Genomic DNA, 53,944 nt, shown 5'->3' with positions numbered 1-53,944 from the left:
TTGACATCCCTGATGTAGGCTGTACTTTAATGATCCAATTGTTTCTTGAAGTTATAATTTTGCAAACAGGAGTTCAGAATCTGAGCTGCAGTAAGTTAAAATCTTGGTTTTGTTGGCTGACTAAAGCTTCAGCATCTTTGCTTGAAAAGTATATACCCGTATATACTTGAGTATAAGCCGACTCGAGTATAAGCCGAGACCCCCAATTTCACCCCCAAAAACTGGAAAAAGTTATTGACTCGAGTATAAGCCGACCCGCCGTTCTGCAAGCCTCCGGCGCCGGCGGAGGCTGGATCCGCACTCTGCAAGCCTCTGCCGCCAGCAGAGGCTCGATCCGCCATTTTGCAAGCCTGAATACACAGGAATACCCTGTGTGGCCACGGCTCTCGGGGAAGCCCTGGCTGTCCGCTTCCTCGCTCCACGCTGCCATTCGGGGCCCGCGCGTTCCCCGGGCAAATCGCGGCGCCCAGCAGGTGAGGAAACACACCCGCTCCAGTCGCCCCCCCTTCCCTCAGGAGACGCGAAGCAAGTGACCGCCCGGAGCTTACCGAGGACTTGCGCGCGGCCGAGGCTTCGGTGCTTCCGGGATCGCGCGCACCTCTCCCAAGCCGCCGCCGTCCGGAGACCTGCTGAAGTTTGGGGAGGTTTGGGGAGGTGCGCGCGCACCTCCCCAAACCTCCCCAAACGTCGGCAGGTCTCCGGACGGCGGTGGCTTGGGAGAGGTGCGCGCGATCCCGGAAGCACCGAAGCCTCAGCCGCGCACAAGTCCTCGGTAAGTTTTTTTGTTGACTGGAGTATAAGCCGAAGTGGAATTTTTCAGCCCAAAAAGTGGGCTGAAAAATTCAGCTTATACTCAAGTATATACGGTAATCAGCTTGACTGATCAGTTTGATCTATCCAAAGAGGTTTGTATGCAGATTGACCATTTTAGGTTATTGGAAAAAAAGGATTTTTCTTTGATGAACTCTGTCTCCTACTTATTTTCATACACTAAAGCCGAATTTTTACATTATTCCAGATGCTATTTTATCTGCAACTTTTTTCCTATTAGTCTGGCATCCTTTTACTGGGTCCTGTATTGGCAAGGTGTGGTAATTTGCCATAGAATTGTTTCATTTCTGTTTGCTCTATATTTAGATTGCCTTCTCTTGGACTCATATTGAAATCATTCTGTCACTTGGGGTGCTGTATCTGAGGACTGATTTTGTCCTTTTTTTAATTAATATTGATGGTTACTCCATGTCTCCTGTGATTTTCTTGTCCATGATAGACAATCTGATACTTCTCAAATGTAAAGTGACTTATTCTCAGATTTTGGATTCCCTGAACATTTTCTGAACATTCCCATATATCCGTTCTGATAACATCGAATTTGTCTTGCTCCATAGCTTTTATATTCCACATTGTAATCTTATGAAAATCTTTGCAGCATTGAACTTTTGCTTTTGGCTATATCTGGCAGTGGCTGCTTTTTCACCTTTGTAGGTACCAAGGTTACTTTTATTTGCCCTCTTCTCAGCTAGTTCATTATACAGTATGCCTTCCAACCTGACAGACGCTTCTTCAAAATACAATGATGACATAGTCCCTGTTGCATACATACCTTTAATTTTCTTGACAAAATAGTGGAGTGAACTACTATTTCTTTTCCACAGGGCCATATTTAATCTGTCCACCCTTTTATGACCCACTCATCATGGGTGACTCTTCAGGAAGTGTTCACTCCCAAAGTATAGTTCAGCATCACTGGAACACACAAGTTCCTTTACCACAACAAAGTAATGAACCATAAAGGAATTGTAAATACCTCTCTTGCTATCAGGAAATTTATTTGAATAGTTAGCCGGAATATGCTTTAATGCAGTTCCTTATAAGCTGTTTCCTACAAGATCTAGATTCCACATAAAATTATTCACACAGAAGATTGTTAACTATATTAAAAAAAAGAATTGAATGAAGTGTTGAAAAACTTAGGGGACATTATGATCGTTGAACCAGGACAAAAGTGAATAGAATGGGCTTTCAGCTTATTTCCACATGAAAAATACCTAAGTACACATTTATTCTAGGGAAAAAAGCATAAAATACCTGCATAAACTTTTACGTCAAGAGTCCTGATATTTGTTTGATGAGTAATCAGCTAACTTAGAGATTCCATTGATGGAGATAGACCATACAGAACTTAGGAATCTGGGCCTTTATAAAAGTAAAATCTGAAGATCAAGGTATCTGTCTGTATCTATCTATCTATCTATCTATCTATCTATCTATCTATCTATCTATCTATCTATCTATCTATCTATCTAATCTATCTATCTATCTATCTATCTATCTATCTATCTATCTATCTATCTATCTATCTATCTATCTATCTATCTATCTATCTAATTTAGATATTGCCTATCTCACTCACAGAGTGATTCTGGGTAGTGTACAATTAAATGTAAAAATGTGAGAACCATATAAAATACAGCACATCAATAAAAGAGCCAGATAAAAAGAATAAATAAGGGAAAAAGTAAAAGGCGGGCTGCCAAGGTGCCAGCCAGCTCCAGGATTGCATGCTGCTCAGTGAGTCCCAAGCCAGCTGGCAAAGCCAGACCTTCAAACTCCTTCAAAAGGCCAGGAGAAGAGAGGCTACTCTCATCTCTGGATGGAGAGTATTCCAGAGGGTGGGAACGACAGCAGAGAAAGCCCTCTTCCTGGACCCTGCCAGTCAAAGTCACGGGATCCGTAATGTATCTTCCCTACCTGACTAAGTAGGATGGGCTGATGTGATTAGGATGAGATGGTTCCTTAGGTAAGGAACCAAGCCATGTAGGGCTTTAAAAGTAATAACCAACACCTTGCATTGGACCCAGAAGTAAACTGGTACCTTATGTAGCTCCCTCAGCAAAATGTTAAATGCGCCACATTGGGGAATGCAAAATACCTTGTATGGCCACATTCTGCACCAGCTGAAGTTTTTGAATACTCTTCCAGGGTAGCCCCGTGTAGAGCCCATTGCAGTAGTTCATACGGGGGGCAACCAGGGCATGAATGATTGAGAGATTTAAAAAGAGTAATCAATGTCAAGTTTTGAAGTTTCCTTAAATCTTATAATTTAACCATTCAACAATCTACCAAGGGGAAAAGGATTAGGAATGTTATAGAACAGAGGTCCCCAACCTTTTGGGCACCAGGGACTGGTTGTGTGGAGAAAGTTTTTTCCACGGACTGGAGAATGTGTGTGGTTTTGTGTGCTGCCTACATCCCATGGATGGGGCTTTGCTTGTTTGTGCGGACTGGTTGCTGGCATGCCACGGCCTGGCACTGGTCCACGACCCAGGGGTTGGGGACTCCTATTATAGAGACTGTATGATGCAATAAAGAGTATTGATTTCAAATGTGTATATCTTAAGAACATGGTAGCTTTTTTCCCCAGAAGATACAATTGCAAGTTATATATAAATGGCAATACATCTAGCAAGCAGATTAATCTGGATACCTTGATAGAATGTTTAGTAAAGATGGAAACATAGGGAATTCTCAAACTAGGCAAATGCTGGTAGAAAGGTAGCAGATAGGGATGTGGCTAAAGATTGCTGAAAGGAATTTCTTTGTCAGTGTAAGTAAGCTGGATGTCTTAACAGAAATGAAGAAAAAAAGTTGAATGCAGTGGCATGGGGTACCTAAGAAGCCTACAGTATGTGCAAAAGAAGTGATAAGGTCAAGAATGAATAGATGTGATAGAATGTGTACCTGCAGAAGCAGAGGGAGAGACTTTTGGCAACAAGAGCTTTCTCAGAAAGAGGGCCACATCAAGAGCCCACACAATCCTGAGCTCGGAGACTGGGGAAGAGTTTCAGGGTAGCCACCTCTTAGAATCCCACAGAATATGCCTAGTAAGTTAGAAATTTATAGTTTTAGTTTGACAAGATGCTGCCTAATAGGTATAAGCAAATAAAGGATTGGACTTGATTGGATTTCAAAATGCCATTTTTGCGCTTCTGCCTGACAGTAGATACTGAATGAATGTAGATTGAATACAGGAGTACCCAATATGAAAGAACTAGATTGTTTTTTGCTATGTTTGCATGCTGTTCACAGTCACGTTATGTGAAATGAGAAGCCAGATAAGTTTCCTAAATAAATAAATAATAAATAAAATTGTAAGTTATCTGGTAAGATTTTTGTTTTTGCTCAAATAAGAAAGGCAATGGCTGAGTCCAGATAACCCAGCCAAAAATAATCAAATTATAAAATGGCTAATGGGATGATTTTACTGGCCCTCTCATGCTAGATAAACTAGTGCAGCAGTTTTTATTCTTTATTACTCTATCCTGATGGGACTTTGTGAATTATGTAGGACTCCCTGAAAACCTGTGGCTTGAAACACCTCAACAAATCAATCTTTGTTATGGTTATAGACAGTAGAAAATATCAGTTCTTATTTATGGGAGAAATTCATGACAAAATTTTATAGTGAATCTGACTTTTGTGTTCTTTCAGGGCCTGAAAAGCAGTTTGGAAATATTCAGGGAAAATAGTTACGGTATGTGAAAGTTGGACCATAAAAAAGGCTGAGCGCCAAAGAATTGAGGCCTTTGAGCTATGGTGCTGGAGAAGACTCCTGCGAGTCCCTTGGACTGCAAGGCGATCAAACCGGTCAGTCCTAGAGGAGATCAACCCTGACTGCTCTTTAGAAGGCCAGATCCTGAAGCTAAAACTCAAATACTTTGGCCACCTAGTGAGAAGGAAGGACTCACTGGAGAAGAGCCTAATGCTGGGAAAGATCGAGGGCAATAGAAGAAGGGGACAACAGAGAATGAGGTGGCTGGATGGAGTCACTGAAGCAGTAGGTGTGAGCTTAAATGGACTCCAGAAGATGGTAGAGGACAGGAAGGCCTGGAGGAACGTTGTCCATAGGGTCGCGATGGGTCGGACACAACTTTGCAGCTAACAACAACATGTGAAAGCAGCTTCCTTTAGGAACAGGAAAGATGGATCTTCTGGAGGTTGTATAAAAAGTAATCCCATTTACAACAGGTAGCAGCACCTTCATTCATCTTGAGAACTAAGCTGTGTTGAATGATTAATACTTGGCTAGGACTCCATGTGGAAAAAGCACAACCTAGGGTAGAGTAAAAAGATTTTTTGAAAAATCTGGAAGGAGCACTGGAAAGTCATTTCTATATTGTTGCCAGAAATCATGCTGTATAGACCCTGGAATCTGATTTTTTTTCCTTTGTTGAAAGAAAAATCTTCATTATGGTCCAATCAAAGCTGGGAATAAACAAAATGGAGACTGCTTTAGAAAGAAAATTCTTGTTTATTTAGTTGTCAGAAACTTCAGTGACAGCAGCATGTTTCTGGGGTGACTGACAAAATGAAGCTTGGAGTGGGTGGGTTTTTATACCTTCTTGGGCTTTTGTGTTTGGAGTTGTTCCTGTGGCATGAACTTTGACCTGAGGTTCATTGTGCCCTTTTGGTATTATGGTGGTGAGTTAATCCTATCATGTCCTGAAACTCATGTCCTGCTTCCCAGGGGCTGTGGCTGATGACTATGTCCTGTGTTGGATGGTTGAGGGGTTGCTGATTCTAATCCTATCACTCTGCTATTGTTAGCTATCAGTTTTGCTGCAAGGGATTGCAAAATATTTTGCCTTGAATGGGTTTCTGCAGGTAGCATTTGCTCATGAATGGGGCCTCAGGCTTTCTGAATGGGATTATCAAATCTGCATTTCTACAGAGCTGGCCTGCTTAGTTTCTGCTTAGGGCTAGTAAGAAAACCTGGGACTGCTCTTCTGCCTTTAAGATCCTTTGGGGAAATATAATATTCTGCCTTTTTAATATCCCCCAAAATATTTCCTTCTCTAGGGGATGGGAGCTGTCTTCCTACACCTTACAATAGCTTCATTAACAAATCAGGAATTGGTAAACCATAAGCATGAAGAACAGTGTACTGATGCCATCTGCTTAATTGCTCCCTGAAATAAAAGGGTTAAAGCTAAAAAAAACTCCATTTGTGGTTTGCTTAAGGTTATGTATAAGCAGGGAATCATCATTATTTCATGTCAGTTAATCCAGAAGCTGGATTATTACATAATACTTGGTTAAAAACATCCAACATTTTCCGGACTAAAACTTGAGGTACAACATTGCTTTCAAGCAGTGTGCTGGAGTCAGTACAAAAGCATTTCATTTATATCAAAATATAAAAGTATGCTTCTTAGTTGTGCATTTAACATTTTTTATAAATACCACTTCTGTCATATTAATAATTCGACTTGATATCAATATTTTGATGTTTTCATTGCTGCTGCATTCAAGATTTTAGGGAAACAAACTTGGGAAGGCAGATTGGGTATCTCTGTGCTAGGATGCCATAAAAAAGCATAATGGCATGAACCTTGCCAGATCTACAACCTATGTATTTTTCTTGTGTTATAAATTTGACTTGTTAAGAGGGAAACAAGCCAGAAAAGAATCATGAGTTTCCTTGACTTTGTTTAGCTACATTTACTGATAGGAAAAGCTCTGAGTTTCTTGCTATGATTAAACCACAGTTTTAAGCAGGTTTCTCAATCTCAGGAACTAAATTTAAGGTGGGTGGACTTCAAGGATTTTTCAGCCTGCATGCTGGCTGGGGAATTCTGGGAACTGAAGTCCACCCAGCTTAAAGTTGCTGAGGTTGAGAAACAGTGGTTTAAAGAGTTCTTTCCAACACTGATTGAAATTAATTCTAAGCACGCATATTCAAAGCAAAGATCTACTGACTTCAATCAGTCTTTTCCCCAGATCAATAAGTATGAAATTTCAAATTCTCCCTAGAAACAAATTTTATGGAATGGATTGCAGTGCATGACAATTTAAAAGATTTTTTAAAAGAATGCTGAGTTTCCAGTTTCCAATTCCACAGCACAATTATTTTATTATCTCCAATCCTCGTTTAGAGAGTTTGAAACAATACAAACCAGACAAACCTGTTTTCTGGAGTGATAAGTAAAATAAGCATTTATACCAATCTCTCTTTTTAATATACCTCCAATTCACAGGGACAAAATGAACTATTTCAAGTTCCTGCTTGTCTTCCAAGCCACTTTATTAATGTCTTTGTGTAAGACCCTGCCACCTTGTTCCTGAAAAAGTGTGGAAATTAACAAGATAGAAAAGCACACCGAGGATGAGTTCTGAAATTCTCTCCTATCTCTTTAGTTGCAGTGGCTGTAAAAACTGTATGCATAAAAACTGTATACATTCTTTACATATGTTGGCATGCAAGTATGCACATTCCCTCCAGGAACTACTAAGGACTGTGCCTACAGTCTGTGAGGGTTTAATCAGAATGGATTCATACGTATTGCATGGGTGTGTATATTTGGATGAATCTATGCACCATTCTGTTATCCTCTTATTTTGTGTCTGTATGTGTGCAGTGTGAAGCATAAGGAAGGATGAGTATGCACTGAGTCAAGAGGGTTAGAATAGAGAGCAGTCATAAATATTCTGAGGTTCCACCCAATCATCTTTCCTGTAGGAATTCACTAGGTTGTTGTTTCCATCCTTCTTTAAACACTTCGGCTGATTGGCCCATTTGCAAACTTGATGTTTCAGAAAATTATCTGCTGACAGACAGATGGACAGAATCTACCAAACCCCAGTGCATAATTTCTTTCTAATATTGTTAGGTTAGAAGGAAGAAAAAGAGAATAAATGTAAACAATGACAAAAGGATCAACTCTTATACCACTTATAGTATACTGTCTTTGTGCATGCATGAAATTACCATAATTTTAAAAAATAAAAGCAGTCACATAAGTTAGCTCTAAATGATGGGAGGAACTCAGAAGTTCTATGGGATTTAGGCATTACAAATTTTGCTTTGCCTTGAGCTGGACACCATCCAACTCAAGATTTCAACTTTCTGCATATCGTCAACTTTCTGCATAGCTTCAGTTTGGCTGCTCTAAGGACTGGCCTGAAGTTCTTAGTTTTTTGGGGGTCATCGCTTCAAGGAATGGAGAATAACTGTGTTTATACTGTAGATTTCTATCCTAGAATGCAGAATTCAGACAGGGTTATCACCACCAAAGTCAGGAAGTGTTTTTTGCTGCTGATATCAAAGCAGATGTTACTGTGGGTTTTAAGGAAAAATATGATGCTACTTTATTGTGGGTTTGTGCTACTCCCATAGCCAGCCGTCAACAGACATCAAAAAGTAACATTTACTGATGACATTAAAAGTAGTAATTTGCCTTAATTGTTTCTGAATTGACTTCTATTCTTTCCCTTCCCTCATATTCCTTTTTGCCCAAGTTTGGGTTTCTTGAAAATAGCATTTGAATCCACCTCCATTCCTAGGTCCATTTAGAAGTCTTGGCCATGTTTTAAACCTGGTAGAAATTCTGTTGCATTTTAATTTCAACCCTATGCAAAATAGCATTTTAGACCTTTGTAAAAAAAAAAAACTTTCCCATTCTGCATACACCCACTGCTTGAGAAAGAGAAGAGACAGTATTGGAAGAAGATAGTAAATTAATGGAAACAGAAGAGGAATTCTTGATTTCCGTCACATTGGAGGAAACCTGACCAAAGATGAAAAAGGAGTGTTGGACAAGGATTTCCTCATGCTAGAACTTATTTACTTGAGGCCGTGGACTTTGCTGAGAATTTATGAGCAAAAGTAAAGTTTTCTGATTTTGAACGTGCAACAAACCCTTAGTTTAGCCTTGAATATTCTTCTCAATGTCTAAAATTTAATTTAATTTAATAATATTTGTGTACCGCCCTTCTCCCTGAGGACTCAGGGCGGTTCACAGGGCAGAATAAAATAATATTATTATTAAATTAAATTAAATATTATTAAATTAAAACTGCATGTGCACTATTGACTAGAACTACTTGTTCTGGAATGCAAAATGTGGGATGATCACTAGATGGCATCAAAGAGGCATCTTTCTGTTATGCTTTGTTGACATATAGAAGTCATCAGAGTTTTGCAGGCCAGATTTAGTAGCCGGATAGTTTTTTTTAATTCCATTTATATCCCGCCCTTCTCCAAAGACTCAGGGCGGCTTACAAGCTTAGCAGTAGCCTTCATTCTATGTATATGCCTGCTTATTAGGGCTTTCACACACCCCCCCAAGCAGCATTATTACAAAGTCAGCTTAATTGCCCCCAACAATCTGGGTCCTCATTTTACCTACCTCGGAAGGATGGAAGGCTGAGTCAACCTTGAGCCTGGTGGGATGCGAACCTGCACTAATTGCAGGCAGCTGGTGTTACTTAAGGAGGCATTAGCCCACTGCTCCACCAAGGTTCCCTAGTGAAGTAATATATATTTAACTTGCAAAGAAATATAGTACCAGGTTCTAAGGCTATGCACTTAGGGAGTAAAGAAATACTCATTTTTTATGGAATTTATGAGTTTTAGCTGAATGTGTTTGGAATATAGGTGCTGAATAGAAGGCAGGCATTTGTTGAGCATTGTATGTTAACTATTTTGTATGAATTTATGACAGATATTCTACACAATGCTCTATACCATTGATAGTTTTGGCTATTTTGACTTTTGCCAGTCCAAGTACCTCTAGTGCACTAGGTCTGGCTTCCAAAATCATAGGTTCTGCTTGTGTAGCCTTTGGATAGGATTTTAGTCAAAAGACTACATTTATACTCAGTTTTTCATTCTACCCGCTACTACTGTTTGCTCCACTCAAACTCAGCCTTGGAATGATATCCCTCCCCCCCAAAATAAAAACAAAATATACTTTGCTAAATAAATGGGTCATCTCTGATTTATAATAGCTGTGATTTCTTGACGTAGCTTCTTAAAGGCAAACTACATGTGTATCTCATTAGAGCACATTATTAGAGCTTGAAAAATCTTGGCTGAACAATTAATATAGTACAAAAGCACGCATTTACTTTAAGCTGTATGTGTTTAAATTTTTATTTTTCTGTTACAAATACAAGCTGATTTTCTTTTTGGTCAATAGAACTGCTGCATTAAGTTCAATTCCATTTGGAACAAACTACTCTACTGAACAAACAAACTACTGTACTGCAGAGAGAGAACACATTCTGAGAAAGTCTAAGAGTACAAGTAAGGAGCTTTTAAGGGGGACATTTTGCATTCCAGTGTCACCATTATAAAAACTGGCTTGTCCCAAAAATTCTTGGAAATTATTCTAATAACATTATAATCTATATTATTATTGATCCATGATTTTAGGAAATCTGCCATTGTCATTTGATAAGGGCAATGTCAAACAAGATTCTCAGGGGTGCAGATATCTGGTCTACTTGCTTCTTGTAAGAAGCTAATGAGGAGGAGGATATTAGGGAGTGAAAATAAATTCTCCTCCCCTTGGTAAAAATCTATGCAGTGAAAAAAAAGATATCTTTCCTGTAGGAAATCGCACAATTCTGCTTGTTCCTTCATAGACACGTCTCAGCATCCCTTTAGTCTTGAATATCTCCTTGACCCCTAATCTATGGCAATGTGATCTTGCATTTGCTTTGGCTACTCTGTACCTAAGTGACAATCACATTCACATTGTTGTAGATAGGGAGAGACTGAAATATAATTGGGCTCATAAACTTTCACCATTTGGTTTATTAACTTACTCCGAGGGTAGAAAGACAATTCTGAAGCTTTGGTCTTTGTTGATTGTATTCAGAAGAGAAAATGCTACATTGCTCAGTCTTTACAGGTAAGTTATACTTCCTTTATAACCTTGACATATGGTGTAGTGTCATCATACAGTTCTACTTATAAAGAAAATCCATCTCCTCAAACTAATGAAATTTATCTTGATTGAGGATAGAGTTGCCAAGAGACAATACAGAAGAGTGAGGACTGAAATCAGCTGGAAAACTGACTTGCTTGCTAGTTTGTTTATGTCATCTCTACAATCTTATTTCACCATATCACCATGAGGGCAGTAGTAATGTAATGCAAATTAGTAGCCACTATTATAAGGGAAAAGAGATAGTTTTACTGTTTTGTTATTTCCAGAAGGTAATTGTGAGGTCTGGATGAGATGGATATTTCTTTTCAGCATCTGACCTACTGAACCACCATCGTTTATTGTTTCTTAGTCACATCAATTTAACAGGTATGCCACACTAAACTTAAAACCTCCTCCCTTTAAATGATTAATGAATGAAACTCTATGAAGGCTCCTTTTGCAGAAAGCATTAGACTGCTTCACACTGAAAGGAGATGATCCCAGAGGAGCACAGCAGAACCTTTATTGAAGTTGACTTCCCTGGAGTTTCATTTTACACTTGTAGAAACTGACGCTCTGAATACACTTGAGTGAAAGGAAATATTGTAGCTGGAATGAAAGAGGCAATTGTTAGGCAGCTGGTAAGTGTAACCTACCTCTAAGTAACAAAATGATACCTATATGTAGATCCCTAATTAATTGGGCTTGTCCTTTTAAAAGATGAAACCCAGGTTTAAATAAATGATCCACAAATTTTTAATTCAGAAAATAATTTTGCTATAGGTAAAAGGAACTATTTCTGTCAAATCTTCTCCTTACTTAGACCATGGTCTTATCCTCCTGGAAAACTGATAGTTGAAAAATGGCACTGAAGTTAAATATAGCAAAAAAATAAAAATAAAATTAAGGAACAGCCAGTATAAATATATGCAGGGCTTTTTTTCTCATAGAACGCTCAGAACGGAGTTCCGGCACCTTTTTTGGATGGAACCTTGTAGGCAAGGCGGGTTGTATGACATGTGTGAGTTCCGGCACCTTTTTCTTTTACAAAAAAAGCACTGCTTACATGTAATAGTTATCTTACACTAGGCTTGTATTAAAAAATATAAAATTATCTGGAGATGTCTTACTAGGCTCATTTCTATTTTGTGGTAGTGTTTACCCACATTCTTATGGTACAGAGCTATTTTTAGACTGCACAACATTTGAAAAAGATAATTTTGCTATGTGAAAATGCAGTCTTTCACTGTTTTTCTCATGCAAAACTGTATCATATAAAATCATCTTAGAACTCAATTTAGAGTGAAAGAGTTTGTGGTCTAAAGAACAGAGAATTGTTTAAGCTTGAAATGTTTTCCATGCTGCCACTGAAGAATACCAGTACATTAAAATTGGACAAGGAATCTACTAGCAAAATGTTGGCAGATTTTACAGATTCTGTTTCCCTAAATATCTCTCTCCCATAATTCATATTCCATATTCCATTACTAGGAATTAAGTAAATAAAAGCTTTATGAAAGGCTGAAATATTTCTGCAGATTACTTGCTTTTGTATGAAAAATAGGTATAATTTGAATAATTTGAGCTATTTAATACATGACTTATGTGGTTGCAAACCATAAAAGCCCATTTTTCAAACATCCAGGGCTTTTTTTCTCATACAACGCTCAGAATGGAGTTCCAGCACCTTTTTTGGATGGAACCTTGTAGGGTAGGCAAGGCGGGTTGTATGACGTGTGAGTTCCGGCACCTTTTTCTTTTACAAAAAAAGCACTGCAAACATCAATTATGTATGACATCTTGCTTATTGGTTAATTTATTAGATCATAAAGCAGAGATGCAATATGTATAGTTCTAAAATCTAGTCAATTCAATATTTTTTTAAAAAAACATCATTGATTGATAAGTGAGTTGTTTGCAGAAGGTTTTTTTTTCTCCTTTCAGATCCAGAAAGATCATCCAAATTATTTGAGTTGCAGTTCTACAACTTTTGGCCACCAATCAGAGAGCTTGTGGGATTGATGAATTTCTCTTGGAGGACAGCCAACACTGACTCATCCTTGTGCTCCTGCCATGGTGGCACTTATGGCTCTGACTTTATAGTGCAGATCACATGTTTTGTGGTTTTCCAGTTATTTTTTCTCTCCACTCAGAGTGGAGAAGAGAAGCCCAGAACTCATGACTAAGAGACAGGCTTTGTGATGTTCCTCTGATAACATGACAAGAGAGAAAAGGGGGAAGGTTAGAGTCATGATGTTGGTGGATAGACCAGTCCTAAACTTATTTAAAGTATTTCCTTCCTATTTTTTTATGGGAAGAGCTCTTTTTTTGTTTGAGAAAAAATACAAGTATTATTCTAGTTGGACTTCTGACAATTATTCAGACACATCCTTTTAGAGTTTTTGTTTTGGCAATAGAAGTGGTTTGCCACAGCTCTCATTTGAGGATTTTTTCCAACTTCAGTCTAAATACATTTCTGTATCTCCTGGCGGTTTCCTGTCCAATCCTACTTAGCTTTTTGGAGATGGGTTCTGCCAAAAGGACATTCCCTCAACTAGTTTGATGCAACAATTAGAAAGGTTGATGTTGGAATATTCTAAAGACATAGGATTGCCCTGCTTACATTTAAAAGCTTAAAAATGTGCTTACTTTATGGGATTTACCCAAAATGTAAAATCTGCAAAATTATTCTTGGAGAGATAAAACTTGGTATAGGCAGTCCTCAAGACCATAACTGAAACCAAAATGTTTGTTGCTAAGTGAAACATTTGTTAAATGAATTTTGCCCCATTTTATGGCCTTTCTTGATACAGTTGTTAAGTGAATCGCTGCAGTTGTTAAATTAGTAACATGGTTGATAAATGAATCTGACATTCCCATTGACTTTGCTTGTAAAAAGGTCACAAAAGGGGACTCACATGACCCTGGGACATTGCAATGGTCGTAAATATGAGTCAGCAAGTGACTGAATTTTGGTCATGTGACTACGGGGATGCTGCAATGGTTGTAAGTGTGAAAAATGCTCATAAGTCACTTTTTCAGTGCCATTATAACTTTGATCATGAAATGAACTGTTGTAAGTCAAGGACTATCTGTATCCCTTTGTTTCATTGCACTACCAATTGCATAGATTCTTTAGGCATTGTCTCCCACAAAGCTGGGAAATCTGTTCTGTAAAACTGATGGAGTAGATAGGGTGAAATGTTTGGAGTGCATCTTGATCAGATCAAGGAAAATGTGCTCAGATATTCCTTCTTTAATAAAGAATTCAGTTGGAATTTTTCAAGCCACTAAAAGCTTGAAATGTCAAGCAATTGAGATTATGAACCATCTGGAAGGGGTGTAATGTACTGGCCTTAATTGCTGTAATCAGTTGAATGATTGCTTAATGGCTGTGTTGTTTGAAATCCAGACTGCTTGTCTCCAGGGCTGTTAACTGTGTTTTGGTGTGGGAATTGTTACTTTAAATCTATTGGTTGCCGCCTAGAAGCCATCCGTGTATATATAGCTGTTAAGCAGCCGTTAGGGCTGCTTCTGTTGTTACTCAATAAACTAGTTGCTGTTTCACCACACTGCCTCATCAATGCCTAACCGAACCGAACACTTAACAGCTTGCATTAACAGTTTCTTCTGGTTTCCCACCAAAAACTCCTATAGGGCAAAATTGGTTCATTTAACAACTGCCTCAAAAATGGAGAGTGTTCATGTGGTAGTGTGCTTAAAAACCAACACAAGTTACAAGCATACAGTAATTGTGGGCTCATAAGTCAAGGATCACCTGCACACTTTTTCTCACAAGAAAAGACTAATATGTGAAATCTTCCTTTTAATTAGGGAGGATAACCAATAAATTAAAATATAATCTAAAGATAGTAGTATTGTTTGGGTTGTCTTAGCATGAAAAAATGACATTGTTATTTGTAAAATCATTATAATAAAATAAAAGGATGAGAAGAAAATTGAAATAAATATTTTGTCCTGAGCATCTTAAGTGTCTTTTGAAAGCCCTGAGAATTATCAGCAAATTCTCTTCAAGAATTATTCAGATTGTTTTAGGCAGGGAATTCAAAACATACTCTAAACACCCCAGACAGAGTAAAGTGGCCTCTAATTCAGAAACCAAATAGCTTATGAAGGGTATTGATTTTGACTCTGAAAGTGACGGTGCTCCATCTGAAAAAGCAGTCAAGCAACTTGGGCAACCTCCTAGATTCCTGGCTCTTGTTCAAGGAAAATAGGAGGCTACAGCCAGCTTTGTTTGGCAAACCATTTGTGGCCTTTCTGGGAGCAGACAAGCAGGCCAAGTTAGTATCTCATACTTGATCACTGTCCATGGGTTGCTCTTAATAAGGAGTTCTAATCCCATCTTAGCCATGAAAGCCAGCTGGTGATCTTGGGCCAGTCACTTTCTCTCAGCCCAGCTCGCCTCACAGGGTTGTTGTTGTGAGAAAAATAGGAGAAGATGTGTTGGATATGTTCACTGCCTTGAGTTATTTGTCAAAATAACAAAGGCAGGTAAAATAAATTTAAAAAATCAATTGATTTGAAAGGCAAGGATAATACTTGCTTGGAGAGATTGTAAATTGAGGATTAGGAGAGGTTTGAAGAAGATGAGTTCTTTCTTTTTAGTCAGACCATATCATTGAAAAACACAAATACAGCTCAAAGCAAAGAAGTCCATGGATCAAGAATCAGTAATCTAAAGAGTGCAGTCCAGGTTGTAGTCAAAGTTCAAGTTGCAGTGTAAAGAAATTGGCACAAAAACAAGTATCTGGAGATAAGAAAGTTGTTTCCAACAATAAAAAAGAATCCAAGTTTACTTTTCTACAGCCTCAGTGGCTGATATGGCTTAATGAGGATATTGCTGCCATCTCTTCTGAAGAAAAGCCAAAAGTGTCTTCTCTGCTTAAAAGCTGCTGGCATATTCTTGAGCTATAGGGCTAGGCACTTTGTCAGGATTAGACCACTCATGATCTGAGTCAGCCCCAAATGGTCATGTTCATCTTCTATGGCAGCCACCTCAGATGATTCCCCCAGCTCTACAGGTTGATAGTCCATCTGCTCTGCCTTTTTAGCCTTGACTTCAGAGAAGACCATAAATCTGAAAGCCTTCACTGGGTCCAAAGTTCTGACTGGAGGAGACTCAGAGGCACAAATAAATTTCCAGATTCATTTTTGTCTCTGGCTAGGGTAGGATGGTATTTTTGTATTTCTGAATATGTAAAGAAATCCACAGGAACATGTGTATTATTCTGTAGTACAGTAAATACAGTGATACAGTATTCTGTATTTATCACCCATTCAAAGAAGGTCTAAGTAACTCATTTGATCACTTTGTGGAACAGAATATCTGAATTTAGTTCAGTGCTAGAACATTAAATACTCATTTATTCTTCACAGAGCTGGTGTTTGTTTATAAAACTACAAATTTTTCAAGGTACATTTATAATGGAAAATTGAAGAAACAATTTTGCATTGTTCTTGCAGACAACAATCGTAATAGTATATTTAGTTGCATCATGAATGACATATCATTCCTCCTGGTTATTTCTAACTGTTCTTTATTTACTTATGTGATCATAGCAAGTGGTGATAATACATGCTTGCGCATTTTACAGGAATAATATATATATATGCTGATCATTATTCTGTCATCATTCAAGAAGTCCATTAAAACATTTGCAGAAAATATCTGGACTTTGGCAGAAAAGCAATAAATGCTAACAGTTAATTGCTAAACCTGCCCTTCTTTTTTACTATTTCATGAAGACTTTAATTTTCTCAGTTACAAAACTAACAAAAAACTCAGCTGCACATATATCTAATAACAACTAGAAATTCAGAATTTCACAATAAAGAGAGTTGCATTGTGGCTAGAAGTGTAGACTATAGCTGGTCACATATTCATTTACTACTGATAGAGGCCATTGTTTTACCAACTGCATAGGCATCTATGGGGAGGAGCGAAGAGGAGAACAAATCAATGTATGTGGGTCATTATGTCGGCATGTCAATGATGCTATTTGCATATTTGAACTGGATATCATGTCATTATATAATCAAATCATTTTCGCAGTAATGTAATAAAAATTAAATCAAAATTTAACAATTTACATGCCTTGGCATCTCAGAAGATTTTTCTCTAGAACACAGTTCAAGCAACTGGACTCCATAAGACGTGAGAGGTTTCATGAAATATCAATTAAAGAAAGATTGCATTTGTGGAACCTCAGCATTGAAGACACTGAATACATTCTTGTTGCCTGCAAATTGTACCTCTAGAAAGAGCTGCTTACTTAGGCTTTATTTTAAAAGTAAAAAAATATTCAAACACCCAGGAGAAACAATCTTACTTATTGCAGGAAACAAAACTCCATATCATCAATAAGATTGCACTCTTAATTTCAAATGCCATCTCCAAGAGGACAGAATACCTTGATCAGATTGAGGTTAAATACAGGGGTAATGATCTATTATGACTTTTTTCTCTTTGTATCTATTTGCACTTTTTGTATCAGTTTTATATATTTGATATAGTTAATTGACTTCATAAAGTCTTCTTCTTCTTCTTCTTCTTTTCTTCTTCTCCTTCTCCTTCTCCTTCTCCTTCTCCTTCTCCTTCTCCTTCTCCTTCTCCTTCTCCTTCTCCTTCTCCTTCTCCTTCTCCTTCTCCTTCTCCTTCTCCTTCTCCTTCTCCTTCTTCTTCTTCTTCTTCTTCTTCTTCTTTCTCTTCCCTTCTACTATTTTGTCTCATTTATATTTATCTTACCTGCTATATTTTATTCTATTTAATCTCACTTCACTGTGTCTTGACTTGTCTCATTTTATTGTATTTTAGTGTAGCTGATGCTTATGCTTTGATATAGTTAATTGACTAACCAATATCTTATCAACTTTATCATAGCATACTAGCATAGCCTATAGCAGGTATTGCTGACCAGTTGCATTACTTTACTTGCAATATAAGGATGACAACATTGGTTTCCCCTATTTAAATTTTAAATAGATCTAGAATCATACTGACATGGTAATTTAACAGTGAATATACTAATCCAAACCAGCATTTGTCTTATTAGAACTACACTGTCCTTTTTAAGTGACCTATATTTTTTCATGTTCTTCTTTGTCACTAATTTGGTTTTTTAAAAAAAGGACAGGAGTAGCAAAGAAATTGTGATTCGTCACCAATGATGTCATGAGCATCAGCCAATTAATAGGTGTGCCATATTGAAATAATAGAAGATACATATTGTTCTGAGTTCACTTGCAGCAGTTTTTGTGAGGTTGTAGATTAGAGAAGCAGTGCTCCTTTATCAAGTTTTATTTAGAAAATATCCTCACTGCAGTGTCTCCCTTCTTCGATGATTATAAGTTACATCAAAAATAAATTTCAGCCTAAAATAAATGATACTGCATTAGATTCTCCTAAAAAGATGTGAGATTTAGCCACTTAGTTCTATCCACTCTGGATATTTACTCTTCAGTCTTACTCAGTCTTCTTTCCACATAAGTGCAGCGTAGTGGAATAGGAATAGCAAACTATGTATGATAAAGCTAAAACATACATAGCTCTGTAAAAATCTATTTTCCACATTTCAGAATATTTATAATGCTTCAGTACATATAAAAAGGGAATCCAAGTGAATAAGTAACACCAGAGTTTGGGGCTTCTTTAATTCATTTCCTAAACAGTAGTGATGGAATGACTTTGAGAAGACAGTCACCCTTGAAAGGATTCATTGTCCCAGACGTTCTCCAGTTCAATACTTGGACTATGGATCCCTAAACTTTAACAGAGTTTATGTAATCTCTTCCAGATTAATAGGTATTAACTAGGTTTTATGGAAATCTTCAGACATTTCTTCTGAATGGGGCATGACATGTGTGTTGAATCTCCATTTTCATACGCATAGACCTAGATATGCCTTTAACTAAACTGGAGGGATCATTTTTTCACTCTGGCACTTTGAATGTTGGGTGATTTTGTCTATAAAATGAAAGCAACACTAAATGTTAGTATTATTTGTCTATTCAGACACTCTATATATGCCTATTTTGGTAGGTGTGAGTAGGACCCACATGAAGGTCTGCTTTAATTATATGTAACAGAAAAGATGGGCAAACATTCAGAAAATCTGAAAACAAGCATACTGTATATATTTTTTACAGATCTGTAGGTCATCAGTGTAAAATATCTGAAAGACTTAACTTCATCCAGTGTATATTTTAGATTATATTCTGCTTGTGAAGAGGGGCAAGTTAAAAACATGATAGAATTAATGCTCTTAAATACAAATAAAGTCTTAAATCTTCTAGTAATGTAGCTGTTATGGAATAGGACCTAAAACACCTTTTTTAGCTAATGACTGTGGAATTAAAGGTCTCAGTTTTATATGTCCATGCCATTTGTTTTCGTTTCAATAAAAATACATAAAAGCATTAAGCACATTTAAGCTTTTGAAAATCAGTGGGATGAATATTTAATCCTAATTTGGATTGTGGTTTTACTGAAAAGTAAATAATGCATGAATATGCCCACGAAATGACCAGAAATGGAACTTATTTGAATTTTACAAATGTGAGTATGCCCATGAAATGACCAGAAATAGAACTCATTAGAATTCATTCATATGAAATTTTAGATTAAAAAAAAGAAACCTGATTAAGTTTTTTGGCAGCATTTGGCCACACCTTGGTTGATCTCAAAAAATCTCAATAGGGTTATCTTCTTCTGGTTAAAGCTTCAATGGAGGAACATCAAGAAATGCCAGGGCTGTAAACCAGACCAAGAAGTTCAAAAGAGCTTCTGAGAAGAAGATAGTGGCAAGCTATATCCCGATTGCTGCCAAAAACAACAACAACAACAACAAAACACACAAAAAAAACACTTTTACTGTGTATGAAGTATCCATATACTTACTAATGACTGAACTTGACTCAGTAGATTCTTTATCTAGTGAATGCTGATTTGATTAACTGATTTGATTAAGATGAATATGGAAACAAACCCTAAGCTACACTGGGACTGAAGTTCGATGGTCTGACCTTCATGACAACAGACTTCAAGGAATACCACCAGCCATGCCATGTGTACCACACAATTCCATTATCTGTCCTTGCTGAATAGGGTCCATTATAGTACAGGCCATTCAGGTTGGCAGTGTGACATCTAGTGAAATAGAAGAAGAAAAAGAAATAGAAGATATCTATTAGTTTCAAACAAAATCATAGCTTCCTCAGATTTTTGCAAGTAGAAACTGTGAACTATTTTTTTTCTATACACTGCATTTTAGTCCTTGAAGCCTGAGTAATATTTAATCCCTGGGACTAAAAGGGGGGCACAATTTCTGCTTCATCTGTACCGGTTTTTGCTTTGGGGGAATCCAGTTACCTCTAACCCTTTGCCACTTGTGTGGACCTTAGATCTGAAGAGAATCATCACCTACTCATCATCAAAGGACTGTCTAGTAACAGGCGTTACAGGAACGTCACCAGCAACGCTCTCCAAAATGTATTCTGTGACTCGAGGTCTGAATCAACCTAATTATACGGAGCTGTATTATAGTGATTTTGTGTAAGGCAAGTTCTATTGATTTTCAGACAAAGTTATTTCATTTTCCCCAAATATCCAAATATCCCAAGAAACCCTGCTTATTTCCTAACTAATAACAACTAGTGATTTGCTATACTTTTATGATGCCTAAAATCCACCCAATGATTGCCTTGATCTCAATGAGATCAGCTCAATGAAGAAATGGCCCTTAAGGTAAGTAAACAACTCACTGCATGTGTGTGTTTACATTAGTGTTATAAAACAATAATAATAGGTAAGAGACCATAAAAGGCACGCAAAATGATCTAGTGCATCAATCATTTTCAAATATTGTCAAATAATGTAGTTTTCCATGAAATACAACTAGTTTAATACCAAGAATAATGATTATCTCAAGCAATTTTGCTGATAATATTTCTGGATGGAGGGTTATGATTACAACCAAAATAAAGACCTTCCTTAAGCAGCTATTCCATCTTTCCCTCTTCAATGACTTCTTCTTTGGTTGGAAGGAAAAAGAAGAATCCTGGGGGGAAAAAGTGTTAGAACTATAAATGGATTATCATGATATTTGTTCCTATCCTATATTAGATGAAATGGTTGGGGCAACACATCTGAACATAAGAATCCAACAATCTCATCTGGCACTATCCGGAGATGGTATGAGGGTTGTTTTAGCTCTCCTTTGAATAGATTCATCAAAGGTGGATACCCTATAATCTTTTCTGGGGAACCACAGGAGTTTCTTAAGGATTACATCATTTAGCTGTGGTAAACCACTGAATAAAAAAAAATATATCTCCCTGCCTCCAGCCAATTAAGCAAAAATAAGTGGAATATATGGGTTAGGTTTATTTGGATGTTTACAAAAATAAGGAAAAAAACCTCATAATACCAACTCAAAATATTGAATTTACTGATTAAAAAAGGTTGCTTATGAAAAACGGAAAACAAACAATAGTTTGGGAGGGTGGAAATTGTAATAATTATTCCAGTAAGTGCTGTATAGAAGTATGGAAGTCGCTTCTAGAGATTTTTTCTTTGTCTCTCACTGTTTCTCACTTTCTCTTTTCTTCCTTTTTTACTTTTTACTTTAGGTTTGCTGTAGTTTTTAAACTCTGTTTAAAGTTTTTTTCCAATAAAAATTATACAACCCTCTCTCAAAATATTGAAGATAGACAAAGCATTCTGCCCTCATGTGGAGACGAAAAGAAAAGGAAAAGGAAAGAAGGAAAGAAAGAAAAAGAGAGAAAAAGACAGAGAAAAAAAGAAAGAAAGAAAGAAAGAAAGAAAGAAAGAAAGAAAGAAAGAAAGAAAGAAAGAAAGAAAGAAAGAAAGAAAGAAAGGGTAAAATAAAATCTGGGTTATATACAAAAAACTAGATTAAATTATAAGGAGGAGCTGCAAGATTTGAAAACATTAATTCTAATTTCTAAATACATTTACAATATCATGTTTTGTAATAGTACCCTCTTTCTTTTTCTCCTCAGATTTCACATCATTGACAGTTTTGAGCAATTCTTAAACTTCATCCTTTTATCAAAGCTCCTTTTTAAAAAATAAGTACCTATTTATTAGTTGTGCAGATATTTTTTCTAGTCACTTTTACATCTTATCATTCTCCTTTTTTGCTTCCTGAATGTTCTTTCCAATAGAGCAGAAATGTAGCAAGAAAAATAATCCCCCAAAGTATTTTCTTTCTGTTGGTGGATTCAGCACTAATTGTTTTTACTTTTTGCTAATCAACTTAATTTGAAGAGAAAAAAAATCATTTCTTGAAACAAGAACAACTGGCAATAAAAATAACCAAACTTTACATAACCAATATGCTTACCGGTAATTATGTTTTATTTCACTAGCACAGTTTTCTCAATTTAGACAACATAGCTATATTGGCTAGGAAAAGGGCCGTATTAACCACAAGCTAAACAAAAACAAATATGTGGTGCAGTAGCTAAAAAAAGCACACGCCACCTCCTACTTTTGGGGTGTGTTAACACAAGCAAAATGACCAGATCACAGAGCTTATTTGCTCCACTCCACTCTGCCCTTCCACTTAGAATACTTAGACTACTCTGCCCCAGTTTTGGGTACTAAAGTTCAAAAAGGACAGGGGGAAAATTACAAGGAAGGGAATTCATGCTATGGTAATCATCAGGAGGAATATTCTCACTTATGAAGCATCACAGAAAGTGATAAGCTCTTTTTTAAGAGATCTTCAGACAGGGGCTGGATGGTCACCTGTCAGAAAAGTTCTAAAGGATCCTGTAGTGAGGAGCAGATTTTCCATGATGCCATGATTCTATTTACAAGTTATTAGCAGAATTGGGCTGTCTCAAGAGCAAAACAGGATTAGATTTAATTAGTACCTGGATAAGAGATCACCAGGAAATACTAAAGCTCTAAGTTAAACTGGAAAGGAGACAGCCTGGGAAAAGACAATTGCAAACCGGTTTTGTACTGTTGGATATGGACAAGACTACATAGTCACCAGAAGTCAAGCATGACTCAGTCAAGACTGAGTCACAAAAAGGGGGTGACAAATTGTGTATAAGTCCTAAAGCCTCAGGTTGCCCACCTCTGCACTAGATCATAATATAATTTGCTTGATTTTGTACAGTGTGTAAACTCAATCACTGATTGGGTTTACAATTCACAAATTTATGATTGGCTGTAACCATAATGCTAAACCAAAGCTTAAAAAGTCACATTACCGTTTAGGACAACGTGTGTCCTTACAACACATTAAGACTCACAAGTCTTAATCTAGCTGTGCTTCATAGTTATCAGGTAGGCATATTTGATAAAGCAGCCCAGGGAACTCCATTGTCTTTCCTTATGCATATGTGATGATGGCCTGTGATCAGTACTTTCCCTTGTCTGTGCTTGCTGGTTTTGTTCTTGCAGAAACATTGCTCCATTGTGCACAACAAAGAGCTCAGTTAACACCCCCCCGCCCCCCAGAAAAGAACTAGAGAATTGGACAACTGTCATTCTTGCGAGCATAGAGCATTGGTGCTGCATGGCACAATCTTCACATTAAATAATCATGCTATTGGCTCTTAAAGAGATACCAGACCTCTAGAATACAAAGATTGTAATACATCAGGATAAAGACCTAGCAAATCTGATAGTCCATATATTGCCATTATGGGTTTGCAATAGTTATGCTAGGAAGATTTCTTCCTTCAATATCATAATCAGATTCATCAAGATTATGGTTAGCTAGGAATCCTGGAAGTTATGTTCTCACTGCATCTGCTCAATTTTTTTTATAACAATACCACCTAATTGCTATGAGATGAGAATAGGTTTATATAAATTATGTTAAAGCTCAGAAGCTTCTTGGCTCAGCCTGTGATGGTGATGTATAACTGAATATCATGAGCATATGAATGATAACATCATCCTGAACTATTTTAGTTTGAACTACAGAATGACACACTTCATTCATGTACACATTAAATAATTTGGAGGGAAAACCAGAGGCACTTCACACTTTAGGGACTTGATCACAAATCTCCCCATGATGCTGACTGGAAGTATCCACTAAGGGTATCCTTAGTGTCCACACCATAAAATGATACCACCAACTCCCTTCTCCTGCAGGTAGTCCAGGAGGCTATTATAGTTGATGGTACTGAATATGATAAAGACATCTAACAAGATCAAAAGGGACATGTTTTCCCATATTAAGGTCCTAGCAGAGGTAATCAACTAGAACAATCAGTGCCATTTCCATTCCTTAACAAGTCGTGACTAAAAATGGATCTAATAATTTCAGCTAGAATTCTCTGCAGTGTAATTGATTTTTCCACCACCTTCTTGACCAGATTGGAAGGAAAAGAGTCTGAAGCCTAGAAGAAAGTTGTAAAAAAGAGGAAAAGGCAGTCCTTTTTATCGTAGAATAATTTTTCATCATCAGAATTTTTTTCATTATGTAACTACATTTGGATCTTCTTATCTACTATGCTGCACAGTGTCAGCTGATGGAAGAAAACATCTCTCTTGAAGGAAGCATTCTTAATGCAAATGCCTTGGTTGTTAAGGATGGCCAAGAGATACCATTTTTGGACAGTACTGTTGTACTCAAGACATCGCATTGGATTAAGCTTTTCTGGATTATTTGGCTTTGTTAATCAGAGGATCCACATTTTGTAGCATTTGAATTTGTGAATTGTTATATTATCAAAATCAAACAGAATAATAGTTCAGTTATAGTCAATCTCATAGTTAAAATGCATTCTATTTCAGAACATACAGTACAGTAGCCATATATCTGCAGCTAAATACAAAACAATCATTTCAGTTTCTCAGCAACAGAAATATAGACATTTCCTTCCCTTTGTGACAGAAACATTTTTTTGAGATATATATAGGATATACAAATTTTCCACATATAAAACCTGTTAGGCAGCACTTCAGCATTTACTTGCAAAGTACTCATAGCCTAATAGTTCATTCATCCATGTACATAATCCACAGACCAATTACATCAGTACCTACTCATAATGAATCCATAAAAATATAAAATCTGAACTGGACTGCAGTCAGATATATTCTTCTAGGTTGGAGAAAGCCCCATTAAATTCATTAGTACTGAGCTGTACTTTTCTTTCAATCTTCCTTTTTATGTACCAAATCATCTATGACTTGGCTGTTGAGCTGCATGTCATTCGCCAAGATCTCCTATCAGCAATTTCTAATTTCATTATTTCTAAGGGAAGCCCATCCCCAAGCAGGGTAGAAGGAAGTCCAGAATGAAAAGATTATGATAAGTTTACAGAATGATTGCTAAGATTTAATTAAAAAAACAACTAGTAGCAAAAAACATACTACAAAATGAGGGCTGGAAGAACACATTTATAATAATTATTCTTTGACTCAGAATAATTGCTGTGCAGTTCTGATTCATGATTCATCACAAACAAATGTGACTCTTTTAATTTCAGCAGTGACAAAACTCCCATCTGAAGTCAGTGGAAGCTTTGACTTCACTGAAAACAGGATTTAAACATTGTTTCATTTCCTCCATTTTATCTACTTAGCATTGATGAGAGCTGAATCATATTGTTTCACACAGTAAACCTGGCTTCACCTCAGTCCAACTCAAACTGTATTGCAAAATGCTTGCAATAATTGGCAAGAGTTTATGTTTATAACCTGAATAAATAGAGCCAAACAACTTCCCTGAAGAATCCCCAAAAGGGAAAGTGAGACAACACTGAAGCTGTTTGTAAGTGGCAAAATCTTTTCAAATGTATCTGACAGTTCTCAAATCATAAGAGGCAACTTGTTCCCTGAGAATTATGCATATTGTTAGATTGACTTTGTAAATATACTTCCTTGCTTCATTTTGCAACCTGTTAAATTCAGCATTGACAATAATTATTTTGGCAGCTGTCATAAAGTTCCCTTAGACTTATATTTAAAATGCAACCATTTAAAAGTCATTTTTTGATCATTATGTTCTATTCGATTAATGCTATACAAAATCCTGCAGTAAAGAACAAGTGTGTGGAAACAGTTAATGTTTCTTAACTCACTGCAAACTAGCTTATAGTCCTTGCCAGTGTTACAACTCATAAGGAGTGATGATCAACCAAGAGATAGAATTTTATCCGAATATCTTTCAAATATATATGAATGATTCTTGAATTCTTCTAATACTATTTCTTGTGAAGGACTAGTTTTCTTCAGTGTTAGATTTTCAAAATACATTGGCCTATAGCTCTCAGCATCCCCAATGATCATGATAAAAAATAGTTATTTCTATTATTATGGCCAACATGCAAAGTTAAATATAATTTTAAAATGATAAGAATATATTAAACCCAAATATTGTAAAAATAAAATTAGAAAATCTTCCTATTCCTGTTAAACTATTTGAGCAATAGTCCTAAGAAGACAAACACGAACCAATAAAAATAAATTTATCTGCTATTGCTGAATACTGATTAAAATTTTAAAATCTAAATTGACAGAATTCTGCCTTGATGGCATAGGGGAGATTCTGCTGTGTTGCAGCAAACAGCTGTGGTGATAGAGCAATTTAACTAATCCCCTGGAATCACATCTGATATCTCTGCTAAAGGAGGGAGAATAAGATTGGTATCTATTTTGCTGTGCCTGGTGGTCAAAGAAAGATCTTGACAATTCAATATATTGAGAGTATACAAAGCCCTGGAAGGCAAGAAAATATAGCAAGAAATGTACATGATATTACACTTGACTAAAGTTTTCTTTGAGGTTATTATAATAGGAACAAGTTATAATAGAGTTCTTTGCTGCGGTAACTTTCTGTATAGCACAATTCTATAGACGTGCCCTGAGAAATAACATTCTTACAACAGTGCAACTTATATGCTCAATTTAGTGAGCATCAAATTGCAGCTTAATATGGAAAATATTAGTTCGTGAACAGTGGAGTTCAAATACAGGTAGTCCTCAACTTACAACAGTTCCTTTAGTGACAGTTACAGCTGCACTGAAAAAAGTGATTTATGACCATTTTTCACACTTACGACAGTTGCCGTATCCCCATGGTCACATGATGAAAATTCAGATGTTTGGCAACTGACTCGTATTTATGATAGTTGCAGTGTTCTGGGGTCATGTGACCTTCTGACAAGCAAATTCAATTGGGAAGCCAGATTCAATTAATAACCTGTTACTTAGCAACTGCAGTGATTCCCTTAACAGATATGCCAAGAAAACTTGTAAAATGGGGCAAAATTCACTTAACAACTATCTTACTTAGCAACAAATATTTTGGGCTCAGTTGAGGTCATAAGTTGAAGACTAACCGTAATAAAATTTTTAATTTAGGGTTAGGGTTAGGCCCTAAATTCAGTTAATGTGAGGTTACTGCATGCATAATTGAGGACAGTGCATGCACACTTGAGGCTGAGGTTTTAGATGCTGCTAATGTGTGTGCAGATAGAGAAAAGGAAGATTTTGTCAGAGGAAAGCAGTACAAATTTTACAAAGAAGATGCTTGTTTTTTCCTATAGAAGTATCGCTTTGAATAGTGAATTTGCAAATTTGAATAATGTGACTATTCTGTAAAATTAATTAACTGCACTAATTGAGACCTATTTGTAATTTATAATGACAGAATAAGCATTAGCATTTAACTGGGATATTGATAGCTACTCAGATCCAGAACTTTTGTGTTATTTTACATGAGTTTAGGGAAAAAAAAGTTCTTCTAAATCAAAGTAATGTGAAAACATAGCCAACCTGTTAAACCACCAGCCAGCATGATCTTCTTCAGCGCAGTTCTTTTCATAATTGTCATTATCTCTGTCTTTGGTACTGAATTTCATTCCTTGGTGATTTGCCCACCATTTAACTTCAGGGTGAAACCCCCCAGTGAGAGAGTCACCAGCTGTTCCAGAGTATTGCCCACAATTCATCTTGTAAAAATTCTAGCAAAGAAGTTGGGAGAAGGAGCAAGAGAATTGTATAAGTGGAACACCTGTCTAGCATTTAAGAGAGATCTTCAAACAGGAGAATAATACACGTAGTCTACAAAGAAATAAAGTGAACATGCAAAAGCATTTAACAACCAAGATTAGATACATGTAACATAGAGTATTTCCTTGTTTTGAGGATTTGACCCTATAAGAAAGGTGAGCATATTATTCTGTACTGATTTTTTTTTATGCTGGAATTAACGAAAGAATTTAGCATATTGTGAATTCCCATGATTTTAAATTTGAATATTTTGAGGAGTATAATGTATTTTTATTTAATTGGGTGGGTAGTTGCTTCACTTTATGAAGTCAAGTTGTCTACAATTGGCAAAACATATCTCCCTTGCTTCTCAGCTAACAAAGTAAGAAAGAGCTTGTGGCCTAGAGGTTACACATACATACATACATACATACATACATACATACATACATACATATATATATATATATATATATATATATATATATATATATATATATTATATATATGGATCTTTGGTTATTCGGGTTTTTCCCCGCGTAGAACTAAAGGTGTAGGGGCGACGTTTCGACGGAATCCCATCCGTCATCATCAGGCTGGAGGCTTCTGCTTCCTTCTTCTGGGAGAAGCATGTGGCTGTTTGTTCCTCTTTTTTAAACTGCCAGAGGGGGTGTGTTCTGTGGGTGGAGGTTGCTCTGATTGGGTGGGGGAGTAAGTGTATTCTGATTGGGTGGGAGTGTGTTTTGAATGGTGGGTGTGTTCTGATTGGGTGGGGGTGTGTTTTGAGTGGATGGGCTGGTCTCAGCTGCCAGCCTTAGACCTGAGCTGTTGAGTTGTGCTGCTTTTGTTCGGCTTCGTGTTTGTGGTGGTGCCATGTTTTTATAGTGGGTGTCAGTTTGCTTATTGTGTGGTTTGGAGGGGTTTAAAGTGGCTGATGTTGCAGCTGTGGTTAGGTTTCTGTTTTGTGGTTGTGCCTCGTTATCATTGTGGGTTCGGATTTGCTTTTTGAATGGTTGTGTGGTGGTGATGTCATATGTTATCATGAGTTTGGGTCTATCATTCTTGGTTGTTGGGACTCGTCTGTCAATCAAGGCGGGTTTCCAAATGGTTGGTAGGCGAGAGGTATCATCTCGTTTGTTTATGCTGTGGGGGCGTTTTTCTATCTCAATGGCTTCTCTGATTATTCTGTTGTTAAAATGTTCAATTTTGGCGATAGTTTTGGTTTTTTTAAAATCAATTTCATGTCCCGTGGCTTCAAAGTGTTGGACCAGGGATGAAGTTTGTTCTCCTTTTCTGAGTGAGTTTTTGTGCTCTTCAATGCGTGCACTTATTCTTCTGTTGGTCTGTCCGATGTATGTGGTGGGACAGGTGGAGCATGGGATTTCGTATACTCCTTGGTTTTCTAAGCCAATTATGTCCTTGGGGTTTCTTAGGATGGTGGATATTTTTCTGTCTGTGTAGAATGCTGTTTTGATGTTGTGTTTTTGGAGGACCTTGCTGATTCTGTGTGTGGTCCCTTTTAAGTATGGGAGGAGGGCTTTGCCATTTTCTTGTTCTCTGTCTTGGGTTTTTGTGGGTGTCCCTCTTCGGATTAAGTTGGTAATCGTGTTTCTTTGGAATCCATTGGCTGTTAGTACATTAGTGAGAGTGTGTAGTTCGGTTTTTTGGTGTTGTTCGTCAGCTAGGTGTTTTGTTCTGGAGATGAGTGTCTTGGCTACGGAGTTGATCTGTGCTGGGTGGTGGTGTGAGAGTGCGTTCAGATAGCGGTTTGTGTGTGTTTATATATATATATATATATATATATATATATATATATATATATATATATATATATATATATATATATATATATATATATATATATATATATATGTTTTCTGAGGTTTTCGCGGGTGCCTGTATGTGGATCCTTGGTTTTTCGGGTTTTTCCCCGCATAGAACTAAAGGTGTAGGCGCAACGTTTTGACGGAATCCCATCCGTCATCATCAGGCTTTAGCTTCCTTCTTCTGGGAGAAGCATGTGGCTGTTTGTTCCTCTTTTTTAAACTGCCAGAGGGGGTGTGTTCTGTGGAGGTGTGCTCTGATTGGGTAGGGGACCAAGTGTGTTCTGATTGGGTGGGAGTGTGTTTTGAATGGTGGGTGTGTTCTGATTGGGTATATATAACCTTGCTAGGCCCCAAACACAGGACAAATCTTATTTCCTGTTTCAGCTTAATTCTTTGTTAGAAATCCAATTTTTTTTACATATATATATATATATATATATATATATATGTTTTCTGAGGTTTTCGCGGGTGCCTGTATGTGGATCCTTGGTTTTTCGGGTTTTTCCCCGCGTAGAATTAAAGGTGTAGGCGCAACGTTTCGACGGAATCCCATCCGTCATCATCAGGCTTCTGCTTCCTTCTTCTGGGAGAAGCATGTGGCTGTTTGTTCCTCTTTTTTAAACTGCCAGAGGGGGTGTGTTCTGTGGAGGTGTGCTCTGATTGGGTAGGGGACCAAGTGTGTTCTGATTGGGTGGGAGTGTGTTTTGAATGGTGGGTGTGTTCTGATTGGGTGGGGGTGTGTTCTGAGTGGATGGGCTGGTCTCAGCTGCCAGCTCCAGACCTGAGCTGGTGAGTTGTGCTGCTTTTGTTCGGCTTCGTGTTTGTGGTGGTGCCATGTTTTTATAGTGGGTGTCAGTTTGTTTATTGTGTGGTTTGGAGGGGTTTAAAGTGGCTGATGTTGCAGCTGTTGCAGCTGTAGTTAGGTTTCTGTTTTGTGGTTGTGTGTCTTTATCGTTGTGGGTTCGGATTTGCTTTTTGAATGGTTGTGTGGTGGTGATGTCATGTGATGTTATCATGAGTTTGGGTCTGGTATCATTCTTGGTGGTTGGGCTTCGTCTGTCAATCAAGGCAGGTTTCCAAATGGCTGGTAGACGAGAGGTATCATCTCGTTTATTCATGCTGTGGGGGCGTTTTTCTATCTCAATGGCTTCTCTGATTATTCTGTTGTTAAAATGTTCAATTTTGGCGATAGTTTTGGTTTTTTTAAAATCAATTTCATGTCCCGTGGCTTCAAAGTGTTGGACCAGGGATGAAGTTTGTTCTCCTTTTCTGAGTGAGTTTTTGTGCTCTTCAATGCGTGCACTTATTCTTCTGTTGGTTTGTCCGATGTATGTGGTGGGGCAGGTGGTGCATGGGATTTCGTATACTCCTTGGTTTTCTAACCCAATTATGTCCTTGGGGTTTCTTAGGATGGTGGATATTTTTCTGTCTGTGTAGAATGCTGTTTTGATGTTGTGTTTTTGGAGGACCTTGCTGATTCTGTCTGTGGTCCCTTTTAAGTATGGGAGGAGGGCTTTGCCATTTTCTTGTTCTCTGTCTTGGGTTTTTGTGGGTGTCTCTCTTCGGATTAAGTTGGTAATCGTGTTTCTTTGGAATCCATTGGCTGTTAGTACATTAGTGAGAGTGTGTAGTTCGGTTTTTAGGTGTTGTTCGTCAGCTAGGTGTTTTGTTCTGGAGATGAGTGTCTTGGCTACGGAGTTGATCTGTGCTGGGTGGTGGTGTGAGAGTGCGTTCAGATAGCGGTTTGTGTGTGTTTTTTTATGGTAGATAGTGTGTCCTAGGGAGCCGTTGGATTTCTTGTAGACTAAGACATCAAGGAAGGGAAGTTGATTGTTAGCTTCTGTTTCCATGGTGAATTGTATTTTGGGGTGTAGGCTATTGAGGTGTATGAGGAAGTCATCCAGTTTTTCTTTGCCGTGTGGCCAGATTACGAAGGTGTCATCTACGTATCTGAGCCAGAGTTTGGGTTTGTGGTTGGATTTTTCTAGAGCGAGGGTTTCAAAGTGTTCCATGTAGAGGTTTGCGATGACAGGTGAGAGGGGTGATCCCATGGGTGCTCCTTCCATTTGTTTGTATCTTTGTCCATTGTAGATGAAGTATGTGTTAGATAGGCAGTGGTTGGTCAGATCTAGGATGTGTTTTGGGGGGTTGTATTTATTTAGGATAGCTGTCAAGGCTTCTTTGATAGGCACTTGGGTGAAGAGGGATACAACATCGAAGCTCACAAGTAGGTCCCAGGGCTGTAAGTTTAGTTTACTTATGATCTCTATGAATTGGAATGAGTTTTGTACGTGTGAGGTGATGGAATTTGCATAAGGCTGTAGTTGTTTGGCAAGAAATTTGGCTAGATTTTGTAGAGGTGAGCCTATGGAGCTGACTATGGGTCTGAGTGGGGTTCCTTCTTTGTGTATCTTGGGCAGACCATAGAGCTTAGGACATCTGGATGATTTTTCTCTGGGAATGAACACACCCACCATTCAAAACACACTCCCACCCAATCAGAACACACTTGGTCCCCTACCCAATCAGAGCACACCTCCACAGAACACACCCCCTCTGGCAGTTTAAAAAAGAGGAACAAACAGCCACATGCTTCTCCCAGAAGAAGGAAGCAGAAGCCTGATGATGACGGATGGGATTCCGTCGAAACGTTGCGCCTACACCTTTAATTCTACGCGGGGAAAAACCCGAAAAACCAAGGATCCATATATATATATATATATATATATATATATATATATATATATATATATATATATACAGTGCTTTTTTTGTAAAAGAAAAAGGTGCCAGAACTCACACGTCATACAACCCGCCTTGCCTACCTTACAAGGTTCCATCCAAAAAAAGTGCTGGAACTCCATTCTGAACGTTCTATGACCAAAAAGCACTGTATATATATATATATATATATATATATATATATATATATATATATATATATATATATATATATATATATATATATATGTGTGTGTGTGTGTGTGTGTGTGTGTGTGTGTGTGTGTGTGTGTGTGTGTGTATATATAATGAATGAGGGTTATCTTCCCACGGGGACTCTGTGAAATTTGATAAGTAACAGAATGTTTCCCTTCAGAGATCTCACTAATCCCTCCAAAATACATTATGCCTTTGAGTGTTAAATATAACTGGTCACTCTTGACTGCCCATGATGTTCACAGCTGAATGGAGTTCATTTACACTAGTGTAACATGCTAAAACTCACACATGCACACACATTAACACTCAGAATTCTGATGATACAACAGTTATGAAATACTTATTTTCTTATACTGCATATTTAGAACTCCAAATTCTAATGAAGCTACTTCTACTACCTGCTCATCTGCAACTCGAAACTTTTCATACTGTGCAAAGCGCTGTTCATCCATAAAATCAGACAAATCGATCCTCAAAGTATAATTCCCTGCATTAAAAAGAACAAATGAAGATACAATATTCAGAAGAGAGGAAGGGAGAATTTCCATTCAATTCATTGCAGGCATTGAGAGAATTCAGATACCATGGCTAACTCCTCATTTTTTAGCAATTTGATTTTCTTATTGCTTAGCATGATACTGACATACTTTGATTAATCAATGATGAATCCATTAATATGGAATTTTATTGAACATTTATTATCACTATTATAAAAATTAATTTGCTCTTTATAGTTGGCAACTCAGTACTTTTTGTATCATGCATTAGTGATACCTGACCATGTATTTAACACTTGAATTATATACTGTATTAACAGTGTGTGGTTCTTTGCTTTGTTCCGACTGTGAGGTCTGAAGGGCTTGCCTATATAGGCAAGCTGTTCAGACCTCACAGTCAGAACAAAGCAAAGAACTACACATATACACATAAAGTCAGATCCAAGAAACACACACACACACACACACACACACACACACTTTTAGGTCCTGTGTTTACATATCCCAGGCTTCAATTTAGCTGTTGGATTATCAAACTAAACACAACCTACAACTGAATGCCTAGTGTTTGGAGAAATTTTCTCTTGTCTGGGTAGAGAAAAACAGTGAGAAAATTTGTTTCACTATCATTCCAGATTGATAGAGTTTGTAAATGTTGCTGTGATTTCCAGTTATCAGCAGGCATTGTTTCTCTTTCTGTATCAATTTGGCTCAGTGTCCAGAGCAGATATTTTAAAATATGCAAATTGTATTAATCCAATTGAGATTATTATATAAAAACCAGCAAATATATGAATGATATGCTGGAATTTATGGCGTTTTTTTTAAACAGAATAACCACTTTAACTAAAGTAGCTTTTATTAGCCAAGTGCCCTCTAATTCTGATGGACCACAATATCCATCATCCTACGTAATGGAATGAAGAAACCTGGATTCCAACTTAAATAGAAAGGGATACCAGGTTGGGGAGAAATTGCCTTTGGTTTGGGGACAGATAAAAATTTTTAAGAGAGACTCAAGCAGTTTGCAAGTATGCATTTTGCGCCATACATCCATCTCTGCAGAATGCATTTCTGAGAGATAGAAGTAAACCCTGCAAGCTGTAAAAATGATCTTAAATTCTTTTCATAGATTTCCTGGACATGCTTGCTTTAGAAGAAAGTCCAAAGGTCCAAAAATCTACAAGTTATAACAAGAGGCTCTACAGAGAGCTACTCATGCTCTACGCATCCCGCAGTTCAGTTACTGCAATGGGCTGTACAGGGGGCAACCTTTGAAGACCATGCAGTGCAGGCAGTGATGGTTATGTCTCCTTATTCCCAGATGACATCCCTGATCTGTGAAATGTGGCAGCTGCCAGTTTTGCTTCAGATACAATTGAAGCTAGTAGTTATGACCTATAAAGCTTACATACCCTACAGGCTGGTTATTGGAAGGAATGCTTATAGTCTCTATCTAGCTGAGAGAGTGGCAGGGTTTGTGGCCCTTGGGTTTCTTCAATTAAACAATATAATCTACCAGAACACAGAAAGAGGGTCTTCTTTGTCACAACACTTGCCCTCTGGAATGACATTTCCATTGAGATCCAAGTGGCTCTCATCCTGATGGCATTCTTGAGAGCCTTAAAGACCTAGATGTTCTCCCAGGGTGGGCTGGTTGGTGTTCCTTGCTGGATTCATTTATATATGTTTTTTCAAGTTGGCTGGATTTATCATCCTGATGGGGTTTTTTTTTGTAACTTGTTTTTTATTTATCCTGTGTCTGTTTTGTTCCTATTTCTTATTCATATTGCAATTTATTTTGTCTGTTATATTATGAGGTTCCCATAGTCAGTCTGGAGTTGGGTGGCACCTAAATTAAATGAATGATATAAATGTATTCCCTGAGATGTTACTATATAAGAATGTATCTAAACTGTAACTCAGCAATAAATCACACTCAGAGACACTTTAATTTGAACTACAACTGTGGAGAAATCCTACTGGCTACTGGTCTTCCTGCTGATTGTTAAAAAACAACAAATCCCTTATTATTGGTTTTTCTAATAAAGTATTGTATTTTTCTTACCCTGAGAAGTCAAATAATGTAGGTTTTTATTCCCAAGCCAGTATTCACCATCTGCTGAAGTAAAATCTCCAAAACCCTGCTCATATTCAGTCCAATTTCTGAAAAAAAAAGATTAAAACCTCTGATCTGTATAAATCACGGAGGATTATTAAGTGGCTTTAAAAACGTTTGTGCAGTTCTCTAACAATTACAAATTACAAACATATATTTGGTTTCTAGGCAAAAAACAAAGTAAATTCAATTCATTTTATAGATTTATTTTCTATTAATAAATAATGACTACAAAGATTTGATTGCAATTTCAGGTCCTCCATCAATAATAATCAATAAACCTGAGTATACTTTCAAAGCAGAATCGTTATGCTGCTTCTGCTTGATTAAAATAACACGAAATATAGATTTGATTAATAAATACTGCTTTGATGGTTTTTGAAGCTTTTTAAATAATTATTATATAATGGTTTTATGAAATAATTACTTTGTAGTCTTTCTCTTTAGTAGATTGTTGTATGCTGCCCAAAATCACTTTCCACGAGATGGGCAGTTATATTAACATAATAAATAAATCTTAAATAAAAATTCATTAAATGAGTGTGAAGTACAATAAAAAAAGACTACTGATTTCTATCTTCCTACACTTTCTGCTTCTCAGTGCAATAGTATCTTACCCAACCAGTCACCAAAGAGAATCTTGCTAGTTATCACATGATTTTACAGTCTTTATCGGCAAGTAAATTAGTTATCTAAGACTCACCAAGAGCACCTGGACATTTTTGGTATTTGGGGAATCTCAGGTCCAGTCCTTTGTGTACATACAATTTTTTCCATGCATTTAGTTAAAAAACAATCCAGTTTTGATTCTACAACAAACTGCATCTTAACCAAGGGCCATAAAAAATGGCAGTTTCTACAAAAGATACATTTTCATTTTCCATAATAATTGGAAATTCTAAATGAATTTTATTTCAAAAAATAACAATCTATAGATTTTAATCTGTTTAAATAAACCTTACCTATTATATCTTACCTATTATATTTTGTTTAATGAAATTCTTATCACTCCCAACAACACTGACAAAGCAAGCCACTAGTATATAAAAATAAGAGCAAACCCCACTCCCTATTAGCACCGATGATGTTACCTAGTTTGGTAATGAAATGTCTGCAAGAAAGCACTCAAGCTTAGAAAGCACCAAGGATCTCACAGTTCAACCCTGAACTACAAATATTCTCTTCTTACCTATAAAAATTTTGACTCCCATCTGACCGTCTCTGAAAGACTGTCCACCCACCTCCTTCTGCCATATCACAGTAGGCAAAGAATCCACTGGGGCTCTTTAGTGGTTTCATCTTGTAAAATCCACTTTGTATATGACCAGCATGATAGATCTCGGCGCAATCTGAATCATGGCAAAACATCAATGGATTTAAATAATACAGTTTAGTCATGTTCTTCTCCTTCCTGCTATATAATATTGCATAGTGTAGCCTGTACAACTTTTAATTCAATGAGGGAAATGCCATTCATGGATCATATATTGCTTCTTACCAAATTGTTCCCAATGATATTGATTCTGCATGTGAGTAGATTGGATAACTTTGCATACCTTTGCCATAAGGAGTGGAAGATGAATTAGTGCTGGGAGAAATAGACATAAAATGTAACAAAAGCTGGCCTTTTCTGTCAGTCACAGGCTGAGCTATACCCTCATGGCTTGATAGCAAAAGGACCATGAAAACTAAGGAAATAATAGAATTGTGGTTCTAGCATAGAACAGTCAGAAACAATGATTTTAATAGAACCTGGTTGCTTGATGTGTTCACTGAACCATTCAATGATAGAACACAAAGGTTATGCAAGATGGCCAGAATGACTACTAGTTACTTACTGTAACTGTGATTATCAATAAAGGTAAAGGTAACTGCTAGGTTGGCAGAAGCTGGGACGAGTAACAGGCGCTCACTCTGTTACGCGGCACTCGGGATTCGACCCGCCAAACTGCCAACCTTCTGATCGACAAGCTCAGCGTCCTAACCCACTGAGCCACCACGTCCCTTCTGATTATCAATACATCTATTTAAACATAGGACAAACGTTTGGGTTAGCCAAAACTAAAGTTTACTATAATGTTTAGCCGGCCTTCATTAACTGTTTTGGTTACTCTTGATTAATGTTCTGCCTTGGCTGAACCATTGCTATGAAAGCTACTGGAAAAATTCAAGATATATAATTTCACATTAAAATAAGTAATGTAAATCAGACCTGCAAATACACATCCTGCAAATACTTTTTCACAGTTTTTACCACAGTTATAACTGTGGTCAATGACTGATGGCAAACATTTCAAAAATCTACTTCCCTTTATATGCAGCTTCCCTAGTCAAACTTAATATTCTTCAGTTTCTTAAGGTTGGACCATGCTACAGGGTTTTCAACAAAGAGTTTCAAAGTTGTGATCCAAGTTTCTACACATGCCAGAATTTAGCATGAAGAAAATTCTAATAACCAAATACTGGTGTACAACACAATATGAATCACATTTAATGAATTACACAAAAACACTCCTTAGTAAGTGCACATAGACCTGCAGAGACTACTGTTCAGATTATTGCAATGTAATATAAGTAATTCTTTCTATATTGAAAATTTTCTGTTAAAAATAGTATGGTAAGTCATTTTACTAAACTTTTGATTCATGAAGAGTAGAAACCCTAAATAAAGGCCAAGGAGAAGGAGTGGGGTTTAGAGATATGCTTTTTTCATGCATTGTGCAGGATAAAATGCCTTATGTAAATTAAATAAAAGTTTTCATAATTATTATGAGATAAAATCATGACCAAGCTGAATGCTTCCCCCTTCAGTTTTCCTTAACCATTTTTCTGATTATGTGGTATGGTCCAAAGCAGGTCAAACAAGTATCCTGTCACCAATTCTAAGCATACTATTGAGTTGGCTACATGTAATCCTATTTATACATTAGGGGTAAGTTTAAATATATTCTTTTTGCTTCATGTAATTTTGGTGTAATTAATTTTGATCATTATGCCAAACTGTTATGTTTTACTACAGTTGGTGCAGCATCCAAATTGAGAAATAATGGAATATTACACGAGAAACCATGATTTGAAGTTTACTATGATATGGGAGGATGACTAAATGAATAGCTATCTGTGTTTGTGTGTGTAGGGGGCACAATGGCTCAATGGTAACTGTTCCATGTGCCTCAGCATATAATCATGCTGGTGACATGACCCTGGAAATGTCTTCAGACAATGCTGGCTCCCTCAGCTAAGAAATGGAGATGAGCACCACCCCCTAGATTCAGACACACTGGAAAGGGGAAACCTTTACCTTTACCTATGCCTATACCTACACCTATATTCATGTACATACATATATATGTAATATTTGCAGTATATAGTTGAAAAGTTGAAATGAGAGCAGGCAAACAATTCAAAACAGGTGGCTCTGTGTAAAGTTTAGAAGTTGAAGGCACGGTATGGATTCTAAATTTTGATCATCCCCCAAGTTTGTAAAATGAATGGAGAACAAAGATGAAATTTATTTCTAACCTTTGTAGTTTGTTTCTTCTCCCAGATGGATGACACTGCTTTCACCTTCTTTATCTCTGCTCTGTATATCCCTCTCCATTAAGAGGTTTACAATTTTTGCCTGTTGTCGCTTCACACTGTGTTCCAGAAGTCTCAATTGGGCCTGGAGTCTCAGCTGCTCTTGGAAACAACTTCCTACAGTCTTCAGGAAGGAGGGGAAAGACATCAGTGAGTTGCTAAGTACTGCAGTGTCAGTTCATAACTAGTTCCTACAAAATCCTATTACATTCAAATAATATGGAATGTGCTTTCTTAATAGATAGCTGAGCTTTTAAGTTCTTGCTTATTGCTCCTAGTTATTTAGGAAAACTGTATGGGACAGATTCCTTTTATTCCTGAAAAGGTGCCTAAGTAACAAATATGGAGCTATGGTTAAAAAAAAGTGGGGGATTTTCAAGATAAATAGAATAATGTGTGTTAGAAAACCCTCTCTTGACTCTGTTTTTTAAAAGTGACAAAAGAATTTCAAGAGGATTCAGTTGATATCAAGTGAACTAACTAATAAACAGGGTGTACAATATTCCTCATTTTTTGTTATTCTAAATAAAAGTGTTGATAAATGACATACATTCTCTAATGTTCATGTTTGTTCTGTGCTATTTTTCTCAGGTTTAATTGTTGCTGATTCAGGACATAATTAGTTTATATTCTGTGGACAGAGAAATGTTTGGCACCAAATAAAATTTATGAGTAACTGGTGGATTGATATCACCATAGTGGGCAATGTAAGGAATTTCTTAGACATGCTCTGAAGGCCATTGAGGAATGAGATACAATGGAGCAATCATTCTGTGTGTATGTTTGTGGGCCTAATAGCAGAACCTGATCTGAACAATACTTAATTAAGCAGATTTCCTAAGTAGAGTAGAAACGATATTTATTTATGGGAAATTCTTCATATGGACAGACCAATCCCAGGACCTAGTTAAATATGTTCTACCAGGAGGAAGGTCAAAAAGCATGTGCTCTGTGCTTCAGAAGAAAAGCAGAAGGGAGTGACATGAGATTAGCAATTAACATCTGTTATGTTTCGGGACTGGTGAGCTTTGACTTGAAATGGTCCTTGAGCTTCTTCTGGAGATCAGAGTAGGCAACCGACTCTAGTGTAACAGGAGCGACTAGGTTTTTGGCTATAACAAAAGTTCTTGACATGAGAAATGTACGAGCTCCACCTCTTGGGATGTGCCACGTCGAACTCCGCCAACTTGCCGACTTTGGCCATGGTGAGTTGTTTCCGACCTCTCAATGCCTTGTGCTGCTAAGGTTTCTCTGTTGGTCCTAGGGACAGGTCCTTAGGACGTGGTTGTCTCCAGCATGGCTTACTAGCAGACAGAGGGGGGAATGTAGTTCCTGCCAGGGCTCTGATGCCTGGCCTCACCCCTAGTGACTTCTGGCTCCCTTCTCCTTAGCAGCACATCCCACCTTCGTCGCCACTGTTGTTTCGGGACCCGTGAGGCATTGACGAGGCAGTACAGTGAAACAACAGTACATTTATTCAGTTAACACAGAAGCAGCACTAACTGCTGCTTAACTTCTATTTATACGGACCACCGCTAGGCGGTGGCCAATGAAATTAAGGCAGTACTTTCCGCCTAAAACACAAGTTAACAGTTTTGGGGACAAGCAGTCTGGAGTTTAAACAGACACAGCACTTAACTATTATTCAACAGTTTTCAAGCAATTAAAGCCAATACATAACACCCCTTCCCCCTAGATGGTTCACAATCTCAAGTATTGAACATAGTCCTGTAAATACTTTGGTGGCTTTTGCAACTGTTCCGAGTGTCTCAGAGCCGCTGAAGGTTCCCAGTCTACCTGCTCGCCTGCCAGGCTGGGTAGACCAGGACTTTGAGACCCATTTGCTTCGGGTTGACCCGAGTCCCTTTGGCTTGTCTATCCTGGTAGACTCAAGCCAAAGTCCATTGGGGGAACAGTTTCAGCTGGGCTGGAAATCAGAGCCATTTGCCAGTTCCAGTCAGTGGGTGCAGTCTCTGCATTTGGGGGGAATTTGCCTACCGCAATCCCCCCATCTCCTCAGCTGAGAGCCTCATCGGTGCATGCAAACTCCACCATCAGGCCGCTGTTGCACCACCCCTGGGGTTGGTCTTCATGAGAGCCTTGAGCCAGCAACTGGTTTGCTAGCCTCTGGCACAGTTGGTTGATGTGCCGGCGAAGCACTGAACTATCTTCCAGGACCACTTCATAAGAGAGTGGCCCTTACACCTTAGCAACCACAGCCACCACCCACAAAGCCCCGGTCACTCACTTGCAAACTTCACGGTGGTTTTGGTTGTGCTGTATCCGAGGCAACTCGGTCTGGATGCAGCCGATCTACCTTAGTGATTAAGCGCCGTCCCCATCTAAGTTCTGCTGGGCTTCTGCCCGTGGAAGTGCAGGGAGTCATGCGTTGGCAGAGTGAAAAATCTGCCAGCCTGTGCTGCCAGTTGCCGGTTACGATCCTCTTTAAGGATTCTTTGGTTGTCTGGACCATGCACTCTGCTTGGCTGTTGGAGGCCGGGTGAAAGGGGCCGAAGTGGTGTGCCTGATCAAGTTGGCCCTCAGAAAGGATTGGAATTCTGCAGCAGTAAATTGAGTCCCATTGTCGGAGACTAGCACGTCAGGTAGACCGTGCATTGCAAAGATGCTGCACAGTTCCTGGATGGTCCTGGCAGTAGTCATAGTTGGGACGGGTGCGACCTCTAACCACTTAGTGTGACTGTCCACCGCAATGAGGAACAGCTGTCCCTGAAATGGTCCCACAAAATCAATGTGGATTCTTGACCATGGGGCTTGCATGGCTTCCCAGTGGTGGACTGGGGCTTGAGGCATTTCGGGCCTGGATTGCTGGCAAGTGTAGCAACTGTGTACTTGGGCCTCAATATCTTTATCCAACCCAGGCCATGACAGATAGCTTCTCGCAAGTGCCTTCATCCAGACTATTCCTGGATGTCCCTCATGTAGAGACTCTAAAACCCTGGGCCTCAAGAAGCTCAGGACTATGACCTGACTCCCCCAAAGAATACAGCTTTTCTGAGCTGATAGCTCATCCTTCCTCCTATAAAAACTTTGGAAGTTTGGCCCCAGACTGGTGTCCGGCCATCCTGTGTACAACCAATTCAAAACGCGGCTTAGCATTTTGTCGGAGGCTGTCTCAGCAGTCACGTCCTCAGTGCGGAGGGGAGACTCCGACAAATCCTGGATAGCCAGGATGCATGCAGCCATAGTGGGGTCTGGCTCTATGTGTGACAAGGGCAGCCTGCTGAGGTAGTCCGCATGACCCATTTCCCTGCCTGGTTTGTGAATCAGCCTGTAATTATAGGCTGAAAGAAAAATAGACCACCTCAGCATCTGTGGAGATAGTACTTGAGGTGTTTGTTTGTTCGTGGTGAACAAACCCAGAAGTGGCTTGTGGTCCGTGAAGACCGTGAACTGGCAACCATACAAGTAGTCATGAAATTTCTTGATACCGGCCACTATGGCCAATGCCTCCTTGTCTATTTGTGCATAGTTGTGTTCCGCTGAAGACAGAGTCCTAGAATAATAAGCGATGGGAGCATGCCTCCCATCAGCCATTAAATGGCTCAACACGGCCCCTACCCTGTACGGGGATGCATCACAAGCAATGCTGATAGGCAGCTTTTCGTTAAAGTGTGTGAGCACTTAGTTTGAAGACAGCAGTGATTTGACTACGGAGAAACTTTTCTCATGGATGCTCATCCACTGTCACTGTGCCTTTTTGTTCAAGAGCCTGTGTAATGGCTCTGCCACTGTGGCCTTGTGTGGAAGAAAGGCATGATAAAAGTTTAATAGCCTTAAGAAAGCCTAAAACTCCCCCTTTGACTTAGGGTTGTGAGCCTGCTGAATTGCTTTAAGCTTCGAATCCACCGTTGAATGCCTGTGGCATCTATGCGGAAACCAAGGAACTCGGTTGAATCTACCCCTATCTTGCATTTTTCCCTTTTTAGCTTCAGCCCTGCTTTGTGGAAACGCTGAAGAACAGCTTTGAGCTGTTCTGTAAAAATTTCTACTGACTCTCCAGCTATGATGCTAAAGGCTGAGTACAGGCACCAGATATGCATGTTGTTGATGTACTCTGTTAATAGTGCAGTTATAATCTGTGCATATGAGCACCTTACCATTGGCCTTAAGTGATGTGACTATGGGGGTTTCCCACACCCCGCTATCTACTGGCTGCAACATGCCTTGTTGCACCAGCTTGTCCAGCTATGCATTGATTTTTGGTTTGAGAGCAAAAGGCACTCTACAAGGCTTGATCCGTATTGGGGTTATGGTAGGATCAAGGTGGAGGGCAATTGGAGGTCCCTTGTACTTCCCTAAGCTAGGGCTGAAAACATCAACAAACTTCTGGCAAACTGCCGACAGGTCCGCTGCTTGCGTTCTGTTAATGCCAGTCACTTGGATGCCCAAGGTATCAAACCAGTCTAGGCCGATGAGGCTTGTGTGGTGGCCCTCAACTACCACAACATCCAGTGGACCCTCAAACTTTTTGAACTGCACATTGAGCGTAGCTTCTCCTTTAACTGCTACGCGGGAGTTTTGGAAATCCATAAGCAAGCAGTTAGACACCTTGAGTTTAACCCATTTGCCACTGCAATTACAAATGTGATTAAAAGTTCCTTGGGAAACTATAGATAGGGCTGACCCTGTGTCCAGTTCTATGTGGCATGGGACTCCATGAAGCTTGACTTTGAGTCTAAGCTTCTCTTTAAGGGGGCGATTGGCGCCTGTTCTAAATACGCTCCTTCTGCTGGAGCAATAGCCAACTCTGTGTTGCCCCAGGGCCCCGGTACCTTTCCTGGGAATTTCTTCTTGTGGAATGTTCCTCTGGTAACCTTTACAGACGGTGGTGATGTGGCCTTGTTTGCCACATGCCCGGCACGTTGCTGTGTGGAACCTACACTCCGAGCGTCTATGTCGGCCTCCACAGCCCACACATTGAGTGAAGGGAACTGCCTTCTCAAATGGCTGCTGGCTTCTTTCTGGCTGCTTCTGCAGTCGATCAATCTCATGGTCCATGTCAGAGTCTTCAGCTCTTTCAGCGTCCTCGTGGTGGACGGTTTCTGGGCTGGGAGTGTTCTTGGAGGGCCATAGGTCTTTGACGGCACCCCTGGCAGCTTCTTTGGCCATTATCTCCCTCAGGGCGTCTTGGAACATCAGGGTCTCCTTCGCAAACAGCTTTTGTTGGAGGTCCCTGTTCCTCAACCCACATACTAAATGGTCTCTCAGTCTCTCTTCAAGGTCTGTGAAGTTGCAAAGCTGGGACGCCTGTCGTAGTGCGGCTATGAACTCAGTGACAGACTCTCCTGGTTGCTGCTCCTGCTGTTTGAACGCATGCCACCATGCAATTATGGAAAGCTTTGACTTGAAATGGTCCTTGAGCTTCTTCTGGAGATCGGAGTAGGCAACCGACTCTAGTGTAACAGGAGCGACTAGGTTTTTGGCTATAGCGAAAGTTCTTGACTTGAGAAATGTACGAGCTCAACCTCTTGGAATGTGCCACATCGAACACCGCCAACTTGCCAACTTTGGCCATGGTGAGTTGTTTCCGACCTCTCAATGCCTTGTGCTGCTAAGGTTTCTCTGTTGGTCCTAGGGACAGGTCCTTAGGACGAGGTTGTCTCCAGCATGGCTTACTAGCAGACAGAGGGGGGAATGTAGTTCCTGCCAGGGCTCTGATGCCTGGCCTCACCCCTAGTGACTTCTGGCTCCCTTCTCCTTAGCAGCACATTCCACCTTCGTCGCCACTGTTGTTTCGGGACCCGTGAGGCATTGACGAGGCAGTACAGTGAAACAACAGTACATTTATTCAGTTAACACAGAAGCAGCACTAACTGCTGCTTAACTTCTATTTATACAGACCACCGCTAGGCGGTGGCCAATGAAATTAAAGCAGTACTTCCCACCTAAAACACAAGTTAACAGTTGTGGAGACAAGCAATCTGGAGTTTAAACAGACACAGCAGTTAACTATTATTCAACAGTTTTCAAGCAATTAAAGCCAATACATAACAACATCCATCCAATTGCTCTGCTGTAATCCCATTTGAAAGCCAGCAGGAAATCATGCCGCTCCAAATCTTGTTTAAATAGGTTGTCTCTTCTTGAAATGGGAGTCTGCTGCACTGGTATCCATTCAACTTTATCACATTATATTCCAAGTTGACATCATGTCAGCTGACATTCCAGACCCTTCAACACCAACTATCATATGAAAAGCCTCCTCTAACTGCTATGTACAACCTTTTCATTGTTCCTTAGACAGTAATGTTTTTCCCCAGTGGACCATCCATGATTAACAGGTTGAACCTTTAAAAAATCCTTATAAAGTAGCAGCAGTCATTTTTTTTATGTATCTAGGCCACCATCCAGTGGTCATTTGAGTTCTAAAATGCAGCTGCTGGAGCCATGTTGAGAAGTCTGTTTTGCTATAAGGATCAGTGTGGGAGCTGCAAAGTGCAGGCACTGTGAAGGGAATGCCCTACCACAAAAAGTCACAAAAGCACACAAGTGGATCTTTTATATTAAAATTATATTTTCATTTGCATGCACTTAGCCAGGGACTAGGTCAACCAACTGACAGGTCAACCTATATATTTAAAAAAAGAGGAGGGGGAAATGGCTATAGAAGCTGGGGTTCCAAATTCCCTCACAGCCAAAACAGCACTGGAGCAATGTCTAGGATACAGGATAGAAAAAGCTGTCCTAAGCAAAACTGTAGGACCAATTGTGACCAACATTCTGCCACCTTCAACCTCATAATTTTATTTTTTCCCATGTGCCATAGAGGTTCTATATCCAGAATAAAAAGGAAACATATCTTACAGAATGGGGCATCTCAATTCGCTTTTCATCTACCTCAGCTATGAAGATACAGGTATTAACCTGAGGGCATGTCTTTTGGAAACACTGGTGTGCCCTTGCAAAGAGGTTATATGGATATAGATATAGAATCAATCCTTAATGTTCTAACCCTCTTCCCCAGTTATGGGCAGTAAATTGTAAGTTGCTTAACAATTTATGTACTATTGGATCCACATTGCCAGCATTCCCAAGTTAAAGGGTCATACCCTTCTCCTGATATCTACCAGGATCCTGTACTACCTTTTAAAAATATTGATTTTAAAAGGGGGAAACTAGAATACTACACAACAAAAGCCTCATGCGTCATCTGTATTTCCAATAACCTCACCAGTTTGCCTTTTGCTAATTTAGGAACTGACCATACCAGTTATGGAACATGCTTCAACATTCTCTAAAAATTCAAAATAGCACACAGGACCAAAAAATCCAGATTCTGGCTTACACTCCTATTTTTCAGTTCCAACACTTGCAGTGGGAATTTCTGGAGATTGAAAAAAAATGACATATGATGCCAAAGGTGCTTTGCTTTATATAAATATTGTATATATTCACCATGTTCAAAACATTAATGTTTCCTTTCTATCAATGTGACAACACCAGAAATTATTTTCTTATAATTGTGCATTTGAAATTCATCAGTTTAAAAAATAGGCCTTCCCATAATTCAACTTAATTAAGTTTGGCTGGACTTAAAAGTAGGAGATTACCACAGCCAGAAAACATATACCGTACATACTATTACTTGTGGTAAAAGAGATAATTAATCAAGGGCTAGACTTTTTTTCTTATTTTCATTCTACAAGACATAATTCAGGGTTGTTGAACAACAGGAAATGAATTAAATGGGAAGGTAGCAATGGGTGGATATGTAAGACTGGTAACAAGAAAATTAAGTTATTATTTTTAAACCAAGTCCTTCTCATCTTTGGCATTCCTTTCTAGGCTGTGTTAAATAAGCATTTGTTGCTCAAGGCATATTGACTCTGGATCAAGATGAAGTGCATGTTCACTGTTTAAATATTTGGGTTGCATTTTAAATTTTTTGTTTTTCATTTAATTCTTGCCATTCGGTGCAATCCAATCTATGGCAGTGGAAAACATGTGCTGAGATTAGGCATAGTCAGAAAAGCATTCTGGACTTCCAGTTTGCGCACACGGCGCTTCTAGACATGCAGGAACAGCCTGCTTCCTGCCGTCCGTTTCTTTCTTTTTTGGAGGACCCTGAAAAGGGTCAAAAATTGCCCTGGAGGGGCAATTACCAAGGGGAGGAATTTCACGGAAGGGTGGCAGCCCTCTGCTGGAATCCAGAATCATCTCCTTTGGCCCAAAGAAGAAGAGACCGGCCATAAAGATGGCCAATCATTAAGTCGCTCTCTGCCAAAAGCCAAAGCACTACCTAGCACTAAGAAGCAATCTGGAGGACCTGGGTGAGCTTTTACCTTTCTTATTCCCTAACCATCTTCCTGTGGGACTTTCCTGAAAATCTCTTTCCCCATTTTTTGAAAAAAAAAATGGCAAATATCTACTTTGGGAACAAATCTTAAAGCCTTAAAGCTACAAAAGAACTTTAATTAATTCAGCAAAGAAATTAAGTAATTTCATCTGTATTTACTAAAAAGCTTCTATTTGTTGCTGGAAATCCACTATCCTATCTTTTCTCTAAGCTGTGAATTAAGGAAAAAAATTGGACTAATCCTACAAAAGTTCTATATTAATTTGGAAAAAGAAAAGAAAATTCCTACATTGCATGTTATATGTTACTGATGACATCTTGTGGCAAAACCTGGTACAGCAAGTAAATTTCCTTTTTTTGTTGTGAGAGCTGACTGAATAACACAGCTGACCTTGACACTAAGATAAGGGTGGGAACACCTGGCACTGAATACAACTCTTCAGGAGGTGGAAAGTCTTTGACTATTATTAAAACAGCCTCCATGGAAGATTTAACTGCAAACAACAACGAAATGTATGAATACATCCCACCACTTGATTATAAACTGATACTGGACACGATTTTGGCAATGACAGAGCAAATAAAGCTAAATGTGTTGGGGTTTTTATTGCGGTTTTTAAAATACTATTATTTATTGTTTTAGCTCAGGCTTATATTTAATTCTCTTTTAATTGTTGTACTTTGTATTTTATATGTGCCCTGTTCACCGCCCTGAGTCCTTCGGGAGAAGGGTGGTATACATATATAATAAACTTAAACTTAAACTTAAATTGCAAGAAAAATCTGACAACTTAAAGCTACCAAATCAAATTTTGGCTTTAAATGAGTAAAAGATAACCCAAAATCAAATAGAAGAAGTGGAAACTAATACTAAAATAGGAGATTTCAAAGAACAACAAAAGCAACCTACAGAAGACCTTAAAGTCCAAACTTTAATGGCAAGTACAAAACTTACAACCCCAAAATCAGCAGCACCTGAAGAAAACAACACCAAGAGGCCTTCAAATACAATATATTGAGAATTCAACTAATCAAAGGACAATCATAATACCAGCTACTACTTTCTACCTAACCCAGATAGAATTGAAAGAACAAAAAGATTTGACTGATTTAATGACAACTATATTGGTTCGCCTGGTGCGCCAGTTGCAGCCCTATCTAAGCCGGGATGATTTATGCACGGTCACTCACGCGCTCGTGACCTCTCGTCTAGACTACTGCAACGCTCTCTACATGGGGCTTCCCTTGAGGACCACCCGGAGGCTCCAACTGGTACAGAATGCAGCCGCGAGAGTTGTGTTGGGAGTCTCCCAATACTCCCATGTCACACCTCTGCTCCGCGAGCTGCATTGGTTACCAGTTGTCTTCCGGGTGAGATTCAAGGTACTAGTAATGGTGTTTAAAGCCCTACATGGCAGGGGTCCGAAGTACCTTAGGGAACAGCTGCTGCCGGCGTCTACTTCCCTCCGCCCTGTGCGTTCCCACAGAGAGGGCCTCCTCAGGGTGCCACCGGTCAGAGAATATCGACTGGTGGCCCCCAGGGGGAGATCCTTCTCTGTGGGAGCCCCGGAACTATGGAACCTGTTGCCGGTTGAGCTCCGGACGGCGCCCGATCTTCGCTCCTTTCGCCGCGATCTAAAAACATACTTGTTCGAGCAAGCCGGCCTGGCCTGAGGGGGGATTGGTGGGGTTTTTATTGTCATTTTATTGGGGTTTTTCTATTATGTATTAACTGTATTTTTAATGGGCATGTATTTAATTACTTTTTAACTTTTGTAATTCTGTGTTTTATTCTTGCCCTGTACACCGCCCTGAGTCCTTCGGGAGAAGGGCGGTATAGAAATATTAATAAATTAAATTAAATTAAAATTATATCAACCATCAAAAACTGAGTTATCAAAGCAAAAATACAATGGTTACAAAGGGGACATCTTCCTTGCAAAACTGACATTTGGATACGCTTCCTGGATTCAAATAAGGGGTATAGGAAGAAAGGAAGATACATTTGAGATTTTAAAGATGCCAAGAGGGAAACATGATTGGCACAAAAGGAAGGCAAGAGTTAGATTTTAAAAAAAAACTGAACTTTTTTCTCATTTGGGATTCCTAAAAATAGATTATAAAAATATCTTTTTTATGGATTAAGGGGAATCCCTAAAAAATATAACAGATTTTACATTTAGCTTTTAGATCTGTAAAGGAAAACAAATGTAAGCTTTTAGAATATAACTCCGAACTATATTTTAGAACTTGGAATGACATATCAAAAGATTGTATTTTAATAATTGATGTACGGTCAAGATGACTTACAGAATATTCAGTGGTTACTTTTGAACCATAGTATAGAATCTAGAATCTTATATATAAAAGACAGTATTTTAATATTTGTTGAATGGTTAAGGCAAAAAACATATTTCTAATAACTGGTGATTTCTTAAGATGAAAATTAAACTTTAATGGTAAAACATAAGAATGCCTTGTAATGAGCAATATAAGTTTTGTAGACAAAAGAATTATTCTTTATTGAAATAGGGAATTGTGGGTTACCCCAAAATTAAACTTTTTCCTATATACTATAGGCCACTCTAGAATATCCTATTGCAATTAGATAAAATTTAAAAACAGGATATTGATATGTATTACTGAAAATATATTTTGAGTTTTGTTGATTGACTAGGTTACAACTAGAAATGTACTACCGGTAACTTGCCTATTTTGACTATGTAATAACTAAGGGAAGTAAAGAGGGCATCTTTGTTGATGTAACCTGAACTATTTACAACTGGTTATTTCTTATTTTAACTACCCAACCACCATATTGTTTCACAAATACATGTATATGTAAATATTAAAAAATCAATAAAACTTGTTAAAAATAAAAGAAAAGCATTCTGGAAGGAAAGGCATAATGACAGTCCAAAGGAGCTTTGCTAATGCTCTAACAATCAGTGTAAAAGGCAGTTTTCCTGCAGCTGACTGTGTTGCTGGGTTATCATAAGAAATGAGATTTTCTGTGATGGAAGAAAAAATGCAGAGAGAGGAATACCCTGTGGCAAATGAAAAAATGAAGATCAATAAATGCTTTTCTAGAAGCATTCCTAGTCCAATGAAACAAGCATGACAGGAAATGGACTTTTTCCTATTTAATGACATGAGCTAAATGGACAGGTTAGGAACCCACAAGCTTCATGCCAGAAACAACTATTATTAAACAGCAGATGGATCTCTTCAATTCTCAAGACAGGGATAAGAATGCCAAAACTGGAAGAAAATTCCCAGGAAATTCTGGGACCGAACCAGGATTATTCTGTTACTTATTTGAAAATTTTATATGATCATCTCTAGTACATAAAACAATCCTATATGGCTAGCAAACAAATAATAAAAATTTCAAATTAAATTAAATTAAATTCCAGCATTGTAATAGTAACCTCACAAACACACACACACACACACACACACACACACACACACACAATTTTGTATAATCAATTAGCTGCTCTAGAGTTGTCCAATCTTAACAAGACTTGTGAATGTCAACTCCTAAAATTCCCCAGCTCGCTACCCCTCTGTAGGTCCTAGCTGATTATGGCCTATCCTTTAAATGTTGCTCAGTGGGATTTTTAAAAACACACATGCCCCCAACATTGACTGAGCAATTGAGAAACATTCAAGCAAGCAGGAGCATTCTGATCTTTCTTAAATATGAACTTCTTAACACATTAAAAATGATCTTTTTGTTAGGATGTAACTGAAGTTTGAAAGGATAGCGATGACAAATAATTTTTAACTGCATGTAATTTCCACCTGAAACAAGAGGTGGAATATCCACTTTTTACATCAGAGTTGTCATTACTTCCCTTCTCCCCACACTGTCTCTCCTGTCACTTTTCTCCTTACCCACTTGTTATACAGGAAATAACTTAGATTGGCTGGTAAAAAAAATGTTTTATGTACTCTGTGGAAGTAAGTTGCTAGAGGCAAAGGAGAAAGTACAATTTATCATGTTATGTCAGCCTCAGTTTTCAATTTGCCTTAAAATGTACATTTGGCAATAACAAATCTAAATAAAACCACATTCCTGAGTGTCACATCCCACTCCTTCAGTTTTACGATGGAAGGAAGGAAGGAAGGAAGGAAGGAAGGAAGGAAGGAAGGAGGGAGGGATCATTTCCTTCTCCCCCAAAGAAAATGAAAGTTTTAGTTGTCTATCATTGGTAGCATAGTTGAAGTGGAAGTTCTGCAATATCTATTCTCATATACTGGGGCTTTTAGTATTGATATAAAAACACTAAATAAAGTTCTGGGACTTTTTCTGAACAATTTACCAAATCTCAAAGTCTCCAACACAAGAAAGGGAGTGGATCAAACACCTATCTGAATAAATTACATCACAAATAATCACCAATTTCCTTCCTACCCCCTTGTTGATCTTCAAAGAAGTCATTTAAGGTCAACACCAAACTTCTTGATTTGAAAATGCTACATTTGCTTTTTTCTGGGAAAAGACTTTTTCTGCATGTTTACAAATACCACAACAGAAATCTGCTGCAAATTCTATGCACAAAAAAGAAAAAAATAGAAGAAAAATTCCAAATGTTTGTTCTATAACTATATTTCACAAGTAAGTGGAAAGCCACTTACCTGGAACATTGCAGATTTCTAAATTTTAAAGTGATTGAGGATAGTCCCTTAAAAGCCATTAAAAATGGAAAACAAAAACATCATTATTGGGAGAGATGTTATTTAGGTTGTAGCTAGATCACTAATTGGAAACAGATTGTAACTGATTCAGCCTGCTTTACTGAGTACATTTACAAAAAAAAAAATCTAAATTCAAAGCCAGATATTAAACAGCTGTTGTCAAACCCTTTGGTTTCCAAGCATACAACTGAATGTTTGTCAAAGCTGCTATGCCTGATAAACACACACACACTTTTATTTTATAACTTATATGGCCAGTTACAAGCTAAGAATTACATCCAAGTAATATACAATCTTTTACAAAAGGCGTCCTTTTTTTCTTACATGAGCTCCATAAGGCAATTACAAATACTGATAATTTGGAATGAATTTGGAATTCAGCATCCAGACAATTACAAACAACAAAGATATTCCTTTGTGTCTCAAACCTTATCCACACCTCTTACATTTTAATTCTAACCCTATGTTCATTGACTGCCAAGATGGTAATAGTGAAATCCAGTTACACTATTCAGGGACAAAGCAGTTCCTTCTGATGTAAGGTTTTATTAACATCATAAAGGAACATCCCATCAGCATGTTCTGAGAACATTACAGCTTAAGTAATTATTAGCAACCAAACTTAAGGATTTTCTACCTAATGAGGTATTAAGGAAACTCACAAGAAACAATGAAAAAGATTATAAATCACATGAAACAAATGATTTTGTTGCTAGCTTCCTTTCTGACACTAGAATGCTTCGATAAGTGACACCTTTACATAGCTAATTTATACTGATGCAATCTAGTGATTTGCAAGGAAGATGGGAAAAATTAAAGTTGAATGCTTAATAGCTAGTATGCAGAACATAGGAAATAGGATTTTTTTTAAATCTGAAAAATAGGTAAACTAACCTCCAGATTTTGGGTAGGGATAGGGAAAAAAATCCTGTTGAGTTATGCTCATGATGGTTATGGTTTAACTAACCCCAAATTAAAAGTCAGGCAATGTAGGCACAGGAGATACAATGGAGTGAAGTTTGGGATGGGATATAGAGCTAGCTTAGAAACATATAACACCCAGACTTAAGCCTGGCAACAAAGGTGGAATAAGAAAGGAAAGGAAGAATGTTTGGAACTAGCAGGGAGCATCTGCCCTCTGCTGTCATGACTACTTATGAGCAAGAGATGAAGGAAGAAGTTAGAGTCAACCATTTTTTGTTAAGGTTCTATTTGTGAAAAGGCTAACGAGAACCAGAGAGGCAAAGCTTAAAGTTCCACTTTACCTCTAAGCATTTCACCAAAGTTGCAAAAATATAATAAAACTTTGAAGTTGTCCAGTCTTCCAAGGTTCAAAGCGATGCTATCAAGTCAGATAAAACCTGCAAGTTCAGGTTTTATCTCTTTCCCTACCAGTTGCTTTTAAAAATCAAACGCAGTTCTAATTATTTAGGAGAATCTGTCCTATGCAGCTCATTTCTGGATCACTACATCCACTTTGTGAATGCAACTTATGGTTGGGTTTTTCATTTCGCTCCTCCCTTTTTAAAAATATACAGAACTTTCTTGCAAAGAGTAAAACTTACCGAGTCGAGGGAGCATATGACTGTTATATGAAGAAGTAGTAAGTAAAATAAACTCCACTTTTCCATTTTGATGAACCTGCAAAGAAAAGCAGCATCGTTTGTCAGCTGAAATGCAAGCATAAGTTCTCAGCACTTGGCACTGTGTAGAAGCCATTAGGGATTGGTTGTTTGTTTCCTCATTGGCTCTGCATTGTCATGGTAGGGTGGAGATATATAGTGATAGAAATCAGATTACTTCAAAGTTCCAGCCAATTTTCAGGCAAGACAGAAAAAAGCATATTTTAAGACAAATTTAAGTTTTAAAAATGTTTCTTAACCAGGTAACATATTGGAAAAAGAAATTATAGTTTAATATTTTTGTAATTAATGCTGCAGCACTAAGGGGTATTGGGACCTACCATTTTATGACTTCTTTATCAGCTGAACTACATTTTTTAACTATAGACTTATTAACTGATTTGGTCTTTGAAGACTTGAATTGTACATCTTGAATAACTCATTGGTGAGTAAACCACAATTGGTTGGGCTCCTACATTATGCTATATAAATCATGATTTACAAAGTACAGAAGCTGAACTCACACTAGCTGCTGAATCAAAATCCAATAAATTATGTGACATTTGTGATCGTTTTTTTTAGTACTGTAGTACATTATTGTCTCCTGATACTGG

At 38.1% G+C, this 53,944-nt stretch overlaps 1 protein-coding gene across 1 annotated transcript; it reads right to left on the bottom strand.

Moving 5' to 3' along the window:
* Positions 1–18,391: 18,391 nt before the first annotated feature.
* On the bottom strand, positions 18,392–53,356 carry FGL1 (fibrinogen like 1). Its single transcript, XM_083367529.1, has 7 exons — positions 53,274–53,356; positions 38,631–38,811; positions 36,298–36,457; positions 35,058–35,155; positions 32,891–32,979; positions 27,511–27,698; positions 18,392–19,884 (listed from the first exon to the last, which is right to left on the bottom strand). Exons 1-7 carry the CDS (start codon positions 53,337–53,339, stop codon positions 19,725–19,727), a joined length of 942 nt encoding a protein of 313 aa, XP_083223655.1. The 5' UTR covers positions 53,340–53,356; the 3' UTR covers positions 18,392–19,724.
* Between the last annotated feature and the right edge of the window lie 588 nt (positions 53,357–53,944).

The sequence above is a fragment of the Vipera ursinii genome (genome assembly GCF_947247035.1).
Source record: "Vipera ursinii genome assembly, chromosome: 7".
NCBI lineage: Eukaryota > Metazoa > Chordata > Lepidosauria > Squamata > Viperidae > Vipera > Vipera ursinii.
The sequence above is the reverse complement of the archived record's forward strand: the minus strand, read 5'-3'. Positions and strand labels throughout refer to the sequence as shown.

Excerpts from the sequence above, each read along its gene's own strand:
- FGL1 (XM_083367529.1), bottom strand. The coding sequence starts at position 53,339 with ATGGAAAAGTGGAGTTTATTTTACTTACTACTTCTTCATATAACAGTC. Across the intron at positions 32,980-35,057 it reads ACATTATTTGACTTCTCAGG|GGAATTATACTTTGAGGATC; the intron begins GTAAGAAAAATA and ends TTTTTAATGCAG. Across the intron at positions 19,885-27,510 it reads GCTGGCTGGTGGTTTAACAG|ATGTCACACTGCCAACCTGA; the intron begins GTTGGCTATGTT and ends CTATTTCACTAG.